At 46.0% G+C, this 71237-nt stretch overlaps 3 protein-coding genes across 4 annotated transcripts; 2 read left to right on the top strand and 1 right to left on the bottom strand.

The window, feature by feature from the left end:
• The first annotated feature begins 21473 nt into the window (after nt 1-21473).
• On the top strand, nt 21474-28877 carry LOC125539573 (maltose excess protein 1-like, chloroplastic). 2 transcript variants are annotated; one of them, XM_048703061.1, is made up of 9 exons: nt 21474-21957; nt 22056-22211; nt 22316-22606; nt 22721-22810; nt 23444-23545; nt 23645-23763; nt 24576-24638; nt 24731-24792; nt 24898-25469. In XM_048703061.1, exons 1-9 carry the CDS (start codon nt 21712-21714, stop codon nt 24978-24980), a joined length of 1212 nt encoding a protein of 403 aa, XP_048559018.1. In that variant the 5' UTR covers nt 21474-21711; the 3' UTR covers nt 24981-25469. The 2 variants fall into 2 exon arrangements, with proteins under 2 accessions (XP_048559018.1, XP_048559019.1); XM_048703062.1 differs by lacking the exons at nt 21474-21957; nt 22056-22211; nt 22316-22606; ... (1 more) ...; nt 23444-23545; nt 23645-23763 and adding an exon at nt 27983-28877 and having other exon boundaries at nt 23770-24638; nt 24898-26338.
• Nucleotides 28878-29821: 944 nt separating this feature from the next.
• LOC125539572 lies at nt 29822-32848 on the top strand. The gene is made up of 6 exons (XM_048703060.1): nt 29822-30381; nt 30525-30773; nt 31157-31291; nt 31555-31737; nt 31903-32064; nt 32200-32848. Exons 1-6 carry the CDS (start codon nt 29920-29922, stop codon nt 32602-32604), a joined length of 1596 nt encoding a protein of 531 aa, XP_048559017.1. The 5' UTR covers nt 29822-29919; the 3' UTR covers nt 32605-32848.
• LOC125537757 (putative FBD-associated F-box protein At5g50270) lies at nt 32742-35120 on the bottom strand. The gene is made up of 3 exons (XM_048701075.1): nt 33814-35120; nt 33515-33688; nt 32742-33017 (listed from the first exon to the last, which is right to left on the bottom strand). The coding sequence occupies exons 1-3, from the start codon at nt 34738-34740 to the stop codon at nt 32742-32744; spliced, it is 1377 nt and encodes a 458-aa protein (XP_048557032.1). The 5' UTR covers nt 34741-35120.
• Nucleotides 35121-71237: the final 36117 nt, after the last annotated feature.

The following is a 71237-nucleotide window of genomic DNA, read 5'->3' as shown; positions in this document are numbered from 1 at the left end:
GAGCCTACACATAAAACTGTGTGGGATGTACGTGATAAGTCTCCATCATATCTACTTTTCCAAACACTTTTGCCCTTGTTTTGGACTCTAACTTGCATGATTTGAATGGAACTAACCCGGACTAACGCTGTTTTCAACAGAATTGCCATGGTGTTATTTTTGTGCAGAAATAAAAGTTTTCGGAATGACCTGAAAATCAACGGAGATTATTTTTGGAATTAATAAAAAATATTGGCGAAAGAATCAAGGCCAGGGGGCCCACACCCTGTCCACAAGGGTGGGAGCACGCCCCCCTGCCTCATGGGCCCCCTAGTGCTCCACCGACCTCAACTCCAACTCTATGTATTCACATTTGGGGAGAAAAAAATCGGAGAGAAGGATTCATCGTGTTTTACGATACGGAGCCGCCGTCAAGCCCTAAACTCTCTCGGGAGGGCTGATCTAGAGTCCGTTCGAGGCTCCGGAGAGGGGAATCCATCGCCATCATCATCATCATCAACCTTCCTCCATCACCAATTCCATGATGCTCACCGCCGTGCATGAGTAATTCCATTGTAGGCTTGCTGGATGGTGATGGGTTGGATGAGATTTATCATGTAATCGAGTTAGTTTTGTTAGGGTTTGATCCCTAGTATCCACTATGTTCTGAGATTGATGTTGCTATGACTTTGCTATGCTTAATGCTTGTCACTAGGGCCCGAGTGCCATGATTTCAGTCTGGACCTATTATGTTTTCATGAATATATGTGAGTTCTTGATCCTATCTTGCAAGTCTATAGTCACCTACTATGTGTTATGATTCGGCAACCCCGAAGTGACAATAATCGGGATCACTCCCGGTGATGACCGTAGTTTGAGGAGTTCATGTATTCACTATGTGTTAATGCTTTGGTCCGGTACTCTATTAAAAGGAGGCCTTAATATCCCTTAGTTTCCAATAGGACCCCGCTGCCACGGGAGGGTAGGACAAAAGATGTCATGCAAGTTCTTTTCCATAAGCACGTATGACTATATTTGGAATACATGCCTACATTACATTGATGAACTGGAGCTAGTTCTGTGTCACCCTATGTTATAACTGTTGCATGATTGATCGCATCCGGCATAATTCTCCATCACCGATCCATTGCCTATGAGCTATTCATATATTGTTCTTTGCTTATTTACTTTTCCGCTGCTACTGTTACAATCACTATAAAACCAAAAATATTACTTTTGCTATCGTTACCACTACTATCATATTACTTTGCTACTAAATACTTTGCTATAGATATTAAGTTTCCAGGTGTGGTTGAATTGACAACTCAGCTGCTAATACTTGAGAATATTTTTGGCTCCCCTTGTGTCGAATCAATAAATTTGGGTTGAATACTCTACCCTCGAAAACTATTGCGATCCCCTATACTTGTGGGTTATTAGTACGTCTGAACGGAAACATGTTCCCTGGATTGACTATGTGGGATGTACATAAGAACAGAAACGTATTCCTTGGATTGACTGTGTGTGATATACATACGAACGGAAATGTTTTTCTGGGATTCACCGTGTGAGATGTACATACATACGGAAATGATTTTCTCGGATTACCATGTGGGATGTACATACCTACGGAAATGATTGGGTTTCGATGCCTCGCCCGGTCACACACGGCCCCAACCTGGGTCCCAATAGGGCCTATCCCCGACAATTTCTGGGTCGTGTGGGAAGTACACCCTATCACACACACTCACTTGGTGACGGTTCCAAATGCCATCGCGGAAAGGGGTTAAAACCATTTGTTTAGGACCAACGCGCACCAGTGTCACCATCACCGTCACCACACTATCTTGCTGACGGAACTCTCCCTCGACCCTCTGCTGGATCAAGAGTTCGAGGGACGTCATCGAGATGAATGTGTGCTAAACACGGAGGTGTCATACGTTCGGTACTTGGATTGTGAAGACGTTTGACTACATCAACCGCGCTAACCTAATGCTTCCGCTTCCGTTCTACGAGGGTATGTGGACACACTCTCCCCCTCTCGTCGCTATGCATCTCCTAGATAGATCTTGCCTGATCGTAGGAATTTTTTTGAAATTTCATACTACATTCCCCAACAGTTCTCTCCATTGGATTGCTTGGGGCAAACTTGCTACGCCAAAAATCAAAGGGGGGATGGGTTTCTGCGACCTCCAACAGTTCAACATTGCCCTTCTTGGGAAACATGGCTGGAGGTTCATGACGAAACCGGACTCACTTTGCACCAGAGTTATGAAGGGTAGATATTTCCCTGATTGTGATTTTTATGTAGGCCACAATACCAAAGTCGGCTTTGGCTATTCGGAGGGTGATCAACGCTGGTCTTCAAGCGCTTAATGAGGGCCTTGTAAAGAGGATTGGTGACAGCACTACCACCTCGGTGTGGGAGGAATGATGGCTGTCGTCGATTGTATCCATGAGACCACTATTCAGACCACCAAACACGTCAATCACCATGGTGAGTGACCTAATTGATATTGAGAACTGGTCTTGGAATCGGGACCTTGTCCGTGCAACGTTCATCACACCTGATGCGGATGCGATCCTGAATATTCCCCTACGCCGCGGTGGTGGGGAGGACTTCCACTGGTAGAAAAGGGGCCTATAGTCCCGGTTCGTAAGGGCCTTTAGTCCCGGTTCCGGAACCGGGACTAAAGTGTCGGTACTAATACCTCCCCCCTTTAGTCCCGGTTCAATCCAGAACCGGGACTAAAGGCCCTCCACGTGGGCAGTGCGCAGAGCCCAGTCAGGAGACCCTTTGGTCCCGGTTGGTGGCACCAACCAGGACCAATAGGCATCCACGCGTCAGCACTTCTGTGGCTGGGGTTTTTGTTTTTTTTTGAAAGGGGGGGTTGGGGGTTTTGCGGGGTTAATTTAGGTGTTTCATATATTGTGTTAGCTAGTTATAATTAATAGAGAGAAGTGTCCTCTCTTATGTCCGTGCTTGGTCGACGCTACGTACTATACATACGTATATAGAGAGGACTAGACAAACTAGCTAGCTAGTAAGCAAACGAAGGAAACAGAAGATCGTCATGAACATATATGCATATATACAGAGAGAAGTGATATCGACCACCTCTCCTTCTCCGAGAGATTGGTCGAACAACAAGTTCTCATATATCTATCTGACACTACCGGCTACATATATACAATAATTATCTCTTACAAATATAATCATACGGACTCAGGGTCCACATAGAATTCTCCGTCTTCAGGGATCACGTGGTCAAGAAAGAATGCCGCCAATTCGTCTTGAATTGCTCGCATGTGAGATGGTGCTAGGAGTTCATCCCGCTTCCGAAACATCTAATTTGAAGAAGGGGGTCAATACATATATATATATATAAATGAATGAAACTCAACACAAATGATGGTAATAAAATAAAATTGTGAATGTTGTTATTTACGTACTTCATATTGTTCGTTAGAGTACCCGCCCCGCTCACAGGTCGTGTGGCGGATGGACTCGCAGATGTAGTATCCACAGAAATCATTCCCTTGTTCCTGCCACAACCACTTTACAAGAAATAGAGGTCAATCAAACTGATAAGCAAGAATGCTAAATGGTATTGATGAAACTAGCGCTTGAATCACTAGGAGATGCGCAGAACATGCTACTATAGTACTTACTTTCGGGTGTCTAAATTCCAGCTCCTTCGGCAGTCCCGGAACTGTTTTGGTGAATTTTCTCCAAACCCTGCCGGACAAAGAAAACAATTACTTGATATCAGGAAATGAACAAAGTTGCTGATATGGTGGATAATGATCGATTTAACTTACTTCTTGAGGATTTCAGTCATGTCCGCATACTCCTTGGGATCTTTTCGTTTAGAGTCCAAGACGGTTACTACTCCCTGCTCAAGCTTAATCTCTAGGAGAATATAGTGGTAACTGCACACACATGCATAACTCATCAATTACATTACTATAACCTTGACTAATATATAAGGGAAACCGAATACGCACAAGACAGTAACACTCACCTGAAGTTGTAAGGAAAGAGTATTATATCTTTGTTTTGATTTATTACGAACGATCGTAGCAAGCTGGCCTCGGTAGCTGCGGCATGAAGTTTAACCTGAGTTGCATCTATGAGATATGTGTTAATGAACCCAATATCACCGACTTGTCTTTTCTTCAATTTGACGATCTTCAATCTGCATAATATAGTGAGGATGATTATAAATACATGCAATGAAAGAGCTAAGCTATATAGAGAAACTTAATGACAGAAGTAGTACTACTTACAGACAGTAGCAGGAGACCGTTGTTTTATCGAGGGCCAATTGATTGAAAAACTGATAGAACTCCTCAAATGGAACAGGCAACAGATCAATTCCAATGAGGTCATGCTCCGGTTTAACTCTCGCATACAAAGTACTCCTCCCCCCAGAGTCTCTGCAGATTTTCAAGTACCAATCATGCAATCTTCGCATCATCGTTGATAGAGATCTTTCATCTTTGACGAGAGGCTTCCCGTACTCGTATCTTTGTATCTGCACGTCCATGGGTTCATAATGTACTTCGTCGGGCAGGTAATCTGCAAGATTGCTATAACCGGGCACCATCCTCGGATCATTATCGACGTTGTGGCTAGGCACCTTGAGCGGGGGGCACGATTGCTTCGCTTGTTCGCCGAGCTGGGCAATTTGTTTCCTAGCTCATCGTTCTTTCAGCCTTTGATCACTGACAGTACTTCCCGACCGCTCCGCTTCGGCAAATTCCTTTCCAATAATGCGGTCATAGTTTCCTTTCGGCGGATCAGACTTCGGTGGTTTTGTCAAGGCAGCCAGAGTGCGCTTCACTTTCACCCGATCTACCTTCTCCTCCAGAGGTGGATGTTTCTTTTCTTTCACCCCTTCAAAGAATTTCTTCACTTCTTCTCGCGCGATCTCGGCATTCTCCTCCTGGGTCCTCTCGTATGGTAACTTCTCTGGAGTCTTCAGAGAAGGACCGAATCTGTATGTCCTCCCGCCTCTGGTTGTACTGCTAGACGCCGACCGAGCAGACATAGCGGTTGTCTTCTTTACTTGCTTAAGCGGCGGAGGAGAAGGACTACGACGCGCCGGAGCAGCTGGAGCGGCGGCAGGTCTCTTCCGCCCTTGCTGACGAGGCGGAGAAGGAGGAGGCTGGCTGCTCGGGCGCGTCGGCGCAGGCGGAGAAGGAGGCGGAGTGCCGCCACGCGCCGGAGAAGGAGCCTGCCGAGGGCCCTGATCGTCACTCCCCGGAGGAGGAGGCGGTGGAGGCGGAGTGCCCTGACTCGCCGGAGGAGGAGGAGGAGGCGGAGGCGTCCAGTTCGGAAGGTTGATGAGCTCCTTCCGCCATAGGCATGGAGTCTTCAAAGCAGACCCCAGCCGAGTCTCCCCTTCACCGGTAGGGTGGTCAAGCTGGAGGTCCTCAAATCCCTCCGTTATCTCATCCACCATCACCCTAGCATATCCTTCTGGAATCGGCCGGCAGTGAAAAGTTGCACCGGGTTCAGTAGGATAAACAGAGCCAACAGCCGCCTTGACCTTCAAATTCATCCATTGCGTCATAAGGTGGCAATTTTGAGACTCCGTGATAGCATCCACGGGATAGCTGGCAGGAGCCGTCAAGGCATGCTCTGGCTGAAGCAGCTCGGTGGAAGCCACGCTGCTTCTGCGCTGAGATGGCGGGGTAGCTTCGGGGGAGGCTTCGGTAGTACGTTTGCTGCGATTTGCTTCTCGTTCCTCTATCGCGTCTACCCTTGCTTGCAGCGCCTGCATTTGGGTCTGCTGCACTTTTTTCCTCCTCTCATGGGATTTGTAACCGCCTGCGTCCGGAAACCCAACCTTCCACGGAACGGAGCCTGGCGTGCCTCGTGTCCGTCCAGGGTGCTCAGGATTCCCGAGGGCCATTGTGAGCTCGTCGTTCTCTCTGTCTGGAAAGAACGTCCCTTCCTGCGCTGCTTCGATATACTGCTTAAGCTTACTGGCTGGTATGTCCATTTGATCGTTCGTCCAAATGCACTTCCCTGTTTCAGGGTCCAGGGTTCCGCCAGCCCCAAAGAACCAAGTCCGGCAACGGTCTGGCCAGTTATTTGTCTCTGGTTCGATCCCTTTATGAACCAGATCATTCTCACTCTTGGACCACTTAGGCCGGGCTACGAGGTAGCCACCTGACCCCGTGCGATGGTGAAGCTTCTTCTTCGCAGCATTTTGCTTGTTTGTCGCCGACATCTTCTGACTCTTTTCCGATGTCTTGTAGGCCACAAATGCGGGCCAGTGATCTCTGATCTTCTCATATCTGCCCTTGAATTCTGGTGTCTCATTATTTTCGACAAACTTATTCAGCTCTTTCTTCCACCTCCTGAATAGTTCTGCCATCCTCTTCAGAGCAAAAGACTTGATTAATTTCTCTTTAATTGGGTTCTCTGGATTATCCTCTGGCGGTAGGGTGAAATTTGACTTCAGCTCAGTCCAAAGATCATTTTTCTGCATATCATTGACATAAGACACCTCAGGGTCTTCTGTAGCCGGCTTAAACCATTGCTGGATGCTTATCGGGATCTTGTCCCTAACCAGAACCCCGCACTGAGCAACAAATGCGCTCTTTGTCCGGAGGGGTTCAATAGGTTGGCCGTCGGGCGCGATTGCTATGATCTCAAACTTTTCATCCGAGCTCAACTTTTTCTTCGGGCCTCGTCTCTTTACCGAAGTTGTGCTAGATCCGGAGGGCTAGAAAAAAGAACAAAGACTTAATTAATATGTGTACATACCAAAACAATGAATGCATCAATCAGCTAGTCAGCATAGGCTTAACTAATATATATACCTGGCCGGACTCGGTTCGGTCACCGGAGCCGTCATCACGGTCTCCTTCTTGCACCGGCATTGGGTCACCGGAGCCGTCCTCATGTTCTTCTTCTTGCACCGGCATTAGGTCACCGTAGCCAGCTTGTTCACCCTCTCCTTCCAGACCATCGGTTTCATTGAGAAACAGCGAGATGGCATCACTTCCTTCTGCGATTATGTCCCTCAACAACGCTTCTTTTGTTGCTTCGTCTAGGGCGGTGTCCATAGTTTCTACAAATATTTACAACATGGCAATTATTATTCAAACATGACAGATGGATATATTAGTGCCAAACGTAGAACTAGCTACCTAATCATAGTAAGCTATCGGGAGGGGGTATATATCGACAACGACGACACTACATCTATGTCCCTCGACGACCCTCGTTCCCGATAAAAAAAAGAGGAAGAAGAAGAAAAATAAGAGGAGAAGAAAGAATAGAGGAGAAGATCTCCTCTATTCTTTCTTATCCTCTTTTTTTTCTTCTTCCTCTTCTTTTTTTATCCTCTTCTTCCTCTCATGTTCGATAGGATCGCCGAGGGGTCGGGAGGTTGCCTAGTGTCAAGGGATTCAACAAAACCATGTCTTCATCATTAGGCGAAAGTAACATGTGCATGATGGTACGAAGCTCTTCAAAGTTGTTCTGGAACGGAGTCCCAGATAGGATAATTCGCTTTTTGGTACAAAGTTCAGCAAGAGCCTTCCGAATATCACTATTTGGAAGGCCTTTGCTGAATTGGTACCAAAAGGCGGATTATTCTATCCGGGACTCCATTCCAAAACAACTTTGCAGAACTTCGTACCAACATGCCCTGGTTACTTCCGGCTAATGATGAAGGCATGGATTTCTTCAATACTTTGACACTAGGAAACCTCTCTCGACCCCTCGGCGATCCTCGACCCCTCGACGACCCTGGAACCCTCGACCCCTCGACGATCCTCTTCTTCCTCTCATGTTCAAGAGGATCGCCGAGGGGTCGGGAGGTTGCGTAGTGTCAAAGGATTCAACAAAACCATGTCTTCATCATTAGGCGAAAGTAACATGTGCATGATGGTACGAAGCTCTTCAAAGTTGTTCTGGAACGGACTCCCAGATAGGATAATCCGCCTTTTGGTACAAAGTTCAGCAAGAGCCTTCCGAATATCGCTATTTGGAAGGCCTTTGCTGAATTGGTACCAAAAGGCGGATTATTCTATCCGGGACTCCATTCCAGAACAACTTTGCAGAACTTCGTACCAACATGCCCTGGTTACTTCCGGCTAATGATGAAGGCATGGATTTCTTCAATACTTTGACACTAGGAAACCTCTCTCTACTTTCTGCTAATAATAATAATAATAATAATAATAATAATAATAATAATAATAAGAAGAAGAAGAAGAAGAAGAAGAAGAAAAGAAGAAAAAAAGAGGAGAAGAAGAAAGGAATAGTGGAGAAGAAGAGAAAATAGAAAATATCTATTTTCTCTTCTTCTCCACTATTCCTTTCTTCTTCTCCTCTTCTTTTTCTTCTTTTTTCTTCTTCTTATTTATTTCTCCTCTTCTTTTCGGTAGAGGAAACCCTAAGTAGCTAGCAAGTATCGTGGGTGTGAGATACATGTGGCCTTCGGTGTCGGACACTACATCCACGTCCCACAAGTGACGTGGGCGTCGAAGCCCGCGCCACTTGTGGGATGTGGGTGTAGTGTCCGACACCGACGGTACATGTATCTCACACCGACGATACTTTCTATTTAGGGTTTCTCCTCTACCGCTCGGCGACCCTCTCGACGACCCTCGTTCCCAATAAAATAAAGAGGAAGAAGAAGAAGAAAAAAGAAGAGAAGAAAGAATAGAGGAGAAGACTTCCTCTTCTTCCTCTCCTCTTCTTCCCCTTCTTCCTCGCCTCTCTCATGAATGTCCGGCGTTCTCGACCCCCCCCCCCACGTGTCGAAGAAAAAAAAGAAGAAAAAAAAGAGGAGAAGAAGAAAGGAATAGAGGAGAAAAGAGAAAATAGAATATATATATTCTATTTTTCTCTTCTTCTCCTCTATTCCTTTCTTCTTCTCCTCTTCTTTTTCTTCTTTTTTCTTCTTCTTATTTATTTCTCCTCGTCTTCCTCTCCCCTCTCGGCGACCCTAGACCCCCTCTCGACCCTCGACCCCTAGGCGACCGTCGACCCCTCTCTTTTTTTTCTTCCTCTTCTATTTTATCCTCTTCTTCCTCTACCGCTCGGCGACCCTCGACGACCCTCGTTCCCGATAAAAAAGAGGAAGAAGAAGAAAAAAAGAGGAGAAGATCTCCTCTATTCTTTCTTCTCCTCTTTTTTCTTTTCTTATTCCTCTTTTTTTTTATCCTCTTCCTCCTCTCATGTTCGACGACCCTCGACCTCTCGGCGACCCTAGACCCCCTCTCGACCCCCTCTTCTTATCCCTCTTCTAATTCATTTGTTCATATGAATATACAAACATTTTCATATTTACAATAATTAATATCACCAAAAAAATCTATGAACAGAAAAAATCCTATTTTTTCTAAAAAACTATCTTTTGCATATATACATGAACATAGATATATACACAGAGAACATATATATACATATATATAAAAAACAAGCATATATATGAAAAAAGCATATATATGAAAAAATGCTAGCTAGGGCGCCGGCCGGACCAGAGGAGGACCGCGGAGTCGGCGGCGAGGATGGCGACGGGGCAGTGGGCGCGCGCTTGGGGTAGGAGACGCGGGCGACGGCGACGGCGGGCCGGGGCGGCGGGCGTCGGGCAAGGGGCCGGCGCGGGCGAGGGCGAGGGCGGGATGGGGCGGTGCGCGTTGGGGCAGGGACGAGGGCGACGGCGACGGGGGCGGGCCGGGGCGGCGCGCGTCGCGGGCGACGGCGACGATGGGCGCGGGCAACGGCGACAATGGGCGCGGGCGACGGCGACGATGGGGGCGGGCGGCGTCGGGGCAGCCTGGCGGCGTCAAGGGCGGCAACTGCAAGATGAGAATGAAAAATTCCAAAGTGTGGCCTTATATAGAAGAGGCTTTAGTCTCGGTTCATGGCAGCAACCGGGACTAAAGGTGGGCATTAGTCCCGGTTGGTGCCACGAACCGAGACCAATGGCCTCTTTTCGGTAGCCCAAAGGGCGGGAAGCGAAGCCCATTGGTCCCGGTTGGTGGCACCAACCGGGACTGAAGGGGCACAATGGTCACGGCTGGTGCCACCAACCGGGACCAATGCCACCTTTAGTCCCGGTTGGTGCCACCAACCGGGACCAATACCCTTGTGCTGCCCCGCGCCCAAAAGTTTAGTCCCACATCGCTAGTTGACAGCGCCCAACACCAGTTTATAAGCTCTGCTGCCTCCTCCCTCTCGAACTCCTCTGAACTGCAGGCCTATGGGCCTAATTTGACACTGCTTTGCCTGTGGGCCTATTGGGCCTTCTGCGGGCCTGAATCCTGGCCCATGTAGGGTTTCTAGTCGTATTCAGGCCGTGGAGGCCCAGTAGGTGGCATTTTTTTTGGTTTTTCTTTTTTATTTCTACATTTTTTTGGTTTTTTATTTTTTTATTTCTACTTAAAACTAAATACTTACAGTTTTTTAGTGATTTCTTTTTGCTTTTAGGTCACAAAAATTATAAACTTTCTATTAGTGCCATTAGTTTTAAATTTTAAATAGTTTAAATTTGAATTTTTAAAAATTTGTGTGAATCACTAGTTTATGAATAACTTTACTATAAAATTAGAATTTTTTTTCTTCTTTGCTATTTATTTTTTATTTATACTTACAATTAAATACTTATAGTTTGATTTTAGGTCACACAAATTATATTCTTTTTGCTATTGAAGAATATTATAGTTTTATTTTAGTTGATCATAACATAATATTTTAATTGATTGTTTTTATTTTCATAAAAGTTTTGTAGTTCATTCTGTTTGCTATTAATTCATTCTTTGAGCTAAATGACTCTGAAATTGGAAAGCATTTCAAAATGAACTCTGAAAAGGTTGAAAGTTGGCATGGTATCATCATTTCACCCACATAGCATGTTCCAAAAAGTAGAGAGGGTTACGACAAAAACTTGATGCACTTCGTGTACAAAATGGACAATCACTTTCGAAGTATCAAAGTTTCGAACCATAAGACATGAAAGCATTTCAAATGAACTCTGAAAAAGTTGAAAGTTGGGATGGTATCATAATTTCACCCACATAGCATTTGCTTATTGCGGGAGAAAGTCTTCACTTTTTCTTCGCTTGTGTCATTTGCTTATTGCGCCGTAACCATGGATAATCTTCATTGTTTATCAAGATGCTTGGGTCAGCCTTGACATTGAAGGGAGGAATTTCATGAAACTTTTCATAATCTTCAGACATGTCTGTCTTGCCGTCCACTCCCAGGATGTCCCTTTTTCCTGAAAGAACTATGTGGCGCTTTGGCTCATCGTATGATGTATTCGCTTCCTTATCTTTTCTTTTTCTCGGTTTGGTAGACATGTCCTTCACATAGATAACATGTGCCACATCATTGGCTAGGACGAACGGTTCGTCAGTGTACCCAAGATTTTTCAGATCCACTGTTGTCATTCCGTACTGTGGGTCTACCTGTACCCCGCCGCCTAACAGATTGATCCATTTGCACTTAAACAAAGGAACCTTAAAATCAGGTCCGTAGTCAAGTTCCCATATGTCCACTATGTAACCATAATATGTGTCCTTTCCGCTCTCGGTTGCTGCATCAAAGCGGACACCGCTGTTTTGGTTGGTGCTCTTTTGATCTTGGGCGATCGTGTAAAATGTATTCCCATTTATCTCGTATCCTTTGTAAGTCAATACAGTCAAAGATGGTCCCCTGGACAACAAATAAAACTCATCACAAACAGTGTTGTCACCTCTGAGACGTGTTTCCAACCAACTGATGAAAGTCCTGATGTGTTCACATGTAATCCAGTCGCCGCACTGCTCCGGGTGTTTGGAGCGCAGACTGTTCTTGTGTTCATCGACATACGGGGTCACCAAGGTAGAGTTCTGTAGAACTGTGTAGTGTGCTTGAGACCAAGAATATCCGTCCCTGCATATTATTGAGTCTCTTCCCAGAGTGCCTTTTCCAGTCAGTCTCCCCTCATACCGCGATTTAGGGAGACCTATCTTGTTAAGGCCAGGAATGAAGTCAACACAAAACCCGATAACATCCTCTGTTTGATGGCCCATGGAGATGCTTCCTTCTGGCCTAGCGCGGTTACGGACATATTTCTTTAGGACTCCCATGAACCTCTCAAAGGGGAACATATTGTGTAGAAATACGGGCCCCAGGATGACAATCTCGTCGACTAGATGAACTAGGACGTGCGTCATAATATTGAAGAAGGATGGTGGGAACACCAGCTCGAAACTGACAAGACATTGCGCCACATCACTCCTTAGCCTTGGTATGATTTCTGGATCGATCACCTTCTGAGAGATTGCATTGAGGAATGCACATAGCTTCACAATGGCTAATCGAACGTTTTCCGGTAGAAGCCCCCTCAATGCAACCGGAAGCAGTTGCGTCATAATCACGTGGTAGTCATGAGACTTTAGGTTCTGAAACTTTTTCTCTGCCATATTTATTATTCCCTTTATATTCGACGAGAAGCCAGTCGTGACCTTCATACTGAGCAGGCATTCAAGGAAGATTTCTTTCTCTTCTTTCGTAAGAGCGTAGCTGGCAGGACCTTTATACTGCTTCGGAGGCATGCCGTCTTTTTCATGCAAACGTTGCAGGTCCTCTCGTGCCTCAGGTGTATATTTTGTCTTCCCATACACGCCCAAGAAGCCTAGCAGGTTCACGCAAAGGTTCTTCGTCACGTGCATCACGTCAATTAAAGGATTAATGCCATCCGCGCTTAAAGCAAACCATACATTCCTTGGGTCCTTTGCAAACTCATCCCAGTACTTTCTCTCGATTTTTCTCCACTGCGACCCGTCAGCAGGTGCTCTCAACTTCCCATCTTTCTTTCGATTCTCACTGTGCCATCGCATCAACTTGGCATGCTCTTCGTTTCTGAACAGATGTTTCAACCGTGGTATTATAGGAGCATACCACATCACCTTCGCAGGAACCCTCTTCCTGAGGGGCTCGCCGTCAACATCACCAGGGTCATCTCGTCAGATCTTATACCGCAACGCACCGCATACCGGGCATGCGTTCAGATCCTTGTATGCACCGCGGTAGAGGATGCAGTCATTAGGGCATGCATGTATCTTCTCCACCTCCAATCCTAGAGGGCATACGACCTTCTTTGCTGCGTATGTACTGTCGGGCAATTCGTTATCGTTTGGAAGCTTCTTCTTCAATATTTTCAGTAGCTTCTCAAATCCTTTGTCAGCCACAGCATTCTCTGCCTTCCACTGCAGCAATTCCAGTACGGTACCGAGCTTTGTGTTGCCATCTTCGCAATTGGGGTATAACCCTTTTTTGTGATCCTCTAACATGCGATCGAACTTCAGCTTCTCCTTTTGACTAATGCATTGCGTCCTTGCATCGACAATGACCCGGCGGAGATCATCATCATCGAGCACATCGTCTGGTTCCTCTTGATCTTCAGCAGCTTCACCCGTGGCAGCATCATTGGGCACATCGTCTGGTTCCTCTTGATCTTCACCAGCTCCCCCCGTTGCAGCATCACCGTATTCAGGGGGCACATAGTTGTCATCGTACTCTTCTTCTTCGCCGTCTTCCATCATAACCCCTATTTCTCCGTGCCTCGTCCAAACATTGTAGTGTGGCATGAAACCCTTGTAAAGCAGGTGGGAGTGAAGGATTTTCCGGTTAGAGTAAGACCTCGTATTCCCACATTCAGTGCATGGACAATACATAAAACCATTCTGCTTGTTTGCCTCAGCCGCATCGAGAAACTCATGCACGCCCTTAATATACTCGCGGGTGTGTCTGTCACCGTACATCCATTGCCGGTTCATTGCGTGCATTATATACAATTAAGTGTCCAAATTAATAGAAGTTCATCATCACATTAAAACCAAAGTGCATACATAGTTCTCATCTAACAACATATAGCTCTCCAGAGCATCTAATTAATTAAACCATACATTGAAACTATGTAAAACATTTCAATGCGAAAACAAATGCGATCATAATCGCAACCAAGGTAACAATTGATCCAACGGCATAATGATACCAAGCCTCGGTATGAATGGCATATTTTCTAATCTTTCTAATCTTCAAGCGCATTGCATCCATCTTGATCTTGTGATCATCGACGACATCCGCAACATGCAACTCCAGTATCATCTTCTCCTCCTCAATTTTTTTTCCTTCAACAAATTGTTTTCTTCTTCAACTAAATTTAACCTCTTGACAATAGGGTCGGTTGGCATTTCCGATTCACATACATCCTAGATAAATAAAATCTATGTCACGTTGGTCGGCATAATTTTCATAAACAATAAATGAACCAATAGTTATAAAGATAATATACATACCACATCCGAATCATAGACAGGACGAGGGCCGACGGGGGCGGATACCAAAACCATCGCACTATATAAGATGCAATAATAAATGTAAGAAAATGATACAAGTATCTATCTAAACATACAAGTAAGAATATTTTTCCTTTCAGAAAGAAGATAAGAACAAGAGGCTCACCACGGTGGTGTCGGTGATGAGATCGGCGCGGGTGATCGACGGCGGTGAAGACGGGGACAGGGCGTGACGGACCGCTAAATCTAGACAAATCTCGAGGAAAATGGAGCTTGGAGGTCGAGTTTCGAGAGGAGAAATCTTAAGTAGTGTGGCTCGGGCATTCCATCGAACACCTCATGTGCATAGGAGGTGAGCTAGAGCACCACAAAGGCCTCTCCCCCTCGGCCAGAAAAAACAGAGCACTGTGCTCTGCTCTTGCGCGAGGGGGTATATATAGGTACCTCATTGGTCCCGGTTGATGACATGAACCGGGACTAAAGGGACGCCTTTGGTCCCGGTTCAAGCCACCAACCGGGACCAATGGTGGTGGGCCAGGAGCGAGGCCCATTGGTCCCGGTTCGTCCCACCAACCGGGACCAAAAGGTCCAGACGAACCGGGACCAATGGCCCACGTGGCCCGGCCGGCCCCCTGGGCTTACGAACCGGGACCAATGCCCACATTAGTCCCGGTTCTACACTGAACCGGGACTAATGGGCTGAGCCGGCCTGGACCATAGCCCTGTTTTCTACTAGTGTTCTATGCTTGGGCACACGAGAGATCCGGCATTTATTCTGTTAAAACAGCCTATCGAGCTCTAATGAATCAGAAAGAGTGTGCAGCTCTAGAAGAAGGGCAGATAGCGAGGCCATTAGCGAATGAACAACAGATGTGGAGTGCCATATGGAAGCTCAAAGTAGTTCCCAAGGTCAGGGTGTTCTAGTGGAGAGTTATTCGAGGAATCATTCCAGATGAGAAGACTCTACAACACAGACACATAAAGGAAACAAGCTTATGTAAGCATTGTCTCGCGATGGACGAGGACCTGATGCATGCATCAGTGCATTGTTCTCATGCAAGACGCTTTTGGGAGGAGGCCATGCTGCTCTTCAACATCTCCTTGCCGCGGCTCCACCCCAGCACCTGGACACGCGACATACTCTATGAACAATGCTTCACAAAGAAGGACCGTGCCACCATTATCATGGTCATGTGGGCTATCTGGATGTCCCAGAACAGGAGGACACATGATCAAGAGATCATCGACCCAGCTACTTCGGTTTGGCACATCCGGGAGGACCTGGCGCTGCTGGACATCTCCCGACAGAGTTTCATACCTCTGCCGGGCCACGGTTGGCGCCCCCCCCCCCTCGAGACTAACTACATCAAGATAAATACAAATGCTGCAATCCAGCTTGACGCAGTAATGCGGGTGCGAGAGGCGTCGCCCGCTCTTCATCGGCTTTCCTGGGTGCATGGTGCAAACCCCACTTGGAGGTCACAGATCCTTTCATCGCCGAAGTGCTCTCTCTTCGGGAGGGCGCCATTTTTGCCAAGCTACGAGGATACATGCACGTGCAACTGGAAACCGACTGTCTTGAGGCAGTAAACTTCTGGAACTCTAGCTACACCGTTTGGTAGTAGCACCGCTTCTTTATGAAATTAGAGAGCTCTCTGCTAGCTTTTTGTCTTTTGATATCTCTCATGTAATAAGAGCTGCTAACGGTCCTGCACATCTATGTGCTAAGCATGCTTGTACGCTTAATGTGACTGAGAGCTGGCTAGATTCCACTCCTAGCTTCCTGGTCAGCAGCCTCATGGCTGATTGTCCACCGAATGTCTTTATTCAATAAAGCTCTCTAAGTTCCCCGCAAAAAAAGTATTATTTCTATATTATGATGTGCTCCCTCCGTTCCTTGGGGTATAAGGTGTATTTGTTTTCTCATAAAATTTCACAATGTAAGATATATTTCTTATAATTCATAGTAATTTCTTTTTTAGCCCTATGAAGAAAAGTAAGATATCTCTCTGCTGATTGTGTGTACCTCTCCTTATAGAAAACAAAGGAAGATATCTCTCTTCCTTTTCTGGTCTAATTGATTAACCTATCGCTAACCAACAAATTAGCTAAGTGTAATTTCATCCTAAATTTTCTATAATTCCGTGCCTTGGTCACTGTGCTAGAAAAAAATACACGTTACATAAAGGAATGGGGGAGTACTATTTGTATCGGTTCCTCTTTTCCTTTTCTTACATAGTATGCCACACACGTGAATATGATGCACGTACAAATTCATGTTTATAGAAAAAATGCACATATAGTACCAAAGAAAAACTCAGTCCTAAAATAAGTGTTTAGTCACTTATTTGGGGATGGAGGGAGTAATATTTTCACTTCACTTCAAATATATCTCGGCAAAAGTGATAATTGGACACGATTCTCGTAGAAGGTGAAGACTCGATTAATTATCTCTTAGTATTAGCTAATATCTAGTACTTCCATAGCGCTTAAGACTTAAGATCACTCCCTCAGGCACGGTAAAACATGTATAGGGAAATTAAACTATGATCTATGTAATTGCAGTTTCACATGATACTTGCCAATTCATATTGATGTATTCAAAATTTTGAATCATAAATCACAAAATTCATGTTTTATAAATTATGCCTTCGCTCTCACTTACGATCTTACTATAGTTTGCGAAGTTTATCACATTATTTCAAGTTGGCGACGTTTAGGTATCCAACTTATTTCAAGTCACAAATTTCTTGTGTCACATTCATAAAACACAAATTTCATGTTTATCTCTATGATTTTACTATAGTTTATCATGATAGATGATTATGTGCATAACGTGACGAGACTTAGTGATTCATGTATTGTATGCTAAGTTAGCTAGGAGGGTATAATGTGTTATTCTATATGTCAATATGTATTATATTGTTCATAGAGTGATATGGTAATGTAGTATCCTCCTCTGAAGTAATTAAGTGGATTGACTTGTCACATGCTTACACATGTATATGATTGAAAAGTTCGATATAGCCTCAATGATGTTTAAATTCCGAATAGTAATTTCCTTTCCATGCTTTCACTTAATGTTGCTTATTTATAATGCATGCTTAGAGCATCTCTAGCAGGTCCCCTAAAATCCCGAAACCTTAAAATAACCGTCGGTTTACAATTTTCATGAAATTTTTCGTCAAGCGCAGATCCCTTGTATCTCACCAACCCTTGATTCTTTTAGACCCCGATAAGTGTCACACGTGTGGTGCTAAGAGCATGTCTAGTAGTACCCCTAAACCCTCAAACCCTCAAAAATAACCGCTTTTTTCCACGTTGCAACAAAAAAAAACGCAAAGACTAGAACCCCTAAACCCTCAAACCCTCAAAAAAAAGTAAGGGTCCAACCCTCAAACCCAATTCCAACCTGTAGAAGTGAGGGTTGGAGAGGGGCACACGACCCCAACCCGCACTCCCTTCCCCCGTCGCGCGGGAGGGAAATTTCCCGTCCCCAACCTCCCGCCTCCTCCCTCCGAAGCCGCCGGCCGTCGCCCGCCGCCAATCCAGCCGGCCCCCGCCTCCCCTTGACGCACGCCGCCCGTCGCCGGCTGTGCCACACTCCCCGCCGCCGGATCCGCCGTTCCCCGCCGCCTCCCGCCCCGCGCAGCACCCACCCGTGCCGCGCGACCGCCGTCGCCGCCCCGAGCTCCCCGCCCCCGGCCGCCCGCCTCCTCAACCTCTCTTCCACCTCCCCCAGCCGCCGCGCCCCGCCCCCTGGCCGCCCGCCTCCTCAACCTCTCTTCCACCTTCCGCCGACCTCCCGCCCCCTAGCAGCCTCCCGCCCCCCAGTCGCCTCCCGCAGCCAGAGGCAGGCCGGCCTCAGGCCTCCTCGAGCTCTCCTCGCCGCCGCGCCAGAGGCCAGGCGGGCCAGAGGCAGCCGCGCCACCCCGAGCTCCCCGCAGGTATGCCTCATTTTCTTTCTTTTTGTTTCATTTTTTCCTTTCTGATTCATTGTTGGCACTCACAATTTATTGTTTGTTGTATTGTGTAGATGGAGGTGAACAATGATGACATGGACTCGTTGTCCGATTCTCGGGTTGGTCGTCATCCGACGATTCGGACATCGACGAGTTGTTGCAAGACGACGACGTCGAGAAGATGAGCCTCCTCGTCGATGTGCAATCGTTTGAAGATCACATGAAGCTTATGGATCAGAGGAGATGGTCGACGATGGGGCGAGTCACCATCTACCGGAACCGCGCTCTCGGACACAAGCATTTGATGCAAGACTACTTCGTGGAGGTACCTACATACCCTCCTCGTCTCTTCCGTAGAAGGTACCGAATGCGTCGTAGTTTGTTTGTGAAGATTTTCACCGATTGTGAGGCCGCCTCCTATTACTTTAAACGTCATAGATCCGCCGCCGGTATCATGGGGTTTAGTGCATATCAAAAGATATCGGCGGCAATGTGGGTACTCGCTTATGGCATACCCGCGGATTATACCGACGAGTATCTTCGCATTGGGCAAGATACAACCACGGAGTCCGTCCGTAGGTTTGTCAAGGTGGTCATCTGGTTGTATGGTGAGCAGTATCTTCGGGCACCAAACGAGGAAGATACAAAGAGATTAATGGAAATGAATGAAAAAAGGGGATGGTCGGGGATGCTTGAATAGTCTTGATTGCATGCATTGGAGGTGAAAAAATTGCCCAAAGGCATGGCACGGAATGTATTGCGGTAAAAGCCGTGATGCTACCATTGTGCTTGAGGCCGTAGCATGGGAGGACGCATGGATTTGGCATGCATTCTTTAGGTTGCCGGGAACACTCAATGATATCAATGTCCTTAATAGATCTCCTTTGTTCAAAAGATTAATTTCTAGGGATGCTCCAGCTTGCAACTACAAAATCATGGACAATGAGTACTCAATGGGATACTATCTCATCGATGGCATCTATCCTGAATGGGCAACTCTTGTGAAGTCCATCAAGGAGAAAAATGGGGTGCCCTTAACAAGAAAAGAGGCTCATTTCACCAAGGCACAAGAGGCAGCCCGCAAGGATATTGAGAGAGCTTTCGGTGTTTTGCAAGCAAGGTTTGCCATAGTTCGGGGTCCAGCTCGGTTTTGGGACAAAAAAACCTTGGTGAACATCATGAAATGTTGTGTGATTCTACACAACATGATCCTAGAGGATGGGAGAGGGTTAAACCTCCCTTGTTTCTATGACAATGTTGGTACCCGTGTGCAACCGGAAAGAAACCCTTCTCGCATACACGCTTTTCTTCAAGCACATCGTGAGATTGAGGATGCAACCACTCATGGTCGGCTCCGGGATGATCTAGTAGAGCACCAGTGGCAGTTGGATGGGCGGCGCATTGGCCCATGATGTATCTTTGTTTTACTTTTCTATGTCCTATTTGATTCGAACAATTATTGTAATTTGCTCAAACATTGTTGTAATAATTTGAATGATTATTGTTTTATTCAGTGGTGTAATAATAGCTAGAATGATTATTGTTTTATGTCAAATGTGATGAAGTTTGTGATATGTCATATGATGAAATGTGTGATATATGAAATGACAGTTTAAAGGTTGGGGTTGAGGCAAAGACTAGAACCCTCAAATCCAACCCTTAAAGCAGTTTAAGGGTTGGGTTTAAGAGTTCTAGTCTTTGCCCCTGTTTTTCAACCCTTAAAAGTGTCAAAAACTGGCACTTCTCAACCCTTAAAACTGCTTTAAGGGTTTGAGGGTTCTACTAGACATGCTCTAAGGCCTTCCACTATGTGGGCCAAAAGCGGTGCCAAATTTGCTTTCTGAACATTTGGCATCGGTGCCCTACATTGCCCAGCAGGTGCCAAATAAAAAAATTATGGGCGCCGATGCTTCTTCGTGCTCCGATGCCAAATTCGTTGAGCGAATAAACTAAGCGCGCTGCCCGTCCTTTGTCATGTGAAGCAGCCACGAGCGCGCCGCCGTTCTTCCACTATATTACTAGTTTATGTGTACGTGGGGCCGAGCTGGAGTCGATGCCTAATCTTGCACGCTGTGTGGCCGGTGCTAAAACAGAGTCGATGCCAAATATCTGTGTACCTGGCTGCCTTTTTACTAATGTGGCACCAAGCACATAGTGGAAGGCCTAAGGGGTTTGGACCGAACGTCCCCATGACCACACATCATGCCACGTCGCCCATGCATGCACAAATGACGAAACTGATGATGTCAGCCAAAATCTTTTTGGGTTTTCAGTTTTAAAAATGTGTTATCTCTTAAACGAAAAAGGCAATTAAAAAGTGTTTTCACCATTAAATCCATCACGACGAGATCTTCAAAACTAGATTTCATATGATATGTTTTGATGACTTTTTTTCGGGTTAAAGGTTGTCATGTCTATTGCACATAAATTGCCATAGTGTTTACACTGAAGTTGACATGCTATGTTTCAACTACTTTTTTCTTCTACGTTTAAAATAAGTTTTGACATGTTATAAAGAAGGGAATTAAGAAACTAAAACTCTTGAGAGTGGTGTTTTGGCTCCTAGGTGTAGATACACCTATTATGAAATATGTATAAAAACACATTTCAAAATGTTAAAAAAATTGAGAAAAAATCCCGTGTGTACATCTGGACATCCTATGTTCGCACACAAAATTTCGGTGAAAAAAGACATTTCTGTGGCATATATAAAAAGGATAAAAAATGCCTCGTGAATAGCTGTAATCAAGCATCGAAAATTCTCCTTTTTACACAAGCCACAAAAAATGTCTTTTTTTATCGAAACTTGGTGCACGGACATATAATGTCCGGATTTACACGCGGGGTTTTTCTCGGTTTTTTTAATTTTTAAAATGTGTATTTAAAGACAATGAGTACATATACACCTATGAGACAAAGTGAATTTCTCTGAATGAATTTCTTTCTTTTCCTGAAATTACATTGCGGTTATGGCCCATCATCGGTATAAACTTGTCTAAACTGGGCTAATCGTATATCCCCGTTTGATCAGAGCTCACCCGAGCGCGAGACCTACGAGAGCAGTGAAGGCCCAAGTTTTTTCTTTTCTTTTACAAGGCTCGAAAAAACACGAAGATGGAGAGCAGCGAAGACCGAAGATTCTTTTCTTTATACAAGGCTCAAAAAAAGACGAAGACGGAGGGCAGTGAAGACCCAAGATTTCATTTTTTCGACGGACGGGGACAGGAGAGAGCGGACGGCGGCGCGGGGTCCCGGGTCCATCGGATCGCGCGCCCGCGCACGGTGGGCAGCCAAGGCACCCGGCGCGAGCACGGCGCGCGTCCCCCGCCCCCGCGGCCCGCCCCGTCCTCACGTTCCCTTTTACTAGTACTTCACTCCACCGTCACACGGCGCAGGTTCCTCCTGAAGCGCCCACCTCGCCCCGCCTGAATCCACCTCCGGTGCGCCCGCCATGTCGTCGCCGTCGCTGCCCACCGCGCGCCTCCCGCTGCGCCCGTCCCCTGCCGCGGCGACAGCGCCGCTCTCCCGCCGGGGCGCGCCCGCCCGCTCCCTCGCGGCATCCCCCGCCCCCGCCGTCGCCCTCAAGCCCCTCGTCTCCAAGGCGCCCGCGTCCGGCTCCTACCGCTCCGCGCTCCTCCTCCACCGCCGCCGCCGCTATGCTCTGCCCGAGACCGCCGTCCCCGAGGCGGCCCCCAAGGTCTGATTTCCTGCCCTCCACCTCCCGACACCGGCGGCGAATGTCGCGTCGCTCGCCTGATTAAGGCTGCCTGACGACGCTTGGGTTGGCGCGCGCAGGTCACCAAGGAGTACCAGGACTGGGACTCCCTGACGGGCAAGTTCGCCGGCAGCGCCAACGTGCCCTTCCTCCTCCTCCAGCTCCCGCAGATCATCCTCAACTACCGCAACCTCGCCGACGGCAACAAGACCGCCCTCTACGCCGTCCCATGGCTCGTACGCCCCCAATCGTCCCCGCGCATTTCGCTTTCTTAGTTTCTCATGCTCCGATTGGTCGATTGGTCGATTTACGGCGAGCATTGCCTGTCTGGCCGCTCCAGGGGATGCTCACCGGGCTGCTCGGCAACCTGGCGCTCGTGTCCTACTTCGCCAAGAAGAGGGAGACGGAGGCTGTCATCGTGCAGACGCTGGGCGTTATCTCCACCTACGTGGTCATCCTCCAGCTTGCCATGGCGGAGTCCATGCCCTTCCCGCAGTTCGTGGCCACTTCGGCTGTTGTCGGCGCCGGGCTTGTCCTCAACCTGCTCAATTACATTGGGTGGCTCCCAGAGACCCTCTGGCTGCTATGGGAGGATTTCACGACAGTCGGCGGCCTTACCGTGCTCCCTCAGGTGACACTTACTTTTCTTCTCTGTCATCGTGCAGATCCAGCTGATGCTCCTGCTAGCTATGTCATCCAGTGTCATGTTAAGCGTGATTATCTCAATGGTGAACTGAAAATGCAGGTCATGTGGTCAACGTTTGTTCCCGTCATCCCCAGTAGCATACTGCCTGGCATAATCTGTGGCTCTTTGGCTGTTGCTGCTGTTTCCATGGTATGATACATCCTCTTGCATAAAGCAGTTGTGCTCAAGTTGGATGTGCGTGTACTCTCGTACCATCTCAATGCCTTAACGGAAACTAGAAAATGTGTAAGATCTAAGTTATACTGTACGAAGAGGTAATTGTAGACAACCTTTTGTCACTTGCATGACTTTAGTTAGTACCCCATAATAAATTTGAGGTTGTAAAATAGCCTGTGGATTTAAGAAGCTTGAGTGCAGAATAATTAGCCCAGTTCCAAATTACGAATCACAATAAGAGTTCATATTACAGGTGTTTTAGATTCTTTAAGTGTGATAGGTTTGTTTCTCTTTTAGCACAGTACAAATCTGATCAATGATTCTTTTTATTTGGTAATAGTTTACTCAGATGTTTTGATCTGTACTTAGGCCCACTTGCTTCACAAGAAACATTTGTTCAATAAAATTTCTAGTGCTTCTTAACATTCTAGGTATAAGAATGTCCATTGTATTTACTCTACTCCATCCTTTCTATTTCTGTTTATATGCCTCTGTATTAGAGTGTTCGTGCTAACTAAGCAATTTAGGACTAATGACACAAATCCACTTCTACTATATTTGTCCTTTCTTGTGCTAGCCCTTGATTTTGTGTTACATTAAATTCAGGCAAGGATGGGCAAGCTTTCCGAAGGAGGAACGAAATTTGTGGGGTCGTTGTCTGGTTGGACTGCCACACTTTTGTTCATGTGGATGCCAGTTGCACAGATGGTACTCAAACTTTTACACTCGTAGCATTTGAATCTTAAGTATTTAGTATCCCTTAACAGGAAGACATTTGCTTACAATTTTATTTGGTGGGTTATGCAGTGGACAAACTATCTCAACCCGAGTAACATCGAAGGGCTGTCAGCGTTCTCAATGTTGCTTTCAATGATTGGAAATGCACTTATGATTCCTCGTTCTGTATTTATCAGAGATCTGATGTGGTATGTTCTATTTCAACCTATCCATTTTTCAAATCGGAGCACAACTGCATGAGAATATACAAAGGGGGAAGCATAAAAAAATATACAAAGGGGAATGATTCTCATCTGAAGAGTCAACTTCCACAACCTGCTTTTCTACTTCCCCAACAGAAACAGTCAATATCTTCCTAATCACCGTTTAAGAGTTTTGCATCCTTTGCACATCGAAGTTTATAGTTTAATCAGATGTGTTATGGTAAGCCTGATTAATGAGAAAAGTATCCGAAGCAGGAGCTCTCTTGGACCAATTACTAGTTGAGTTACATTCAATCTCCTAGAAACATCCACCGTAGACGAGATAAGTTAGACTTATTTATTATGGCAAACAGAGAAGATGAGGTTATGTTAAGGTTATTATTACTACTCGGAGAGGAAAGTGAGTCAGATTATGAAGTTTCCGAGCAGTAGGTGCTGTAGCGGAACTCACTGCAAAAGAGGGTAAATGACTAACCTAACCAGTTTCTGTGTATGGAACTCTACCAAAGCCCTCCAGTAAGATATTTTCATTTACATCCTCGTGTAATTCCATAGTAGGCCATAATTAAGTTGGTTGCTTGTTTTGTGAAATTGTGATTGAGAGACCTATTGACATGACATTGATAGAGGTCGAATGTAGTTCCATTATAAGATAAGAAGTCCATTTCTCTTTGATGTTTCCCAATACAGTCAATCAAATGCCATTTTCTATCTATCCGTAGTTTCTTATATGACCACTCACTCTTGATTCCCTCTTTTTTTGGCGGGGGCAATCTTGATTCTCTTGATCCATCTAGGTTCACCGGTTCTATTTGGGCATGTGCCCTACAAGGTTGGGGCAACCTGGCCTGCATGTACTGGTACGTTTTCGCAGCTATGACAGCCCTGATTTATAGTATATACAGCAAGTGTTTCTACAAGACTTAACACCCTGAGCTGTTGCCCATTCCAGCTGCAACAGCATCAGCAGAGAATTTTTCCTCGCGACGACATTTGGGTTGCTTCTGTGGCTAGGTTTCCTCCCCGCTCCATCTCTAATCAATTCCGTTACTTTTCTTTATGATGAACCGCAACTCCTTGGAATCGGTCTCCTAACCGCGGGTCGTGCCGTGTTTCCAGGTTTCACCTTCGGGAGAGACACCGAGGCCTTCGGCAACAGCTCCCCCATGGACACTCTGAAGGAGCTGATCTGCGGGAAGTGACGAGCATCATCAGCAAGCAGTTCAAAGCAGCCGACCGTCCCGGGGTGGGTAGTAGGAACCAGGGAAGCACTCCTGCAATAATTTTCTGGTGACCGGCGAGGAAGAACGAACCGGGCCGTGGTAAAAATCTTGGTAGGCATAGCATATTATAGAGGTTAAAATTAAGAAGCGCACGCCGTGGCCGACAGTCCTCCGGCCGTGGTGAACGCTGAGGCGAGAGTCCCACCGACCACCGCAGCTTGCAGAAAGCGCCGTGGGAGTTCACGTGGCAGCAGAAGCTACCGTGTGGCGTGACCACCACCGGCACTGGCCAGCTCGCTTGCGCATCCGGCAGAAAGGGTACATACAGTGGAGCAGTAGCAGCAGATCTGTTCTATTCGTTGTAAGAAAAATAAATAAAAGTTTGCATTTCTTCTCACCTTGAATAAAGCTTACCGGCTGCTCATGCAGGCATGCAAATATATAGTATACGGAACAATTACATCTTGACTTTGCATTCTTCAACTCTGTACTCGCAAGCATTGGGTCATTTATTTTTTCAAACTCCTGGTGGCGAGCAAGCGTCTTAGAATCAAATGTGAAAATATAACCATTCTTTTTTGTTCAGGCAGAGGAATGATTAATCTGTATAGTAAAAGGGTGGGAATATCTTTGGTTTGTTCTTGGGGATGGGAGGCCAGTGGGTCAGTGAGTGGGTGGGGCGGGCGGCGGCGGGCCCGGGCCAGGTCCAGTCCAGTCAAGGCCAGCCTAATAAAAAAGTTTACTCCAGTAAAACGATGATTAAAACCGCGGAGACGGGGCGCGGGTGGGCGGGCGACAGCTAGTGTGAACGGAAGGGGCCCCGCGCCCGTCGTCTCTGCGCAGAGAGCGGCGTGTGAATGGGCGGAAAAGTAAGAAACGTCAGGCAGCGGCTGCAACTGCAGCGGCATCCACCGGCGAGGGCGAGAAGAAAACGAAGCGAAAAGCGGGGCCAGGCCACGGGCCGGACGCCAGAGGAAGGTCGCGTGGCAGCGCACGCCACCCAAATCCAAGCCAGGCCAGAAAGCGAGCGCCGACCGCCGCGTCAGCCCGCGCGTGCCGTCGTCGTTGCTAGGCCGCGGCGGGAGAGGGCGGCGGGAGGGATGATGGAGGCGGGGGGAGGGGGAGGAGGGTTCAGGGACGAGCGGGTGCCGCAGTGGGGCGTGCAGGAGACGCGGGAGCTCATCGCGGCGCGCGGGGACCTGGAGCGGGAGGCCGCCGCGGGGCGCAGCGCCAAGACGCTCTGGGAGGCGGTGGCGGACGCGCTCCGGGCGCGCGGGTACCGCCGCACCGCCGACCAGTGCAAGTGCAAGTGGAAGAACCTCGTCAACAGATACAAGGTACGTATAGTGTACGCCCTTCCTGCCGCAGCTCCCTAGCACTCCTCCGCCTCTCTAATGGCGTAATGATATAGGAGTAATTGTCTGGTGTCTCCAATTCTTCATGCTGCTAGGCCAGCCTTTGTGTTCTCAATCCTCCGAGCAACGATTTCTCATGTAATGTTCTTACTTGGCAACCTGCGACACATTTTGTGGGTGCTTTGGGTCCCCAAATAGTCTCTTTCTATTTCAAGAGCTCCTTTTGGCTTTGGGATTGGTAGAAGAAGTTCCCTTTGCTGCTTATAAATGACTAACATCTCAATCAAAGGGAGGAATCTCTGCTCCTGTTGAATTAGTTGTTTATCCCTTCTAATTTTGGAATGGAAGTTGAATTCTTTTTTTCCCTTCTAATTATGGAATGGAAGCTGAATACTTTTTGGCCCTAGGCAACCTGAAATGACTAATGAATGTCTAGCATTGTTGGACAGGTGATGTGTTGAATTGCACACCTTTAATTTCCTGCCGGGGTAATCCCCTTTTCGAAAAGAAAAAAAAACACCTTCAATTTCCCAGATAGCTGATGGATACCCGGAGTTTAAAATCCATGTCGGCCTAATGCAGTTGGCTGTAATGCTAAATTACAAGGCATTTTGTTTTTCCGTCTTCTTCTTATATATATGCCCTAGGACTGGGAGTGAGGGCTTTTCTGAGTATAGTTGTGCCTAATTGGTATGCGAAAAAGTGTGGTATTCAGTTTTCCTTTTTAGCATTTCACTTTGTTCATTGTTGTATTTTGGGGTAAAGCTAATCCAATTCCGTATGGGGCTAGGGTAACCCAAGGAATCAGAAATAATAATGAATAATTGCTCCTGATAAAAAGGGGGTAACATGTCAGCTCAGGTGAATATTGTCAGATTGGTAAGTGTAAAGGAAAAGCCAGGGTGGAATCTTCTTTGCTTTAAGGGAAACTTCAGTGACAAACTATCCAGAATGGAGGTTGCAAGTTTTTTCAGAAAAAGATGGAGTACTATTTCTGTGTGTGGCATCTGTCTGTTAAACTAATTTTATTGCTTATTTTGAACAGCCCTAGTTTACTGCTATAAAGTTTTAAAGTGGAGCATAGAAATTTTGACATTTTGAGCCCCTTTAAAATGTGACAATTTCTATCCGCTTTAAAACTTTATAGCAGTAAACTAGTGCTGTTCAAAATAAGCAATAAAATTAGGATAACAAAAAGTAGGGGCATCTCAGGCAAAAGGAGTATGAAGTTGAACACTCCGGAGGAAAAATGGATGGCATTTCGGATGGTTTAATTAGGTTTATTGAGAAAGAACTAGGGAAAATGTTGAAATTTCAGGGGATAGACATGTACTACATTTTCTTCAGAGGAGGTTTGAAATTTGCATGTTTGATTTAGAATGACGCTGATTTGGGGTTTGTTGGGTGTTGGAACCAATTTCAAGCTTTTAGGTAAAAATGTTCCATTAGGATGTTCCTACAATGTGTCACCTAATTTCTTTCGGTATTATCTTGTCGTGACGACATTCCACTGCACCCCTCTTGTTTGGACACCTTTGCTATTATAAGTTTGCTGTGTGATTGCAACTAAGATTTATAGTACCTTCATTGTTTAGTTTATGGGGCGATAACTCTTTTTTTCATCAGGGGAAAGAAACATCTGATCCAGAAACCGGCAGACAATGTCCCTTCTTTGAAGAATTACATGCAGTCTTCACTGAACGTGCTAAAAATATGCAACGTCAACTCCTTCAGTCTGAATCAGGAACTTCAGTTAAAAAGAAATTAAAGCGACCTAGCGGTGACCAGTCATCTGGGGAGTCTGATGAGAACGAATATGGCGTTGAAGTCAGCGATGATGAGAAACCCGTGATAAGCAAAAAGCGGAAGGCTGGTGATAAGGGGCAACCATCGCAACGAATGGCGGAAAACTCAAGGGCCGGCAGTTCAAGCATCCATGATCTGTTGCAGGAATTCCTAGTGCAGCAACAGCATGTCGATATGCTGTGGCATGAGACGATGGAGCGGCGCGCCCAGGAGCGGCTCATTTTCGAACAAGAATGGAGGCAGTCGATGCAGAAGCTTGAGCAGGAGAGGCTGATGCTGGAGCAGTCATGGATAGAGCGAGAGGAACAGCGAAGGATGAGGGAAGAAGCAAGGGCTCAGAAGAGGGATTCGCTCATGACCACCCTGCTGAACAAACTCTTACAAGAAGATCTATAGAAGACGAAGCTTCTTTGTCAATGGGTAGATAATGTACTAGACCTCATTTTTCTTACCATGTTTCATCGATTCTTTTTAGCTATTGCAACATGCTGTTGTCCAGAAGAAGATGTTTGATGTAGCTTATTAACTTTATAGGGCTCATTTCCAATTCTTTACCGGGGTTATATTTATATACTAATTTATTAGAGATGTAAGTATCAGATGCCAGATAGGTGATCTACTGATCTATGTGATTTCCGGAGACATTAGGCTTTCAGGCATCAGTCGTCTTGCGCGAATATCATGTGCTCTAGCATTTTCACGGCACTGTTCCTTATGTTGTGAACTTGTAATGTAGACTGGATTTATGTTCTGCTACAATGGTGAATTTGTGATGCATGTGCCATGTAAACCGATTGGAATTTGTTTGCTTTGAGCCCACAAGAGACCTTGCCTGATAGAACTAATGCCCAAAACCAGGGCACTGTCAAGATTGTGGCGAAAAAAGTGGCATTTAAAAAGTTAAATTCATTGGTCTGGGCACTCCCTTTCAGCAGACTTATCCCACCTTTTTTGTGAGCTAGATGTGACTGTTGAAACACATTACTTTCTTTTCATTCTTTTCTTCAGATTTAAACATGAATTTCAAATGAAGGATGGTTCAGTTAGGGCCTCCTCTTGATGTAGAATTTTGTAGGAATGTAATCTTTTAAGAAACTTTCCAATGAGAGCCGTTCAATCGCATCGTGGTTGTCAAATTCCCATATAAATATGTTCCTTTGATTTCGATTTCCGTATTTACCTAGATCCTCTTTGACTTAAAGATCATCACAATGTTCTGAAAGAAAGCAAATGAATCAAGTGGCACGTCCGTTCGAATCCATTACGATTAGAAAACCTAATACATTCGAAAACAAATGAATTGTAGCAAGAAAATCGAGTGCGAAGGAGTTTCTTTCTTAGAGAAAATTCTTGAGGATTCAAATCCTGTCAATCAGACGGCCTATGTTCATTTTTTTTCTATCTAAGGTTCAAAATCCCCAAAGAATCTGATAAAATTCCTTGGAAGCAAAGGAGCCATTATTTCCTTCCTTTTTGAGAAGTGTAATACTCCTACTCTCTTTCTCTCTCTTCCCCCTAATTTCTCCAAATTTTTTTGCTCATTTTCTGTTAAAAATATTCAAAAGCATTCGTGCACAAAATCGTGTGTGCTGACCCAGAAGTTTGGCTGGGTTCCAAACGGGTTGTGGACACAAGTTTGGTTCATGTCAGGGTTGCAGTGCTGGTCTTTTCCCTTGACACGTTCCAGTAGGGCACTGGATAAGCCGCGGAGGTCGGAGGTCGGAGGCGGAGGCCAATAGGCGGCAGCCTGACCGGCGATGGAGGGGAAGCCGCTGCATCTCCTCCTCCCCCACCCTCGCCTCCCACCCCCAGCCCCCCTCCCTACCCACCGCTTCCCGGAGCCCCGCCTCCGCCTCTCCCTCCACCACCGCAACCCGAAGGCGAGGCAGCTCGCCTTCTCCTCCCGGCCGCCCAACGGCCAATCGGCCACGCCCGCCCGCGGAGGATGGGAGTGGGCGCGGGGCGCCTCCGCGACGGCGGCGCTTGCGCTGGCGCTCCACCTGGCCGCCTGCTCCCTCCTCATCCTCTTCCCCGCCCCGGCGGCACGCGCGTGCGCCCAGCCGCCCCCTCCACCCGCCGCCGTGGAGGCGAACGAGCAGGAGCAGGGCGACGAGGAGTGGGAGGCCGCGCTGCAGCAGTGGAAGTCCAAGACCTACGCGCTCTCCGTGCCCCTGCGCGTCGTCGCGCTCCGCGGCTCCTTCCCTCCCGCGTGGATCAAGGTCCGCTCCTTCTCCCTCCCCTGCACTTTACACCATTTGCTTTGATTACTGGGCGATTATAAGTTGGACCACGAGATATGAAAGATAGGATGGAACGATGAGTTTTTTCAGATTGTAAGATAATTTTGGTTTGTTGTTTGTAGGATTTCGTCGAAGCACAGGGGAAGAGACTCAAATTCAGCCCTGAGTTCCGCCCTAGTATTGACGCGCTTTTCTCTGAGTTGTCAAAATGTGTGGACAAAGGTCAGGTTCAGCCCAAATCCGCGATGGCGGCTGATGTCGTTTCTATAGGGGACTCTTGGCTCGGCTACACCATTCGTAAGGGACTGGTAGAACCTATCAGCAATGCTGAAGAGCAGGACTGGTATCGGAGCCTGAGTGACAGATGGAAGGTGAGAATTGACAGTTGAAGCATTCTTCCTCTCTTACCAATTCTGATAGTTGCACTGGTCCCTGCTGTTAATGTTGTGTTGCCTTGTATCCTTTGATAACGAATGCGGATGGCTGAAGATGTGTTGTTTAATTTGTGTAGATGCAAAAACTTATAAGAAAGATATTCTATCATGTGAATCGCAATGACATCTAGGTTTCTAGCACAATCTCCATAACTAGAATAACATCTCCCATGCTCATTATTTGCTTCAGTCAAACTCATTTTCTTTCAGAAAATATCATATTTGTGAAGCATAACTTAAATGTACTCCCGGAAATGAATTAGTTAATTCTAGTGAAGATGTCCCGAGGTGTAGTTTCCATTTTCATTATAGTCTATCAGGTTCATTTGTGCAGGAACCAGAATGGAGAGGCAGATTCTAATGGCTCAGTATGGGGTGTTCCATATAGATGGGGCACTGTGGTCATTGCGTACAAGAAAAGCAAGTTTAAGCAGCATAACTTGAAGCCAATACAGGTAAGCAGAATCTTCAGAGAACATGCAGCATTGGGTTTAAGATACAATGCCAACTATACAGTGATTAACTTATCCTTAAAAGCTTACCTTGGAGTTAAATAAAAGATGTAGCATAGTACTGAAACAAACATTTTGCTAGTACTGGTCGAGGTTGACTATTTTGCTATTTATAACATCTTTGTGAGTAAAGACATATATAGATGATGACATTGTGCACACAGACATCAACGTTGCAACTACTCATATAGATGTATTATCTGTAGGATTGGGAGGATTTGTGGAGGCCTGAACTAGCCGGGAAGATTTCAATGATTGATTCTCCTAGAGAAGTAATTGGTGCAGTCCTTAAGCAGTTGGGATCATCATATAACACGATTGACATGGAAACAGAAGTTGATGGTGGTAGGGAAGCAGTCCTAAGCAGCTTTACACAGCTACAAAAACAGGTTTGTACCAACTAACACATCTTCTCTGTATGTTTCTTACTTTCCATCTACTTTGTTCGATCTGGCAAGAGAAGTGAGGACCCAAAATAATTTTGTGGAAAAGACAAAATAAGCCTTTAATATAACGAATAGCAATTAGTGTTTAATTTTGGTATCCTTCTGTAGGTCCAGCTATTTGACAGCATGAACTATCTGAAATCGTTTGGAGTTGGGGATGTTTGGGTCACAGTGGGTTGGAGCAGCGATGTCATCCCTGCTGCAAAGCGAATGTCCAATGTTGCTGTTGTTGTTCCCAAGTCAGGCAGTAGCCTCTGGGCTGATTTATGGGTATGTTTGATTTGCCCACGCTTAATTTCATTACATTGTGACTGTCAATCGGATGAGTTATGTCGCTGTTGTTGTTTCTTCATTCCAACAGCGAGCCTACTGTCTTATTGGTTGCATTGGTTTTATGCACTACAGGCGATACCTTGTGCTACAAGGTTTCAGACTGATAAAATCGGGGGCAGAACTAGAGGCCCATCTCCACTCATCCACCAGTGGTTCGACTTCTGTCTGCAGAGTGCCAGAAGCTTGCCCTTTCGCCAGGAAATCACCGCAGGAGCATCGCCGCTGTTCCTCGAAAACCCAGCTCCAGAGGTTCTGCAAGATCAAAACAAGAAGAAGCCAAAGCTGGAGAGTAACCTTGTCAGGGAAGTACCTCCCCCTGAAATCCTGGAAAAATGTGAGTTCTTAGAACCTCTATCAGACAAAGCGGTGGGTGACTACCAGTGGTTGATGTCGAGAGTGCAGAGACCACGCGGCGGTCTGCTTGGAAACGTGCTGCAAAGGATATCAACCGTGCTAGACTTGAAATCGAGATTTTAGAGCACACACCTATCGCCACGAAGTTCATCAGTCATAAGTATTTTTGCGAGACGACCACTAACAAACCAATAGTTCAGACCATGCATAGGATCCACTTCTTACAGCAGTACCACTTCTAAAAACCTCCCGTTGGAGATTTAATGTAATCCGACTCTGAGATTTGGACGAGAAATGCTGCGGATCATCTCGGAAACTTTCTCGGTTGGTAAAGGAACAAGGTACGACTTGTTGAGCACCACATTTATAGGTCTTGTTGCACTGCATCTGGATACTAGCATCTCTAAGAATTCCACCTGGTCATCTTCTCCCATGAACGTATTGATCTCTATCTCTTCAAGTGAATCGAGGGTCATATTGTTGGCCCTGTAACTCTCCGGCAAGCGACATGGACAAGCCGTCGAGCATGGGTCTTTCTGAAAAAATCATGTAGATGCAATATTATTCTAGAGTAGCAATTTTTAAACAAAATACAGTGACTACATTAGGCAAAGAGCTAGAGTGCATAGTGCATTAATTATGCTACTATATGATTTTGGACCCCCTTTTGATGGCATTTTTAGATATGCCAGTTTCTTCAGAGCGGCATTACATTTTCTGGGAGGACGACATGTGTGGGATGACAGTTTCTTCAAAGCGATATGGCACGACGTGTGTGAGGTGGCAGTTTCTTTAGAGCGACATATGGCATTTTCTTGAAGGACTGACACAACTAAGATGTCAGCAAAAACTTCGAAATGCCACCCTCCCCGCGGCGGACTTCAGCAGCCAGATAACATTTCCGATGATTTTTCAATGGGCTTCCAAATCATAAAGTACTACTCCTAAACATGTTTCCTTCATTTCAAAATCGTGAATATTTGAGCTACAGTCTCTGAATGAACTGATAAAATGAACCCTAGAAATTACGTACCGTCTGAGCGTATGTCTCCAGCACAAGCTTCTTTATAGCGTTGCTTCTCCTGAGGAGATGCAGCATGGTTGGAACAAAGCCGTGGTGATCCCCTGTTAGCGATACCGATAATACGGTCTGACACACGGGAAGGTTGTTTACATCATCCAAGAAGCTGGTGTATCCCTCCATTCCCTGAAAAACAATAATCGGAAGCACAAAAACGAATCATCAAAATCAAAGGACCAATTAGTAACACGGATCGCTCGAGCAAACAATCCATGGATTCACACGGAGAGAAGCCAGTTAATTGGACGTACAATGAGGGCAGACAGTCTCAGCTCGTCGACCGCATCGAACCGCCGGGCCCTCGGGGGCGCCGCCGCGTTTAGGTACAGCTGCGTGATGTCCAGCCGCCGGAGACGACGAGGCACGTCGTCGGCGAAGTGGTGCCGGTGCAGGCGCTGGACCTTGGCCTCGGCGAGCCTCGGGGCCGAGATGTGGGCGTGGTGGAGGAACGACGCGACCAGCACTTCGAGCATGGGGGCGGCGACCCCGAGCCGCTGGGCGCACCCGGCCCCGAACTCTAGGCGCCTGAGAGAGGCGGAGCGGATGGAGACGTCGGAGCAGTCCACGAGGCTGACGCGCAGGGTGAGGTCCGTCAGGCGCGGGCACATGGACGACACGAACGCCCCGAGCTCCCGGCCGTCCATGGCGGCCGACTGTATCGTCAGCACGGTGAGCGCCGCGAACGAGGCCGCCGGCCGGAGCCGGAGCACGAACGCCCCCGCGAGGGAGAGCGTGATCTCCGTCGCCCTCCTGCACGGGGGCAGCTCGACCTCCTGTCCGTGGCCGTGGACGATGGGCTCGGAGCGGGGCAGGGCGAGGGACAGCGTGCCGGCGACGCGCTCCGAGGCGACGCGCAGCCACGAGGAGACGCGGCGGGCTTCGATTCGGCAGAGCCTGACGTCGGGCACGGCGATGGTGAGGGCGGCGACGTCGACGTTGGAGGCGGAGTAGGCGGCGAGGGCGCCTTCCACGGCGCGCAGGAAGGAGCTCGGCGGCCGGCCCGGCACGTGGAGCTCGTCGATGACGAGCTCGGGGATGCTGGTCCAGACGTGGCGCCAGCGGCGGGAGAGGATGGTGGTCCGCGCGGCGGCGGGGAGCGAGTGGAGGCGGAGGAGGATGTCGCGCAGGAGGTCGTCGGAGAGGCCGCTGATGCGATCGTCGCTCCCAGCCTCCTCCATGCTCGCACCCCGGAGTATGTTTTTAGATGGATGTGCGCAGAGGTTGATTAGGGATAATAATAGATTATGTGATTAAGTCATGTAAATCACATGATGTAATCCTTTTTAGTCATGGTCTTTTTCTTTCTGTAGTATATAGACTTTGTTGGCCGTCGCTGAAGGTTGTTGGAAATATTAGTCATGGTCTTTTTTTGGGGCCACACTATGCGTGGGCCCACCGATCTTTTAAAAATATTCGCTGCCTCGGCAACTGTCATTTGTACAGCTCTCCAGCATCCAACACTATTTTCGTTATTGCAACAAGGACAACATTGTAGAAATACTTTGCAACAAAGGTTATGTTGCAGAAATCTTTTCCGACATAGTAGATGTTGCAGATTTTTGTCATCACTATTTTTGCAATATGGGTGTTGTTGCGGAAACCAAATTGCAACAAAGACAATGTTGCAAAAATATTTTTACTTTTGTTGTCCTCATTTCTTCGCTTTTTCGTCTTCATTTTTTTGCAACATAGGTGCTGTTGCGGAAAAGAGTTTTGCAACACACATGACGTTGTAGAAAGAGAGACGCAAAGGATACGTGCATACGTGTCACGTGGAGGCGGCGGCAGATGGCTCGCGTGCGATCCGTCGAGTGAAGGAAAGAGTTTCCTTTTTTTTTCTTCTGTAGTAGAATTTTTTGACATCTTCTGTAGTAGACATTGTTGGCCACCGGTGAAGGTGGCAGCAAGGTTCTCGGCCACTCCGTTGTTCAGGGCAAGGGGTATGGACTCCGAGGCAGCGCCTCAGGCAGACATGACGATGTCCACCAAACGGCGGGTGGTGTGCGCTGGTGCTGGGGGGTGAAGCGCTGGTGCCAGAGTCACCCCGGGCTATCACCCTCCCCCCCGGCTATGCGAGCGGCGATGAGTGTAGGTTGTGGTGCATAGGGTACCCCGCGTTCCTCCAGTGCTAGATCTGAAGATGACATCTTCGATGCGTGCTGCTCTCTCCACCCATCGGGCTTGGCCGGATCCAGCGGATAGCTAGGGGAATAGGGAGGTATGGATAAGGGAAATACCTGGGCCGGCGGTGGCGGCCACGACGCCGACAATGGTTTGGGCACATTTCCTACCTTGAAGGCGATGTCAAGGTAGTATCCCCCTTCTCCCTCCCGTGCACCCAGGTGCAACCCTCAATCTAGAACTAGGCGGGGAGGACGCTCAACGTCATCACCTCCTTGGAGGTATCGTTCTGGGTATGTGTGGGCGTGTGGCGGTGTGTGGGCAGTTGCTTGTTCGGTGTGCTCTTGGTGGATGTGTTTTTCATTTCCAGTGGTGACACACCTCTGTGGAGGTTTGGTTTCCTCCTCGACCCGTCGTGTTTCTTCGTGTGGTCCAGTTGTTCGACAGGTCAACGCTCTTCATACTGACCTAGAGGGGAATAGGGAACACTCTACAGTGACAACGATGCAATGGTGGTGATGAGCGATCGTGGTCTTGGCGGCTCTGACCCATCCTGATGGCTTTGTTGCTCAATTCTTCGGTCATGCCTTCTTTGGGTGATCATTCCTAAAGCTAGCATCTTCGACGTGATCCGTGATATGGATGGTGGCATTCGTCCGTGGGTAGTTTTTTTGGTGAGGTGGTTATGTGCAGCATTTTGTTTATTTGTCAGCTAGTCCATTTGTTCGTGGGTGAGCCGCTCTACCTTACCAATGGTGCGGCGCCCTTTGATCGAGGGTGAAAGGGCATGTGTGCCTTCTTTCAGAGGTAGATGCGAATGGCAATGTGATGTTGCATCGTAGCGTTTTGCTTCTTTGTTTGTGGTCCGTTATCTTTTCTTCAGCTATCTATACTGGCTGTTGGGGTTGCATCCTCATTTTCCTTTTCTTTTTCTTCACGGTAACCTAGTTGATTGACGACTTCGTTGATTCAAAGCCGGACTCATCTTAAGCCTTTGTTCTAAAAAGCACTTTGATATGAAGCCGTCGCAATGTTTGTGAAGTATCCGATGAAGGGGGGAAATATGAATTAATAGAAAAATTGAAGCAATTGAAATGGGAACGAACAAAGCAGGTCGCCCACACACTGCGACAAGTGGCTATTCTGTTCATTCGAGGCATGACACCAGAAGCAAAGACATGAAGCAGTTCCAACATTAGTTCATAGATGGAACAATATAGTAAACTAGACTGGTACTAATATCTTCATCGATCGCATGTTTTGGCTTCAGATCAGGAGACCCCATTGTGCAGGCGATGCCGCTACTTCTTGGGAGGCAGGAGCAAGCTGGTGAGGGCGTCGCGAGTCATCATCGCAGCCCTTAGGAGCTTCAGAACCTGTCGACAAGGAGGCCAACACTCAGTCATTGTTAAAACGGTACAGAAACTGAAACAGTGAAGATGAAATGGCTAGTTTTCATGAGTGATGGTCAACTACATTTCAGGCATGGCATGTTTAACATCTGTGGGGTTAATTACCTGGGTTTTGTCTAGGGTGAGCTCTTTCTCCACAAGCTTCTCCTTGGGAATCTTAGCTGCGCGCATGACTTGCAGAGTGTTGGTCATGGTGAAATCGAGGACACGTAGGTCGCTCGTCACCAGGAACTTTCCGAGCCCTCCATGGACATATGCCTTAGTTGTGCTGTCACTTCCTATGCCTCTGAACTTCGGGTTCGATTCCACAAAAGTAATCTTATCAGGGTAAGAGCAACTGCAACCGCCTGTGTATGCAGCTTCAACTACACGACACTTGAAGCATCTGAAGGTCAGACTTCTTGGACTCATCTCTTCTATTTGTAGTACATTGCTGCTGCACCCAAAGAAGGGTGCCAACTTGGGAGATAGAAGTACCGTTTGGCATTCTTGTTTCATCCATGTTCTTGCGCTCTCGTCAATATTTCTGTAAAGACCATCGATGGACCCGTTTTGTGACCATTGACCGTATGTCTTGATTATGGATCCAAGTGGAACGCAAAGCAACCCGAAGAGAAGATCAAGAAAATCCCCTCCGACTTCGGCATACAACACCGATGCCTTGTCCTTCGTATGGACGAGCGTTATTTCGACTGCGCTGAGCACGGGCTTAGTATCATCACTGGCTTCTTTGGGAAACATATTTCCAGGTAACTGATCCAAATATTTTTTCAGTGGGACTGAGAGGCAGACGTCAAAACATAGTGCAGTCAAGGGTTGCTTGGAGATCAGTACGTTCTTAAGCAAACGAATTATCTGCAAGAAAAATGACGGTATACCAATGAATTCTTGCATTTCGTAGAAACATAAAATGAGGAGTTTTTTTTTCTTTCGTGGGGGATAAAAATGAGAAGGAGTTAAAGAGAGAGACTAACTTTATTAGCATTCAGTTCAAGAATTTTCTCCTCAAGCTTGGCTTGATCTTGTAGCCCAAACCTGTCGAGCAGGGAAAAGACAAGTCTTGTAGAAGCAGGAGCCACTTGGAGATCATCAGTGACGATGTACTTCGGACCATGTTTGACAGACACCCCATCCCCATAGTCTCGAACAGCAGCAAGAAGATGCGGTGGACATTTCCAGAAGCTTGACGACGAGCAGCGATGTTTGCAACCAGGTAGTACAGAGCTAAACTGCCTGTGTGTTGCGCAAGTGTAAAATCCACTTTGATTGGTATCGTCAAATTTTACCTTAAGCCGGTCCAAGTGGAATGCCGCAGCATTGACAGGACTAAGAGCATCTCCAACAGCCGCGCTAAACTAGTGCCACGCCGCAAATTAGGCCGTTTTAGCGCGCGCGCAACGCGGCGGGTCGCTCCAGCGGGCGCGCAAAAACAGCGCGCGCGCTATAACGGGTTGGGCGCGCGGTTGAAAACACTTATCCGCGCGGCGTATTTCGGGCACCAGCTACAGCGCGCGGCACACTCGAGTACCCGCGCCGCACTCTCTCCTCTCCTTGTTCTACGCCCCGCGCGCGCCGGCGCCCTGCCACCCACCCATGGACGCGCACACCGGCGCCCCGCTCACCCTGCTGTACAGCCGCGCCCCCCCCCCCCCCCGCCGCCGCCGGAAACCCTAGCGCGGGAAGCGCTGGCGTCGCCACCGCCGGAGCTCCGCCGAGCGTCGGCCTCGCGCGCAGCCTCTTCTTGCCGCCGCGGATGACCACGGCGCCGGGTGGCGTCGCGCTGGCGCCGTCCCGTGCCGCCGCCGCACCGTCGAAGAAGGTCCCCAATGCGGCGCGGACGAAGAAGGGCAAAACATCCGCGAAGAAAAACAAGGCGGAGGACGGCTCCGGCACCACGAAGGCGAGGGGAAAGAAGCTTGCAGGGCGTTCGACGGCCGCGGCGGCTACCGAAGCGCCGGCGAGCTCACTCGTTGAGCCGGCCGCCGACGCGCACCACGTGTTTGACGAAATGCCCCCAAGGTGAAATTTTTTTCCATACGGGGTCAGACATGTCTGTCTTGCCGTCCACTCCCAGGATGTCCCTTTTTCCTGAAAGAATTATGTGGCGCTTTGGCTCATCATATGATGTATTCGCTTCCTTATCTTTTCTTTTTCTCGGTTTGGTAGACATGTCCTTCACATAGATAACCTGTGCCACATCATTGGTTAGGACGAACGGTTCGTCAGTGTACCCAAGATTCTTCAGATCCACTGTTGTCATTCCGTACTGTGGGTCTACCTGTACCCCCCCGCCTAACAGATTGACCCATTTGCACTTAAACAAAGGGACCTTAAAATCAGGTCCGTAGTCAAGTTCCCATATGTCCACTATGTAACCATAATATGTATCCTTTCTGCTCTCGGTTGCTGCATCAAAGCGGACACCGCTGTTTTGGTTGGTGCTCTTTTGATCTTGGGCGATCGTGTAAAATGTATTCCCATTTATCTCGTATCCTTTGTAAGTCAATACAGTCAAAGATGGTCCCCTGGACAACAAGTACAACTCATCACAAACAGTGTTGTCACCTCTGAGATGTGTTTCCAACCAACTGCTGAAAGTCCTGATGTGTTCACATGTAATCCAGTCGTCGCACTGCTCCGGGTGTTTGGAGCGCAGACTATTCTTGTGTTCATCGACATACGGGGTCACCAAGGTAGAGTTCTGTAGAACTGTGTAGTGTGCTTGAGACCAAGAATATCCGTCCCTGCATATTATTGAGTCTCTTCCAAGAGTGCCTTTTCCAGCCAGTCTTCCCTCATACTGCGATTTAGGGAGACCTATCTTGTTAAGGCCAGGAATGAAGTCAACACAAAACCCAATAACATCCTCTGTTTGATGGCCCATGGAGATGCTTCCTTCTGGCCTAGCGCGGTTATGGACATATTTCTTTAGGACTCCCATGAACCTCTCAAAGGGGAACGTATTGTGTAGAAATACGGGCCCCAGGATGACAATCTCGTCGACTAGATGAACTAGGACATGCGTCATGATATTGAAGAAGGATGGTGGAAACACCAGCTCGAAACTGACAAGACATTGCGCCACATCACTCCTTAGCCTTGGTACGATTTCTGGATCGATCACCTTCTGAGAGATTGCATTGAGGAATGCACATAGCTTCACAATGGCTAATCGAACGTTTTCCGGTAGAAGCCCCCTCAATGCAACCGGAAGCAGTTGCGTCATAATCACGTGGCAGTCATGAGACTTTAGGTTCTGAAACTTTTTCTTTGGCATATTTATTATTCCCTTTATATTCGACGAGAAGCCAGTCGTGACCTTCATACTGAGCAGGCATTCAAAGAAGATTTCTTTCTCTTCTTTCGTAAGAGCGTAGCTGGCAGGACCTTTATACTGCTTCGGAGGTATGCCGTCTTTTTCGTGCAAACGTTGCAGGTCCTCTCGTGCCTCAGGTGTATCTTTTGTCTTCCCATACACGCCCAAGAAGCCTAGCAGGTTCACGCAAAGGTTCTTCGTCACGTGCATCACGTCGATTGAGGAGCGGACCTCTAGGTCTTTCCAGTAGGGTAGGTCCCAAAATATAGATTTCTTCTTCCACATGGGTGCGTGTCCCTCAACGTCATTCGGAACAGCTAGTCCACCGGGACCCTTTACAAAGATTACGTAGTGTAAATCATTGACCATAGCAAGCACGTGATCACCGGTGCGCATGGCGGGCTTCTTCCGGTGATCTGCCTCGCCTTTGAAATGCTTGCCTTTCTTTCGACATTGATGGTTGGTCGGAAGAAATCGACGATGGCTCAGGTACACATTCTTCCTGCATTTGTCCAGGTATATACTTTCAGTGTCATCTAAACAGTGCATGCATGCGTGGTATCCTTTGTTTGTCTGTCCTGAAAGGTTACTGAGAGCGGGCCAATCGTTGATGGTCACGAACAGCAACGCCTTAAGGTTAAATTCCTCCTGTCTGTGCTCATCCCACGTACGTACACCGTTTCCATTCCACAGCTGTAAAAGTTTCTTCAACTAATGGCCTTAGGTACACATCAATTTCGTTGCCGGGTTGCTTAGGGCCTTGGATGAGAACTGGCATTCATAATGAACTTCCGCTTCATGCACATCCAAGGAGGAAGGTTATACATACATAGAGTCACGGGCCAGGTGCTGTGATTGCTGCTCTGCTCCCCGAAAGGATTTTATGCCATCCGCGCTTAAAGCAAACCATACATTCCTGGGTCCTTTGCAAACTCATCCCAATACTTTCTCTCGATTTTTCTCCACTGCGACCCGTCAGCGGGTGTGCTCTCCAACTTCCATCTTCTTTCGGTTCTCACTGTGCCATCGCATCAACTTGGCATTGCTCTTCGTTTCTGACAGACGTTTCAACTGTGGTATTATAGGAGCATACCACATCACCTTCGCAGGAACCCTCTCCTGAGGGGGCTCGCCGTCAACATCACCAGGTCATCTCGTCTGATCTTATACCGCAATGCACCGCATACCGGGCATGCATTTAGATCCTTGTATGCACCGCGGGTTAGAGGATGCAGTCATTAGGGCATGCATGTATCTTCTCCACCTCCAATCCTAGAGGGCATACGACTTCTTTGTTGCGTATGTACTGTCGGGCAATTCGTTATCCTTTGGAAGCTTCTTCTTCAATATTTTCAGTAGCTTCTCAAATCCTTTGTAGCCACAGCATTCTCTGCCTTCCAGCAGCCAATTTCCAGGTACGGTACCGAGCTTTGTGTTGCCATCTTCGCAATTGGGGTATAACCCTTTTTTTGTGATCCTCTAACATGCGATCGAACTTCAGCTTCTCCTTTTGACTAATGCATTGCGTCCTTGCATCGACAATGACCCGCGGAGATCATCATCATCGCACATTGTCTGGTTCCTCTTGATCTTCAGCAGCTTCACCCGTGGCAGCATCATTGGGCACATCGTCTGGTCCTCTTGATCTCACCAAGCTCCCCCCGTTGCAGCATCACCGTATTCAGGGGGCACATAGTTGTCATCGTACTCTTCTTCTTCGCCGTCTCCATCATAACCCCTATTTCTCCCTGCCTCGTCCAAACATTATAGTGTGGCCATGAAACCCTTAGTAAAGCAGGTGGGAGTGAAGGATTTTTCGGTTAGAGTAGACCTCGTATTCCCACATTCAGTGCATGGACAACACATAAAACCATCTGCTTGTTTGCCAGCCGCATCGAGAAACTCATGCACGCCCTTAATGTACTTCGGTGTGTCTGTCACCGTACATCCATTGCCTGTCATCTTGCGTGCATTATATACAATTAAGTGTCCAAATTAATAGAAGTTTCATCATCACATTAAACCAAAGTGCATACATAGTTCTCATCTAACAACATTATAGCTCTCCAGAGCATCTAATTAATTAAACCATACATTGAAACTATTGTAAAAACATTTCAATGCGAAAACAATGCCGATCATAATCGCAAACCAAGGTAACAATTGATCCAACGGGCATAATGATACCAAGCCTCGGTATGAATGGCATGTTTTCTAATCTTTCTAATCTTCAAGCGCATTGCATCCATCTTGATCTTGTGATCATCGACGACATCCGCAAACATGCAACTCCAGTATCATCTTCTCCTCCTCAATTTTTTTTCCTTCAACAAATTGTTTTCTTCTTCAACTAAAATTTAACCCTCTTGACAATAGGGTCGGTTGGCATTTCCGATTCACATACCATCCTAGATAAATAAAATCTATGTCACGTTGGTCGCATAATTTTCATAAACAATAAAATGAACCAAGTTTATAAAGATAATATACATACCACATCGAATCATAGACAGGACGAGGGCCGACGGGGCGGATACCAAACCATCGCACTATATAGATGCAATAATAAAGTAAGGAAAAATGATACAAGTATCTATCTAAACATACAAGTAAGAATATTTTTCCTTTCAGAAAGAAGATAAGAACAAAGAGGCTCACCACGGTGGTGTCGGTGATGAGATCGGCGCGGGTGATCGACGGCGGTGAAGACAGGGACGGGGCGTGACGGATCGCTAAATCTAGACAAATCTCGAGGAAAATGGAGTTTGGAGGTCGAGCTTCGAGAGGAGAAAGCTTAAGTAGTGTGGCTCGGGCATTCCATCGAACACCTGTGTGCATAGGAGGTGAGCTAGAGCACCACAAAGCCCTCTCCCCCTCGGCCAGAAAAAACAGAGCACTGTGCTCTGCTCTTGCGCGAGGGGGTATATATAGGCACCTCATTGGTCCCGGTTGGTGGCATGAACCGGGACTAAAGGGGAGCCTTTGGTCCCGGTTCAAGCCACCAACCGGGACCAATGGTGGTGGGCCAGGAGCGAGGCCCATTGGTCCCGGTTCGTCCCACCAACCGGGACCAAAAGGTCCAGATGAACCGGGACCAATGGCCCACGTGGCCCGGCCGGCCCCCTGGGCTCACGAACCGGGACCAATGCCCACATTGGTCCCGGTTCTAGACTGAACCGGGACTAATGGGCTGACCCGGCCTGGACCAAAGCCCTGTTTTCTACTAGTGGATATGAAGCCGTCGCAATGTTTGTGAAGTATCCGATGAAGGGGGAAAATATGAATTAATAGAAAAATTGAAGCAATTGAAACGGGAACGAACAAAGGAGGTCGCCCACACACTGCGACAAGTGGCTATTTTGTTCATTCGAGGCATGACACCAGAAGCAAAGACATGAGGCAGTTCCAACATTAGTTCATAGACGGAACAATATAGTAAACTAGACTGGTACTAATATCTTCATCGATCGCATGTTTTGGCTTCAGATCAGGAGACCCCATTGTGCAGGCGATGCCGCTACTTCTTGGGAGGCAGGAGCAAGCTGGTGAGGGCGTCGCGAGTCATCATCGCAGCCCTTAGGAGCTTCAGAACCTGTCGACAAGGAGGCCAACACTCAGTCATTGTTAAAACGGTACAGAAACTGAAACAGTGAAGTTGAAATGGCTAGTTTTCATGAGTGATGGTCAACTACATTTCAGGCATGGCATGTTTAACATTTGTGGGGTTAATTACCTGGGTTTTGTCCAGGGTGAGCTCTTTCTCCACAAGCTTCTCCTTGGGAATCTTAGCTACGCGCATGACTTGCAGAGTGTTGGTCATGGTGAAATCAAGGACACGTAGGTCGCTCGTCACCAGGAACTTTCCGAGCCCTCCATGGACATATGCCTTAGCTGTGCTGTCACTTCCTATGCCTCTGAACTTCGGGTTCGATTCCACAAAAGTAATCTTATCAGGGTAAGAGCAACTGCAACCGCCTGTGTATGCAGCTTCAACTACACGACACTTGAAGCATCTGAAGGTCAGACTTCTTGGACTCATCTCTTCTATTTGTAGTACATTGCTGCTGCACCCAAAGAAGGGTGCCAACTTGGGAGATAGAAGTACCGTTTGGCATTCTTGTTTCATCCATGTTCTTGCGCTCTCGTCAATATTTCTGTAACGACCATCGATGGACCCGTTTTGTGACCATTGACCGTATGTCTTGATTATGGATCCAAGTGGAACGCAAAGCAACCTGAAGAGAAGATCAAGAAAATCCCCTCCGACTTTGGCATACAACACCGATGCCTTGTCCTTCGTATGGACGAGCGTTATTTCGACTGCGCTGAGCACGGGCTTAGTATCATCACTGGCTTCTTTGGGAAATAGATTTTCAGGTAACTGATCCAAATATTTTGTCAGTGGGACTGAGAGGCAGACGTCAAAACATAGTGCAGTCAAGGGTTGCTTGGAGATCAGTACGTTCTTAAGAAAACGAATTATCTGCAAGAAAAATGATGGTATACCAATGAATTCTTGCATTTCATAGAAACATAAAATGAGGAGTTTTTTTCTTTCGTGGGGGATAAAAATGAGAAGGAGTTATAGAGAGAGACTAACTTTATTGGCATTCAGTTCAAGAATTTTCTCCTCAAGCTTGGCTTGATCTTGTAGCCCAAACCTGTCGAGCAGGGAAAAGACAAGTCTTGTAGAAGCAGGAGCCACTTGGAGATCATCAGTGACGATGTACTTCAGACCATGTTTGACAAACACCCCATCCCCATAGTCTCGAACAACAGCAAGAAGATGCGGTGGACATTTCCAGAAGCTTGACGACGAGCAGCCATGTTTGCAACCAGGTAGTACAGAGCTAAACTGTCTGTGTGTTGCGCAAGTGTAAAATCCACTTTGATTGGTATCGTCAAATTTTACCTTAAGCCGGCCCAAGTGGAATGCTACAGCATTGACAGGACTAAGAGCATCTCCAACAGCTGCGCTAAACTAGCGCCGCGCCGCAAATTAGGCCGTTTTAGCGCGCGCGCAACGCGGCGGGTCACTCCAGCCGGCGCGCAAAAACGCTGCGCGCGCTATAACGGGTTGGGCGCGCGGTTGAAAACACTTATCCGCGCGGCGTATTTCGGGCGCCAGCTACAGCGCGCGACACACTCGAGCGCTCGCGCCGCACTCTCTCCTCTCCTTGTCCTATGCCCCGCGCGCGCCGGCGCCGGCGCCCTGCCACCCACCCATGGACGCGCACACCGGCGCCCCGCTCACCCCGCTGTACAGCCGCGACCCCCCCGCCGCCGCTGCCGCAGCCGCCGCGCCGCCGCCGCCGCCGCTGGAAACCCTAGCGCGGGAAGCGCTGGCGTCGCCACCGCCGGAGCACCGCCGAGCGTCGGCCTCGCGCGCAGCCTCTTCTTGCCGCCACGGATGACCACGGCGCCGGGTGGCGTCAAGCCGGCGACGTCCCGTGCCGCCGCCGCACCGTCGAAGAAGGTCCCCAATGCGGCGCGGACGAAGTAGGGCAAAACATCCGCGAAGAAAAACAAGGCGGCGGACGGCTCCGGCACCATGAAGGCGAGGGGAAAGAATCTTGCAGGGCGTTCGACGGCCGCGGCGGCTACCGAAGCGCCGGCGAGCTCACTCGTTGAGCCGGCCGCCGACGGGCACCACGTGTTTGACGAAATGCCCCCAAGGTGAAATTTTTTCCAACTTTTCTTTTCTTCTTATTTTTTCAATACATCATCATCACATATAGATAGCTTATTTGCATTGTTCAAAAAACTTTGTAGTCTCAACGATGATGCATACATGTCCACTATGGGTGTTGGGTCCAACAATTCGCATTGGTCTCAAACCAATGACATCCATTTCGAAGACCATGAGTTTGAGGTGGACGAGGAGGGTGAGGGAATTGTCGAGGCGCTGAAAGGAAGAGCAGGCAATTACTCAACCAACGATGACAAGTTACTAACCTCAATGCGGCGCAAAAAGAGTATGTCAATCTTGCCCAACAAGAAGTCTTGATCCAAAAAAAAGTCTTGTTTCGTGCAATGGGTGGCGGTGGCCTCGGCGCCATGGGTGGCGGTGGCCTCGGCGCCATGGGAGGCATGGGTGGCTTCGGAGCCATGGGAGGCATGGGTGCACATCCGGCCGCCATGGGAGGCATGGGTGCACCTCCGACCGCCACGGGAGGCATGGGTGCACCTCCGGCCGCCATGGGTGGCTTTGGAGCACCCTCCGACGATATGGCCGCCATGGGAGGCATGAGTTTTGCTTCTCTCATGGGAGGCATGGGTGCACCTCCGGCCGCCATGGGTGCAATGTCTTTCGATGTGCCTTCTCACACACATTCCCATGAAGATGCCGTTGAAGATCTTGCCAACACCGTCGGAGCTTCACATGATGCGGTGCGTGATGAGGAGAGGGAGGAAGATTCATCTTCGGAGGCGGAAGAGTCGTCTTCGGAAGATGAGGACGAAGACGAAGACGAGGAAGATGAAGATTGATGTGTCTTTCATGTCTTGAACTTTAGTTTGCATTTGAACTTGGTTGGATGAACTTGTGGGCATGATTTTGAACATGTGGGCATGAACTTTTATTCATCAACTTGTTTGTGTCAAATTTCACATGTTCATTTTTGTCCAAAATATCATATATGCAAAATGCCCGGCGAGTCGCGCGTGCTGTATTTTTGCGCTCTCCTGGAGCGGCGCGCGCGCTGCATTATAGCGCGGCTGCTGGAGCCAGCGCAGGCGGGCGCGCAAAACCAGCCGCAGCGCGCGTGGTAAACAGGTTTTTTGCGCGCGGCGCTTAGCGCGGCTGTTGGAGATGCTCTAAGAAGCATGGCCTTGCACTCCTTAGTTTGGAAATGATCTATGTTGAGACTCTCCATGCTCTTGTACAGCTCATCAAGGCACCCTAATTGAGACTGCTTGCCAAGAAGACGAACGATGGTGCCGAGAGGCAGCGTGAGGAAGCTGAAGAGGACATCGACGAACTCCTTGTCAGATTCCGCGAACAGCACCCGTTTCTTCCCCTTGTCGACGAACATCTTCACAGCTACTGTTGGTCCACCATCGCTCGACATGGTCGATCAAAAGTATGTTTTGTGGATGTTCTAGGTTCTATCTCCTGAGCGAGATGGATCTTTAAGTATCCTCCACAGCCTCAAGGCTTGGCTGCAATAGGTGGCATTGGTAACAGCACAATTAAATGGTTGAGGGTATTTGAAGGGGCTAAATTGAAGGCTTCATGCGAAGAGTCTCTATAGTTGAGAAAGGATGATCTATCTTTGCACTTCCCAAGAGGACGATTATTTCTCATCTGAAGTTGCATGGCCTTCCCATGGATGGAAGGCGTATAGGCGGTGTGGACATGTACCTAGCTCTGATCTCTGATTTAATTTAAGTGTGTGGCTAGGTCTTAGTCGATTGAGACTTAACCAAGTCTCAGTCAAGTGATATACTATATAAGAAGAAGAAAAGAAAAATTAAAAAGAAATTTTGCATGAATCTTCATGCAAAATCGAAAGAAGATAATATCGACTGAGTCATAACGAAGTCTTAGTCGACCGAGACTTAGCAAAACTATTAATTTAAAGTGATGGGAGAATTTGAAGTGATCTGTTCTGCAAATCCGAGGTGTGTCACTTTGTTTTTTGTAGAAAGAATTCCGTGCTTTTCATTCCCACTAGATAGTTGATGTCGCGCCTTACTACTCTCATCTATTTTTGAGATAAAACAAAAAGATTTGGACGCTGATAACCCTCGCACGTGTGGTGTGTGGTGGGAGCGACACCCGTCCACACGCCCTATAACACACAGACTACGCCACGTCACCGCATGCATGCATGTGAGAATCTTTTAGACTTTCAATTTTTAAAATGTTTTATCTCTTTAATGAAAAATCCGATTGAAGATCCTTTTTCACCATTAAATCCATCGCGACGAGATCTTCGAAACTAGATCTCATATCAATATGTTTCGACGACTTTCAAAAGTTGCCATGTCTATTGCACATGAATTGCCATGGTGTTTACACTGAAGTTGTTATGATATGTTTTAACTATTTTCTTCTACATTTAAAAGTAATTTTGACATATTATAATACAGGGAATTAAGAAACTAGACTTGTCATGAACCATAAACCAAAATCTCCATGATACATGCACTTAAAATTGTCATGGTTCATAAAAAAATAATTTTTATGGTCGAAGTAGTGGAATTGCCATGGTCAAAATACTAAAATTGCCATGCTCTATAAACTAAAATTGCCACATGGCAACTTTAGTGTAACACTATGGCAACTATAGTGTAAACATCATGTCTACTTTTGGCAAAAAAAAATTCGTCAAAACATATCAACATGGGATCTAGTTTTGAAGATCTCGTCGAGACGGATTTAATAGTGAAAACGGATTTTTAACTGGATTTTTTAATTAGGAGATAAAATTTTTTAAGCGAAAATAAAAAAGATTCCTGCTGATGTCATCTGTTTTGATGTGGCAAAATGAATGATGCTGATGTCGGGAATGTTGCTTCGTGCCACACGTGTGTGCGTTAACATTTACGAAAGATTTTCTTAAATAAAGTGTGAAAAGATGGATATATTTATTTTGTTAAAGTTTAGACACTAAGTAGCCCACGAAGGAGAACCAACCTATGATTAGATGGTTAGAGGGACAGTGCTATCTCTAGCTCATCAGGATTCAACTCCTGGTGCTCGCATTATTCCTGGATTTATTCCTGAATTTCCGGCGACACGCTTTCTGTGGGAGGAGACATTCCCGACGACGACGAGGCGTCTACGATGACTTTGTAAATCTCAAGATGATATGCCGGCTCAATCTCTCGAATATGCTCATAGGGGTAGGATGTGCGTGTGTGCGTTCATAAGGGTGACTGTATGCGCATATGTATGAGCGCTTGTGTATGTACTGTGTTAATAAAAAGTAGTCCATGGAAAATTGTTTAACGAACAAAGATGTATGGAGCAATGGCAAGAAGCTTATATGACCTATTGTATTACACAGTATCCGAGCATGATTAGCTTATCGAGACATAAAACACTGATTTAGAAACTTGTAAGCAACTTTTGGAGATCAACCTCATTGCTCTTTATCTCTATCACAAGAGCGCAAAATTTGGTTAGGTACCAATCATGCTCGTCCTCTCTCTCCCATGGACCAACCTCTCCTGTGGAACTCCTCCCTTCCCATGATTTATCTTCCCATTTTAATTTTAGTATGATTGAACAAAAGGATAGGGCAGATGATCTTATCGATCTGCATTCACAAAGCAAGACCAACCTCCCTAATGGAACTCCTATCTTCCCATGATCCCCCCTCTTCAATTTTAGTATAACTGAACAAAGGGATAGGGTGGATGATCATACTTTTTAGGAAAAAGGGCACTTAGATCTGTATTCATAAAGCAAATTTTGGCGGAGAATCATATGCCAGTGAAAACGGCTTCAGGACAAACAAATCTTGTGTTTGCATGATAGCAAGTTCTAAGTACTGAGTAGATTCAATGGCGACGACTGCGGCTATGGGGCGCTGGTCCTTATGGGCACGTGCACGAAGATTTTCTGACTGTTATCAACAAGGTCAGGTCGGCTTCGGCATGAAAGCGGCGACGGCGGCGTGTCGGTGGCTCGTTCTGGCGGCAATAATGATCGTTCGGTTGTCTATGGACCTCGATGTAATTTTTATTATGTTTGAGGTGTTTGTACATCTGGTGAATCTTTATAATAGATCTAATTTTTAAAGTAGTGAGTAGATTCAATAGGATTTTCATGTAAGTAGTCACATAATCATTGTCATTACTTCAGCTTACTTAAAACAAGTGTTTTGTTTTTATGCCTTTCAGAAAGAATATGGAATTCAACTGTTGAAAACATTGGCTATTTCAAATCTGGACAGTGAAGAAAATATGATAGCAAGGTAAAGGAATGATGAAACCCTTTCCAACACATAAATGATATACTTGATTATCTTCAACTCAAACATCACATTATGGAGCAATGTTATCATCTAAAGTTATCTCTAACTCGAGAGTGCCCCGCAGCAACGAGAAATTAGAAACAACAAATAATCTTCATAACTCCCAACTAGAGATTGTTTCAAATCTTCAAATTTTCAACTGCCTTATTGCAAGTGAAATAAGCTCTGCACGAACTTGTTATGGTAAAAAGAAAATAAAATAAAATAAAAAATATAACATGAATACCATCACAAGGGGAAATGTTAAATCCATGTTCCCTCCGCGAAGGGTCTATCTTTTTTACTTTTATGACACTTTTCTTTTTATTTTGAGTCAACTCATTATTCCAATCTCAATATTCTCCATTTGGCAAAAATTATATGTTGGGAAAAAAAATCTAGGCACATATATTCAATTGAATATATATAATCATGACTCATTGTTGTTGACAATTATCGCTGAGATAATTAAGTTAGGTGGAAGCATTAAACCCCTATCTTCCTTTGTGTCCAGTGAAAAAAATTTGTTCTAAAAATATGCTTCTGAGTGCCAGCAATCATTAGAAGACCAAATGATAGTTGAGTATGTGAAGTTTGCCAAACCAAAACTCTTACATAGACTCTTCTGCCAAAATAAGAATGCATTGTGATTGTTTGATGACTGAAAACATAGTTTGTCAGGTTTCAAGAGAGTTTGTTGTTTAAACCTTAACATGTGAATGGATTGCTACTTGATCATGAGAAGTTTCATGAGAGAGTTGTTGTTTATGATATATAATGGTGTTAGTAAATTGATGTTGTTATGTATGTATTCTTTGTTATCAATACTTCTCTCCATAAACTTGTGGTCATGTTTACTGAGCTCGGTATTCGCTTGGGATAAATGGAGTCTAAGCTTGGGGTGCTGATACGTCCATTTTGCATCAATATTTCCTACTATAATGTATCCTATTTCAATGACATATTTCATATTATGAAGCTATTCTAATGTCTTTTCTCTCTTAAAATGCAAAGAATGCAAAGAGAGAGAAATTACCGGATGGCTGGAAATTTGAACCAATAATACAATATAAGTAAAAAAACGGAGCTCCAAATGCAGCGGGGATTTTGAGGAATAATATCGGAATGTGAGACGAATATTGTAATGAAGATGGGCCAGAGGGGACCCACCCAGCCTCCATGTGGCCTGGTGGCACACCCTACCCCCTAGCCGCATTGCTGATGAGTCCAAATTATGTGATGATTTTGATAGTTATTTTGTGCCTACACGGTAGGCTTTGTGGATTTTACCCCGTTTGCGCACTACCTTTTGTCAATATTCCTCAGGTAGCATATTTTGGAACAAATAAATGTTTTATGGAAGAAATCCCAGGAAATGATGTTGAAATCTTGTTATTTAATATGATAATCAACTATCATAAAAATAATGAAGCAAAGGGATCAAGGAGGAACTAGTGCAATGCTTCCAGAGCCAAACAAGGCCTAGCATACGAGCGTGCCCGCTCGTATGCGTGGTCATATTAGGTGTCAGCGTTGCTGCCTCATCCACTACTTGCACCCCATGAAGTCGGATCGGGGATCAGACGAACATATATACGCACCAAAAACACATTCAGAAGGCAGAACCCTAGTCTCCGGAGTGATCCGGAGGAGGGATTGGCAAAGAGGAGATCGCCATCTTCACCACCACGCACAAGGGGACATCAACATTATCGCCACTGTCATCATCATCCACATCCATCTCATATCATTGTAACATCAGGAACCCTAGTGAATCGTCTTGTGTGTTACTTATGTGATTCATCACGTTCACCATTACCACCCTCATGATGCTTGATGTCTCCATGTGTGAGTAGACCCCCTAGCACTCGGGGATATGGATGTGAAGGAAATATGCCCTAGAGGCAATAATAAAGTTGTTATTTATATTTCCTTATATCATGATAAATGTTTATTATTCATGCTAGAATTGTATTAACAGGAAACTTAGTACATGTGTGAATACATAGACCAAACAGAGTGTCCCTAGTATATATGCCTCTACTTGACTAGCTCGTTAATCAAAGATGGTTAAGTTTCCTAACCATAGACATGTGTCATCATTTGATGAATGGGATCACATCATTAGGAGAATGATGTGATGGACAAGACCCATCCGTTAGCTTAGCATAATGATCGTTAAGTTTTATTGCTATTGCTTTCTTCATGACTTATACATATTCCTCTGACTATGAGATTCTGCAACTCCCGAATACCGAGGGAACACCTTGTGTGCTATCAAACGTCAGAACGTAACTGGGTGATTATAAAGATGCTCTACAGGTGTCTCCGAAGGTGTTTGTTGGGTTGCCACAGATCAAGATTAGGATTTGTCACTCCGAGTATCGAAGAGGTATCTCTGGGCCCTCTCGGTAATGCACATCACTATAAGCCTTGCAAGCAATGTGACCAATGAGTTAGTTACGGCATGATGCATTACAGAACGAGTAAAGAGACTTGCCGGTAAGGAGATTGAACTAGGTATGATGATACCGACGATCGAATCTCGGGCAAGTAACATACCGATGACAAAGGGAATAACATATGTTGTTATGCGGTTTGACCGATAAAGATCTTCGTCGAATATGTAGGAGCCAATATGAGCATCCAGGTTCCGCTATTGGTTATTGACCAGAGATGTGTCTCGGTCATGACTACATAGTTCTCGAACCCATAGGGTCCGCACGCTTAACGTTCGATGACGATTTGTATTATGAGTTATGTGATTTGACGACCGAAGTTTGTTCAGAGTCCTGGATGAGATCACGAACATGATGAGGAGTCTCGAAATGGTCAAGAGGTAAAGATTCATATATTGGAAGGTTGCATTCGGACATCAGAATGGTTCTGAGTGATTCGGGCATTTTTTCGGAGTACCGAGAGGTTACCGGAACCCCCCGGGAAAAGATATGGGCCTTATGGGCCATAGGAGGGAGGCTAACCAGCCCACAAGGGGCTGGTGCGCCCCCCACAAGGGAGGAGGCCGAATTGGACTTGGGAAGGGGGCGCCACCCCCTTTCCTTCTCCTACTCCCTCTCCTTCCCCTTTTCCTCCTCCGGTAGAAGGAAAAAAGAGTGGGGCCGAATCCTACTAGGACTGGAGTCCTAGTAGGACTCCCCTCTCCCTGGCGCGCCCCTTGTTGGCCGACCTCCTCCTCCCCTCCTTTATATACGGGGGCAGGGGGCACCCCAAAGGCATAACAGACAATCTATTAGCCTTGTGCGGTGCCCCCCTCCATAGTTCAACACCTCGGTCAATATCGTCGTAGTGCTTAGGCGAAGCCCTGCGCCGGTAACTTCATCATCACCGTCGCCACGCCATTCGTGCTGACGAAACTCTCCCTCATCCTCAACTAGATCAAGAGCTCGAGGGACGTCATTGAGCTGAACGTGTGCTGAACACGGAGGTGCCGTACGTTCGGTAGTTGGATCGGTTGGATCGTGAAGACGTTCAAGTTCAACTACATCAACCGCGTTACTAAGCGCTTCCGCTTTCGGTCTACGAGGGTACGTGGACACACTCTCTTGTCTTGTTTCTATGCATCTCCTATATAGATCTTGCGTGATCGTAGGATTTTTTTTGAAATACTACGTTCCCTAACAGTGGTATTAGAGCCAGGTTTATGCGTAGATGTTATATGCATGAGTAGAACACAAAGAGTTGTGGGCGATGTCGGTGTCAAAACCGGCGGATCTCGGGTAGGGGGTCCCAAGCTGTGTGTCATGGATCGATGGGTAACAGGAGACAGGGGACACGATGTTTACCTAGGTTCGGGCCCTCTTAATGGAGGTAATACCCTACTTCTTGCTTGATTGATCTTGATGAATATAGAGATTACAAGAGTTGATCTACCCTGAGATCATATGTTGTGGTCTAAACCTGAGGGTATGATGAATAATGTCATAGTGATCTATCGACTAGCCTGGCCTTGGCTTATATAATGCACCGGAGGCCTAGGACAACAAGAGTTCTAGCCGAATACGTTGGTGGAGAGGAGTCTGATACGTCTCCAACGTATCTATAATTTTTGATTGCTCCATGCTATATTATCTACTATTTTGGACATTATTGGGCTTTATTTTCCACTTTTATATTATTTTTGGGACTAACCTATTAACCGGAGGCCCAGCCCAGAATTGCTGTTTTTTGCCTATTTCAGAGTTTCGAAGAAACGTAATTTCAAAGGGAGTCCAAACGGAATGAAACCTTCGGGAACGTGATTTTCTCACCGAATATGATCCAGGAGACTTGGACCCTACGTCAAGAAAGAAAGGAGGTGGGCACGAGGTAGGGGGGCGCACCCACCCCCCAAGGCGCGCCCACCACCCTCGTGGGCCCCACCTTGCTCCACCGACATACTTCCTCCTCCTATATATACCTACGTACCCCCAAACGATCAGATACGGAGCGAAAAACCTAATTCCACCGCCGCAACCTTCTGTACCCACGAGATCCCATCTTGGGGCCTGTTCTGGAGCTTCGCCGGAGGGGGCATCCATCACGGAGGGCTTCTACATCATCACGATAGCCTCTCCGATGAAGTGTGAGTAGTGCACCTCAGTCCTTCGGGTCCATAGTTAGTAGCTAGATGGCTTCTTCTCTCTTTTTGGATCTCAATACAATGTTCTCCCCTCTCTCGTGGAGATCTATTCGATGTAATCTTCTTTTTGCGGTGTGTTTGTTGAGACCGATGAATTGTGGGTTTATGATCAAGATTATCTATGAACAATATTTGAATCTTCTCTGAATTCTTTTATGTATGATTATTTATCTTTGCAAGTCTCTTCGAATTATCAGTTTGGTTTGGCCTACTAGATTGGTTTTTCTTACAATGGGAGAAGTGCTTAGCTTTGGGTTCAATCTTGCGGTGTCCTTTCCCAGTGACAGTAGGGGCAGCAAGGCACGTATTGTATTGTTGCCATCTAGGATAACAAGATGGTTTTTTTTATCATATTGCATGAATTTATCCCTGTACATCATGTCATTTGGCTTAAGGCGTTACTCTATTTTCTTAACTTAATACTCTAGATGCATGCTGGATAGTGGTCGATGAGTGGAGTAATAGTAGTAGATGCAGGCAGGAGTCGGTCTACTTGTCTCGGATGTGATGCCTATATACATGATCATACCTAGATATTCTCATAACTATGCTCAATTCTGTCAATTGCTCAACAGTAATTTGTTCACCCATCGTAAAATACTTATGCTCTTGAGAGAAGCCACTAGTAAAATCTATGGCCCCCGGGTCTATCTTCATCATATTAATCTCCCATCACTTTATTATTGCCTTTGCTTTTTTACTTTGCTTTTTATTTTACCTTGCATCTTTATCACAAAAATACCAAAAATATAATCTATCATCTCTATCAGATCTCACTCTCGTAAGTGACCGTGAAGGGATTGACAACCCCTTATCGCGTTGGTTGCGAGGACTTATTTGTTTTGTGTAGGTACGAGGGACTCGCGCGTAGCCTCCTACTGGATTGATACCTTGGTTCTCAAAAACTGAGGGAAATACTTAAGCAACTTTGCTGCATCATCCTTTCTTCTTCAAGGAAATCCAACGCAGTGCTCAAGAGGTAGCAAGAAGAATTTCTGGCGCCGTTGCCGGGGAGTCTACGCAGAAGTCAACATACCAAGTACCCATCACAATCCCTTATCTCTCGCATTACATTATTTGCCATTTGCCTCTCGTTTTCCTCTCCCCCACTTCACCCTTGCCGTCTTATTCGCCCTCTCTTTCCCGTTTGCCTTTTTCTCGCTTGCCTTTTGTTTGCTCGTGTGTTGGATTGCTTGTTTGTCTCAATGGCTCTACCTAGATTTGGTGATCTTCACCTTAAAAGGTTAGAAGAGATCGAAAGCAACGTCAGTAGTTTTATGGTTTTGCAATTTGAGCATAATAATTTCTTCAGAAAGGAGCTTAAGGAACAAAAAAGTTTTATGCGTTATATGAATAAAGAGCTCGATGATATGTCTAAAGAATTTGATGGTATAAGATCCCAAATTGCTCGTCTTGAAAAGTTGACTGCCGAAATTTCGAATAAGCGGCTTACCTTAGTCAATAAGATGGCCTCTAAACCGGATTTCTATGAAAATAAAGATGAAGATCTAAAACTTATTGATGTGTCCCCTATTAAATCTTTGTTTTGCAATATGAATCTTGATAATGATGTGACTGAATATGATCCACCTTTACCTAGAAGGCGTTCCAAAAATTTGGAATTTTTAGATCTTGATAATGAAATTGATAAAAGTAGGATTGAAGAGATTAAAACCCTAGATGTTGCTAAACCCACTATTTTGGATTTCAAGGAAATTTAATTATGAAAGTTGCTCTTTAATTGATTGTATTTCCTTGACAACCCCTTATCATGTTGGTTGCGAGGAGTTATTTGTTTTGTGTAGGTATGAGGGACTCGCGCGTAGCCTCCTACTGGATTGATACCTTGGTTCTCAAAAACTGAGGGAAATACTTATGCTACTTTGCTGCATCATCCTTTCCTCTTCAAGGAAATCCAACGCAGTGCTCAAGAGGTAGCAGAGTCCTTGTCTTGATCACCAAGTCTTGTGGAATACTCCTTGTATGCGGCATGGGCTGCCCGAAGTGGCCCATGAGTGAACCGCCATGGGGGTCCTCGGCCCGATCCACCTGGTCGGGAGACGATGTGGTGAGTACCCCCCAGTCCAGGACACCGTCAGTAGCCCGCTGAACTGGTCTTCAAGTTGGGGACACTCCTCGATCCTTCCGAACTGTTCTTCATCTTCGGTCGTCGGTCTTGAAAACTGGTTCAACAAATCTTCTTATCTTCGATCTTGAGGATCACCGAAGTAAATCCGAAGAGTTTACACGTTGGGTATCCGAGGAGCCCCTTTAAGTTATCGGCCTTTATCAATGCCTCGTTGTTTTTTACGCCACACTTCGGGTTTGAAGTGTTTCCATGCGGCGGCATCCTCTTGCATCCGAGCTCCAACGCCGAACTGCATTCGAGATATCTTTTGCAGCCGAGCACCAACGCCAGACTATATCCGAGCTCCAGCGCCGGACTATATCCGAGCTCCAACGCCGGAATATATCCGAGGTGTCATAGATCACCTTGGCTTGAAAAAGTTTGAAGGAGGTTATCCGAGTTTAACGCTGAAAAGTTCTCTATGGAACGAGTCATTCGAATCCGGGCTTTATGCCGGACCACTTCCGAACTCCAACGATGGTCAGCATCCGAGGTGTCGTAAACTACCTCGGTCTTTTAAAAGATTGAACGAATTCGGCCGAGCTTAATGTTGGAAATGCCCTCTATGGAGCTAGCCACTGGCGCCCGAGCTTTATGCCGGACTGCTTCCGAGGTGGTGCACCTCCCCGACCGTGGGATGATTTTTGTGAATATTTTTGATTGGTGCAATTTACTCTCTGCCGAGACATATAGCCAGTATATGTATATCCAGTAGCCCTCAAGGTGTGTGTCGGTCTAAACCCGAGATGCACCTGAAGGAAAACATAAAATTGCTGATCCTGGTAGCCCCTGAGACTCAGGTCGATTTGCAAAACTGGCCTGAGGATCAACTCCTAGCTCGGCAGCATACGTAGGAATAGAAACACAGTGTAATATATTAGAGATAATAGTGATCGGCGAACGGGCCCTTGAGAGAGGGTCTTGAGAAGTTGCCGCAATATATTAGCTTGACGTCAGATAGGTCCAGATGGTACCTATTGTTGTTCGAAGACGCATTTACCCATAGTTCGGTCAAGCCAAACACTAAGCACTTTGAATTTTCTGCATTGAACAGGCAACGCAGTAGCGCCCGAGACACTGGTCAGGTGGCAACACCTAATCAGCGGATCGATGTGCCCCTTTAATAAAATAATAAGCCCGAAGCCCAGTAGCCCCGGAGCCTTAATGCGGGCACGGGTGGCCGAATTAAGGATCGACATCCGTAGTAAAATCACAAATTATGTGTAATGATTCTATGTATCCAAGTACTCTACGTCATTAATGCTCGAATCCGTATTGTACAAAACTTTGTTGACCGACCATCGGCTTCAACCTCTTCGGCTAGTAGCCGAGGAGTGTTTTCCTACTTTATAAAGCTGTTAAAAGAGCAAAGATTTATGGAAAACAAGGCAATCCGGCCATACGGTTTTATAAACAAAGGTACACGGAGAGATATGTTATATTACGTTTTAACGTAAGAAACATCTTCCAAAGAAAATAGTCCCGCTATCGGTTCCTTTCTTTGGGTCGTCATGCTTATCATGATCATGAAACCTCACCTTCGATCCGATCAATGTGGGAGGAAAATATTGAGGATTTAGTTTGGGGAAAGTTCCCGAACTCTATGGTATTAATGAACCAAAATTTTCACTTCCGTCATTGCCGACCAATGTGATCCTTTAAGATTGCTAGATTTCGGCTTCACCCAGTTTGAGGTACTAACTTGGATGACCCGGTAGTAACAATCACAGAGGTGCTCCCTTTACTACCTAGCCGAACAATCGGGAACGTAGGGGTAAGCACAGGAGCCAGGAAACCCAGCTTGGCCAAAATCTTAAGTCAAATTGATGCATATTTATGGCTTTATAATGATGATTGTGGAAGGCGGCTCTCATATATTAAATACAAACGCCGATGGTATGTGAGGGAGTCTTGGATTAGGGGGTATCCGGACAGCCGGACTATATCCTTTGGCCGGGCTGTTGGACTATGAAGATACAAGCTTGAAGACTTCGTCCCGTGTCCGGATGTGACTCTCCTTGGCGTGGAAGGCAAGCTTGGCAATACGGATATGTAGATCTCCTCCCTTGTAACCGACTCTGTGTAACCTTAGCCCCCTCCGGTGTCTATATAAACCGGAGGGTTTAGTTCGTAGGACAACAACAATCATACCATAGGCTAGCTTCTAGGGTTTAGCCTCTACGATCTCGTGGTAGATCAACTCTTGTAATACTCATATCATCAAGATCAATCAAGCAGGAAGTAGGGTATTACCTCCATCGAGAGGGCCCGAACCTGGGTAAACATCGTGTTCCCTGCCTCCTGTTACCATCCGGCTTAGACGCACAGTTTGGGACCCCCTACCCGAGATCCGTCGGTTTTGACACCGACATTGGTGCTTTCATTGAGAGTTTCACTGTGCCGTCACCGCAAGGAAGGATGCCTCGTCTCGTTTTCAAGGACAACGTCACCTCTGGGGGAGCCCTGGCTGTCGGCCAAACTCTCCGGCTAGGCAGCTTCGTCATGACCGCCCGTTCGGCTGCTGCACCGACAATGAGTTGTCGGGTCATCGAAAACAGCCTCCACGTCGGCTCGGAACTTGCCGAGCAGATGGATCCAATAGAGCTCTCTTCGCTAAACGAGCTCTTGGATCGCATTGCCGCTTTGGGAGTCGCTACGGACTATGATAGGATTGGGCTTAAACCCAACCAAAGGGAGATTAACTCTCCGCTGGTCACCCATCAGATAGCGGTGGTGGAGGAATAATGCGGCGATTCTTCCTCTATCTTGAGGACAAACTATGTCCGGATTCCCGAGCACTCCGAGCCAGATACCCGTTTACGGAAGGACATCACCCAAGCCCTGAACCTAGAATCAGGCAGTGGGCCATACTTATTGGGCAACATCCCGGAGCCCGAACTTCCTAGATCAGAAACTCCTCTGCCCCCGGGTCTCAGATCGGGTCAGGGTTCGGACTCAAATCCACCCACCCACCCAGATACAAACGATCTTTCCCACATCAGGCAAGAGCCCCAGGAAACAATACATAATTATTGGGCCAGATTCCTCCTTGTAATGAACAAGGTCAAGTACTGTCACGAGGAAGACACAATCTCATTTTTCTGCAATAATTGCACGGACAAGGGAATCCTTAATGCCATAATTCGCCGTGACATAGCACGCTTCGCTGACTTGGCGGCCATAGTACGGAAGTACTGTGCGATGGAAAGTGCCTGGAAAACCGAAACAAAATTCTGGGATAATCCGGCTCTGACTAAACACCCAGTCCGAATTAAAAGGGTGCACTCTTATAAGACGCCCGACTCAATTACAAAGAAGCAAAAGCCCACTACAGGGCGTGGAACCGTATTGGAGGGATGGCTTAACGGGCCCTGCAAAATTCATAGTACAGCGGATACCATACCAACACACAGCCTTAGAGCATGTTGGGTACTCCGGCAGGTGGCCAAGAGCGATGAGGACCTCCTCATTCCAAACACCGCAGAGCACCATCTCGGGGATAACAATACGGTATTGACAGTCTTCGATACCTTCGCCTCAAATAATAGGCGCAAGCGAGCACTCCGTAGCCTTGCCAAAGTCTGCCACGTGGCAGCAATAAATCCATGGAGCGACACGGCTATCACCTTCAATGCCAGTGATGAACCTAAATTCCGAACAGCCCGAGCACCAGCCGCATTGGTCCTTAGTCCAATTGTGGACGGCTTTCAGCATGGACGGCGGCAGCGGATTAAACCTCATTTATGAGGAAGCTCTTCAAAAAATGGAAATAGACAGGAACCACATTGAGCAAAGCAGCACGACCTTCAGAGGAATCATCCCTAGTCGGGAGGCACGCTGCGCTGGGAAAATCACACTAGATGTGGTATTCGACACTCTGGAGAATTATAGGTCCGAAGAAATTACATTCCAAGTGGCCCCGTTCAGTAGCAGATACCACGCCCTTTTAGGGCGGGAGGCATTTATGATCTTCCAAGTCATACCCCATTACGGGTACATGAAGCTCAAAATGCCCAGGCCCAATGGAATCATCACTCTAGCTAGTGATCCGGACATAGCGCTCTGCGCCGAAAACAAAACAACTGCACTGGCCCTCGAGGCATTATCGGAAGCCCTTGCGGCCGAGGAATTAACTGCGCTACGCTCCATAGTGGACAGGGATGACATGATACTCGACAAAAGACCCAAATCCACTTCTTTTAAACCTGTGGATGAAATAGTCAAATTCCAAGTCCACCCAACGGACCCTACAAAAACAGCCGCCATCGGGGCACAGTTAAACCCCGCTGTAGATGCCGCACTACAGGAGTTCCTGCATGAGAATTGGGACATATTTGCCAGGAATCCCATGCAGGCTGGCCGAGCATAGTGATACGTCTCCAATGTATCTATAATTTTTGATTGCTCGATGCTATATTATCTACTGTTTTGGACTATATTGGGCTTTATTTTACACTTTTATATTATTTTTGGGACTAACCTATTAACCGGAGGCCCAGCCCAGAATTGCTGTTTTTTTGCCTATTTCAGTGTTTCGAAGAAACAGAATATCAAATGGAGTCCAAACGGAATAAACCGTTCTGGAACGTGATTTTCTTCCCGAATATGACCCAAGAGACTTGGACCCTACGCCAAGGAAGCTTCGAGGTGGGCACGAGGTAGGGGGGCGCACCCTACACCCCCAGGTGCACCCTCACCCTTGTGGGCCCACCGAAGCTCCACTGACATACTTCTTCCTCCTATATATACCTACGTACCCCCGAACGATTAGATACGGAGCCAAAAACCTAATTACACCGCCACAACTTTCTGTATCCATGAGATCCCATCTTGGGGCCTGTTTCGGAGCTCCGCCGGAGAGGGCCGTCATCACGGAGGGCTTCTACATCATCATAGCCTCTCCGATGAAGTGTGAGTAGTTTACCTCAGACCTTTGGGTCCATAGTTAGTAGCTAGATGGCTTCTTCTCTCTTTTTGGATCTCAATACAAAGTTCTCCCCCTCTCTCGTGGAGATCTATTCGATGTAATCTTCTTTTTGCAGTGTGTTTGTTGAGACTGATGAATTCTGGGTTTATGATCAAGTCTATCTATGAATAATATTTGAATCTTCTCTGAATTCTTTTATGTATGATTGGTTATCTTTGCAAGTCTCTTCGAATTATCCGTTTGGTTTGGCCAACTAGATTGGTTGTTCTTGCCATGGGAGAAGTGCTTAGCTTCGGGTTCGATCTTGCGGTGTCCTTTCCCAGTGACAGAAGGGGCAGCAAGGCACATATTGTATCGTTGCCATCGAGTATAACAAGATGGGGTTTATTTCATATCGCATGAATTTATCTCTCTACATCATGTCATCTTGCTTAAAGCGTTACTCTATTCTTAACTTAATACTCTAGATGCATGCTGGATAGCGGTCGATGAGTGGAGTAATAGTAGTAGATGCAGAATCATTTCGGTCTACTTGTCCACGGACGTGATGCCTATATACATGATCATGCCTAGATATTCTCATAACTATGCTCAATTCTGTCAATTGCTAACAGTAATTTGTTCACCCACCGTAGAATACTTATGATCTTGAGAGAAGCCACTAGTGAAAGCTATGGCCCCCGGGTCTATTCTCATCATATCAATCTCCGTCACTTTAATCTTGCTTTGATTTTTTACTTTGCTTTTACTTTTTACTTTGCATCTTTATACCAAAAATACCAAAAATATTATATCTATCAGATCTCACTCTCGTAAGTGACCGTGAAGGGATTGACAACCCCTAATCGCGTTGGTTGCGAGTAGCTATCGTTTTGTGCAGGTACGAGGGACTTGAGCGTGGCCTCCTACTGGATTGATACCTTGGTTCTCAAAAACTGAGGGAAATACTTACGCTACTCTGCTGCATCATCCCTTCCTCTTCGGGGAAAACCAACGCAAGCTCAAGACGTAGCAAGAAGGATTTCTGGCGCCGTTGCCGGGGAGTCTACGCAAAAGTCAACATACCAAGTACCCATCACAATCCTATCTCTCGCATTACATTAGTTGCCATTTGCCTCTCGTTTTCCTCTCCCCACTTCACCCTTGCCGTTTCATTCGCCCTCTCTTTCTCAATCTCCTTCTCCTTCTCTTTCTCCGTTTTCCTTTTTCTCGCTTGCCCTTTTGTTTGGCTCGTGTGTTGGATTGCTTGTTTGTCGCGATGGCTCAAGATACTACCAAATTGTGTGACTTCACCAATACCAATAATAATGATTTCCTTAGCACTGATTGCTCCTCTTGCCAATACTGAATCTTGTGAAATCAATACTGCTTTGTTGAATCTTGTTATGAAAGATCAATTCGCCGGCCTTCCTAGTGAAGATGCCGCTACTCATCTGAATAGCTTCGTTGATTTATGTGATATGCAAAAGAAAAAAGATGTCGAATAATGATGTCGTTAAATTGAAGCTATTTCCTTTTTCGCTTAGAGATCGTGCTAAAGCTTGGTTTTCGTCTTTGCCTAAAAATAGTATTGATTCTGTGGAACAAGTGCAAAGATGCTTTTATCTCTAAGTATTTTCCTCCCGCTAAGATCATCTCTCTTAGAAACGATATTATGAATTTTAAGCAACTTGATCATGAACATGTTGCACAAGCTTGGGAGAGAATGAAATTAATGATACGTAATTGCCCTACTCATGGTTTAAATTTGTGGATGATTATACAAATTTTTTATGCCGGATTGAATTTTGCTTCTAGAAATCTTTTAGATTCGGCGCGGGAGGCACTTTTATGGAAATCACTTTAGGAGATGCTACTAAACTCCTAGATAATATTATGGTTAATTATTCTCAATGGCATACTGAAAGATCTTCTAATAAAAAAGTGCATGCGATAGAAGAAATCAATGTTTTGAGTGGAAAGATGGATGAACTTATGAAATTATTTGCTACTAAGAGTGTTTCTTCTGATCCTAATGATATGCCTTTGTCTACTTTGATTGAGAATAACAATGAATCTATGGATGTGAATTTTGTTGGTAGGAATAATTTTGGTAACAACGCTTATAGAGGGAATTTTAATCCTAGGCCATATCCTAGTAATCCTTCTAATAATTATGGAAATTCCTACAACAACTCTTATGGAAATTATAATAAGATGCCCCTCTGAATTTGAGAATAGTGTTAAAGAGTTTATGAATTCACAAAAGAATTTTAATGCTTTGCTTGAAGAGAAATTGCTTAAAGTTGATGATTTGGCTAGGAACGTTGATAGAATTTCTCTTGAGGTTGATTCTTTAAAGCTTAGATCTATTCCTCCTAAGCATGATATCAATGAGTCTCTCAAAGCCATGAGAATTTCTATTGATGAGTGCAAGGAAAGAACCGCTAGGATGCGTGCTACCAAAGATGCCTTTATTATAGCGTGTTCTTCCAACTCCTATGAAAATCAAGATGAAGATCTAAAAGTTATTGATGTGTCTCCTATTAAATCTTTGTTTTGCAATATGAATCTTGATGAAACTGAATATGATCTTCCTTTACCTAGAAGGCGTTCTAAAAATTCGGAGTATTTAGATCTTTATGATGAAATTGATGAAAGTGGGATTGAAAGAAATAAAAATCTAGATGTTGCTAAACCCACTATATTGGATTTCAAGGAATTTAATTATGAAAGTTGCTCTTTAATTGATTGTATTTCCTTGTTGCAATCCGTGCTAAATTCTCCACATGCTTATAGTCAAAAGAAAGCCTTCACCGAACATATTGTTGATGCCTTGATGCAATCTTATGAAGAAAAACTTGAGTTGAAAGTTTCTATCCCTAGAAAACTCTATGATGAGTGGGAACCAACTATTAAAATTAAAATTAAAGATCATGAGTTTTATGCCTTGTGTGATTTGGGTGCTAGTGTCTCCACTATCCCCAAAACTTTGTGTGATTTGCTAGATTTCCGCGATTTTGATGATTGCTCTCTAAACTTGCATCTTGCGGATTCCACTATTAAGAAACATATGGGAAGGATTAATGATGTTCTTATTTTTGCAAATAGGAATTATGTGCCCGTAGATTTCATTGTTCTTGATATAGATTGCAATCCTTCTTGCCCTATTATTCTTGGTAGACCTTTCCTTAGAACGGTTGGTGCGATTATTGATATGAAGGAAGGGAATATTAGATTCCAATTTCCATTAAAAAAGGGCATGGAACATTTTCCTAGAAATAAAATAAAATTTCCATATGAAACTATCATGAGAGCCACTTATGGATTGCCTACCAAAGATGGCAATACCTAGATCTATCCTCGCTTTTATGCCTAGCTAAGGGCGTTAAACGATAGCGCTTGTTGGGTGGCAACCCAATTTTATTTTTTATTTTTTTGTGTTTTTCTTCTGTTAGGGAATAAATAACCCATCTACCTTCTGTTTGGATGTGGTTTTGTGTTTTAATTAGTGTTTGTGCCAAGTTAGACCTATTGGATCTTCTTGGATGATAGTTATTTGATCTTGCTGTAATTTCCAGAAACTTTGCATTCAGTGCCCGAATTATTAAAAATCTCCAGAACGTGATAAAATACTTATTCCAATTGCTTCTGATCAATAAACAAATTGTCTAGGTCTTCTAATTTTGGTAGAATTGTTTGGGTTCCATAAGTTTGCGTTAGTTACAGATTACTACAGACTGTTCTGTTTTTGACAGATTCTGTTTTTCATGTGTTGTTTGCTTATTTTGACGAATCTATGGTTAGTAAAATAGTTTATAATCCATAGAGAAGTTGGAATACAGTAGTTTTGACACCAATATAAATAAAGAATGAGTTCATTACAGTACCTTGAAGTGGTCTTTTGTTTTCTTTCTCTAACGGAGCTCACGAGATTTCTATTGAGTTTTGTGTTGTGAAGTTTTCAAGTTTTGGGTGAATTCTTTTGATGGATTATGGAACAAGGAGTGGCAAGAGCCTAAGCTTGGGGATGCCCATGGCACCCCCAAGATAATCCAAGGACACCAAAAATTCAAAGCTTGGGGATGCCCCGGAAGGCATCCCCTCTTTCGTCCACTTCTATCGGTAATTTACTTGGAGCTATATTTTTATTCACCAACATGATATGTGTTTTGCTTGGAGCTTCTTGTATTATTTGTGTCTTTTTTTGTTAGTGTGCCACAATCATCCTTTCTATACACACCTTTTGAGAGAGCCATACATGAATTGGAATTTGATAGAATACTCTATGTGCTTCACTTATATCTTTTGAGCGTTATACTTTTGCTCTATGTGCTTCACTTATATCTTTTGAGCGTTATAATTTTTCTCTTTGTGATTCACTTAGATCTTTTTAGAGCACGGTGGTGGATTTGTTTTAAAGAAACTATTGATCTATCATGCTTCACTTAGATTATTTTGAGAGTCTTAATAGCATGGTAATTTGCTTAATGTTAATATGCTTTGTATTCAAGATTTGTGAAACTTTCTTTTGAGTGCGATGAATACTAAGAAAAGATTGATACTTGATAATTGTTTTGAGATATGGAGGTGATAATATTAGAATCATGCTAGTTGAGTAGTTGTGAATTTAAAGAATACTTGTGTTAAAAGTTTGTGATTCCCGTAGCATGCACGTATGGTGAACCGTTATGTGATGAAGTCGGAGCATGATTTATTTATTGATTGTCTTCCTTATGAGTGGCGGTCGGGGACGAGCGATGGTATTTTCCTACCAATCTATCCCCCTAGGAGCATGCGCGTAATACTTTGCTTAGATAACTTCTAGATTTTTGCAATAAGTATATGAGTCCTTTATGACTAATGTTGAGTCCATGGATTATATGCACCTTTTCCCATCCTTCCACCATTGCTAGCCTCTCTAATACCGCGCACCTTTCGCCCGTATCATACACCCACCATATACCTTCCTCAAAACAGCCACCATACCTACCTATCATGGCATTTCCATAGCCATTCCGAGATATATTGCCATGCAACTTTCCACCGTTCCGTTTATTATGACACGCTCCATCATTGTCATATTGCTAGCATGATCATGTAGTTGACATCGTATTTGTGGCAAAGCCACCATTCATAATTATTTCATACATGTCACTCTTGATTCATTGCATATCATGGTACACCGCCGGAGGCATTCATATAGAGTCATATTTGTTCTAAGTATCGAGTTGTAATTGTTGAGTTGTAAGAAAAATAAAAGTGTGATGATCACCATTTTTAGAGCATTGTCCCAAGTGAGGAAAGAATGATTGAGACTATGATTCCCCCATAAGTCGGGATGAGACTCCAGACGAAAAAAAGAGGCCATAAAAAAGGCCCAAAAAACTGAGAGAAAAAGAGAGAAGGGACAATGTTACTATCCTTTTACCACACTTGTGCTTCAAAGTAGCACCATGATCTTCATGATAGAGAGTCTCTCGTTATGTCACTTTCATATACTAGTGGGAATTTTTCATTATAGAACTTGGCTTGTATATTCCAATGATGGGCTTCCTCAAAATTGCCCTAGGTCTTCGTGAGCAAGCGAGTTGGATGTACACCCACTTAGTTTCTTTTGATGAGCTTTCATATACTTATAGCTCTAAGTTCATCCGTTGCATGGCAATCCCTACTCACTCACATTGATATCTATCGATGGGCATCTCCATAGCCCGTTGATACGCCTAGTTGATGTGAGACTATCTTCCCCTCCTTTTGTCTTCTCCACAACCACCATTCTATTCCACATATAGTGCTATATCCATGGCTCACACTCATGTATTGCGTGAAGATTGAAAAAGTTTTGAAAAAGTTAGAGTATGAAACAATTGCTTGGCTTGTCATCGGGGTTGTGCATGATTTAAATACTTTGTGTGGTGAAGATAGAGCATAGCCAGACTATATGATTTTGTAGGGATAACTTTCTTTGGCCATGTTATTTTGAGAAGACATAATTGCTTTATTAGTATGCTTGAAGTATTATTATTTTTATGTCAATATGAACTTTTGTCTTGAATCTTTCGAATCTGAATATTCATACCACAATTAAGAAGATTTGCATTGAAGTTATGCCAAGTAGCACTCCGCATCAAAAATTCTCTTTTTATCATTTACCTACTCGAGGACGAGCAGGAATTAAGCTTGGGGATGCCTGATACGTCTTCAACGTATCTATAATTTTTGATTGCTCCATGCTATATTATCTACTATTTTGGACTATATTGGGCTTTATTTTCCACTTTATATTAGTTTTGGGACTAACCTATTAACCGGAGGCCCAGCCTGTGACACCCCCAAATTTTAAACTTGTTTTATAATTAAAATTTTGCCAGGAAATTTAAACTTTTAATTTTCTGGCTTTTCTTTTGGTTTCAGGGCTTTTCTTTACCTTATTATTTTGGAGTTTTTACCTCAAGTGAAAAAACTTTCCAAACATATTATTGGACTTGTTGGCCCTTTCAAGAAAAACATTTCTATTATCAGTGGATTCATTTACACAATTGTTTCTCTCTGAGCTTTATTTCTTTAAATGTTTTTTCCTTAAGTTTGGAGCGCTTTTTGTACTACAACCACCTAACAAATTTATTTAAAATTTTCACCAAAAATTGGAGATGTCACGTGATGATTTTAAATCACTTCTATGCAAAAATATATTTCATTCATTTAATATTTTGAGCTCTACACCAAGATTTCAAATCTGGTCCAGTGGGCAATTTTGCACTACAACCTAATTAAATATTTCTTTTAAACTTCCACAAAAATTTTGGGATGTTCATAGGAGTATATTATGCAACTTTATGCAAAAACCCTTTTATGTTCTTTGAAAAATTTGAGTGAATCAACCTCTTTTACTTTCTGGTCCAGTTTGACTTTTTCTACTGCATCCCTATTAAATTTTGCTCTAGTGACCATGAGCTTTCTCCTGCTCTTAGTACACCATACCAAACCCTTAAGTCCAGGAGAGTGGACTCATTGGAGGATTTTAAATGCATGCAAACATGCCTTTTTCCTTCTGCCCAGAACTGTAGTTTTGCAAAACTTGCACTAACAAGTTTCTGCTTTTGGCAAACTAACCCCACCACCCTCTGTATCAACTAAAGAGACCCCAATCTAGAAATTTGGGCCACCCCAAGATTTGCCTAGATGCCATTGGCATTCTGTCAAACACCTGGTGTGCATGTCCAGTTTTGGCATGATTTTTGTTTTGCACTGTGATCTTGCCTCCCTGTACATACTGGCATGTCTACTAAGTTCCTAGCTAACCCTAACCCAGGCCTGCTAACCCCCAGCCTCCCCTATGCCCTCTAGCACACGCTGGCATTTCAGCAAACACATTGTGTGCGTGCACTGGGCGCGCCCAGAGCGCGCGTTTTGCACGTGCGTGCACACGAGTCGCCGCGTCCCACTGCCGACGCCCCGCGCTCGCCCTGGCCCTTTCCCTCCCCCAGTCGACGCCCCGACCCCTCCCCTCGCCGCAGAGCCACCCCTGGCACTCCATAGGGCCGCCGTCAGGTCGGCCGTGGCCGCAAGCGGCCGGCTACAGCAGCCCTGCCGTGGGCGGTGCCGCCCGAGCCACCCACGCGCGCCAGATCGCCCCCTTGAGCAGTAGGGAACTCGTTGGAATGCGCCGGCCAGCTCAAACCACCGCCACGTCGCCCTGCAGCACAGTATGGCGGTTTGCCGGCGAGCTTATCTCCGGCAGCCGCGAAACCGACCTTCCCCGGCTATATATAGCCCCAGGCCTCGCTCGAGCCCCCTCAGGCAGCCTCGTACCAACCCTCTAGCGCGCCCCACGACCAGCAAGCAACGGCGGGAGACCTTCTCCCTCGCCTCCAACCGATTCGGCCGCCGTCGCCCTCTGGTCCCCACCGTCGCGAACAGGGCCTCCCCCACCCTTCCAGCACCACCACCCGACTCCTCTTCGTCTTGCGGAGCCGCCCAGACACCCAGCTACGACGGAGCACCACCCTGGCCAGGACCCCCAAATCGGCCCTAAGCTATCTCCGTCGCGAAGCTCACCGCCGGCGATTCCCTTCGCCCCCACCTACCTAACGACCACCGGAAGGACCGCCCTAGGCCCGCGGATCCATCCCCACCCTCAGCTCCCCGCGAGGAACCGCCGTTCGCTGGCGGCGATGGCCGGAGCCCCGCCTCCGCTCGGGCAGAGGAAGAGGAGGGAGTGGAGACCAGTCAAACCTGACCAGTGGGCCCGCTGGACCCACTGTCAGTGACCCATGCACAGTCCATGCCTACCAGGAAGGATCTGGGAAAGTCGCTATCTTGGGTAGACACGAGCTTGTCCCTCATCGAGACGGTTATGACCGGTGGGGCAGGGGAGGTATGATGAGTGGTGGTTGTGTCTGATGGATATGAAATATTACTCTTGAGCTGACCATGCAGGAAAATACTCAAACCTCCTAAGTCGACCATAGATCGAGTCTTGTTCCGGTAACCCCCATACTTGTTTGGTACTACCACTTGTCCCTGCCACAGGTAGGGTACAGTTCAGTAAGTTCTCAACCCCTATCCTAGCACACACCATACAGAGAGGCCATGGTGGAAGATACCGGAGGCCTCCGGTAGGCATGCCACCTGGTCCGGGGGCATGGGTGTTTTCGGTTGTAGCCGAAGGGTGTAGCTCCCCCAGTTTGCACGCGGTATAAATTTTGTGATCCCATGCTACGTCGAGGTTGTAGCCTCCCCACTTAGAGTTTTGCTTAACAGGTGTCAAGGGTGATTCCAGACACCGGTGAGTTTGGCTGGTGTGTGCGGTTAGGTGTGTTTTCAATTAAAAGACCGTAGACGGAATTAGTCCCGATGGACTAAAGGAATCTGTTACTCATGGGTAAAGAGTACACCCTCTGCAGAGATATTAAACCTATTCGAATAGCCGTGTCCATGCTTAAGGACTACAGTCTGGGATGGGTCAAGTGTCGGTCTTAGTGTCGGTCTTCGGAGGAAAACTACTAAACCAGAACATGGATCATGACTTGTGACGTATGATGATTGTGATTATTATTATTATGGACTAACCATTTATGTATTTAAATTATTGAGTATCCCTGGGACGGTTCTACCTCCCGGATATTCACTGCGATTATTTATATATATAAGCCCTTTATGTGGTGTCGCACAGACGCCCGACT

The sequence above is a fragment of the Triticum urartu genome, chromosome 2 (assembly GCF_003073215.2).
Source record: "Triticum urartu cultivar G1812 chromosome 2, Tu2.1, whole genome shotgun sequence".
Taxonomy (NCBI): domain Eukaryota; kingdom Viridiplantae; phylum Streptophyta; class Magnoliopsida; order Poales; family Poaceae; genus Triticum; species Triticum urartu.
The sequence above is the reverse complement of the archived record's forward strand: the minus strand, read 5'-3'. Positions and strand labels throughout refer to the sequence as shown.

What these genes read in the sequence shown, in the direction of transcription:
- LOC125537757 (XM_048701075.1), bottom strand. Translation starts at nt 34,740, where the DNA reads ATGGAGGAGGCTGGGAGCGACGATCGCATCAGCGGCCTCTCCGACGAC. An exon ending in TGAGACTGTCTGCCCTCATT is followed by an intron (nt 33,689 to 33,813) that starts GTACGTCCAATT and finishes ATTGTTTTTCAG; the next exon opens with GGAATGGAGGGATACACCAG. An exon ending in TGGAGACATACGCTCAGACG is followed by an intron (nt 33,018 to 33,514) that starts GTACGTAATTTC and finishes TGATTTTTTCAG; the next exon opens with AAAGACCCATGCTCGACGGC.
- LOC125539572 (XM_048703060.1), top strand. Translation starts at nt 29,920, where the DNA reads ATGGAGGGGAAGCCGCTGCATCTCCTCCTCCCCCACCCTCGCCTCCCA. An exon ending in GCCTGAGTGACAGATGGAAG is followed by an intron (nt 30,774 to 31,156) that starts GTGAGAATTGAC and finishes ATAGTCTATCAG; the next exon opens with GTTCATTTGTGCAGGAACCA. An exon ending in ATAACTTGAAGCCAATACAG is followed by an intron (nt 31,292 to 31,554) that starts GTAAGCAGAATC and finishes TATTATCTGTAG; the next exon opens with GATTGGGAGGATTTGTGGAG.
- LOC125539573 (XM_048703061.1), top strand. Translation starts at nt 21,712, where the DNA reads ATGTCGTCGCCGTCGCTGCCCACCGCGCGCCTCCCGCTGCGCCCGTCC. An exon ending in TCTACGCCGTCCCATGGCTC is followed by an intron (nt 22,212 to 22,315) that starts GTACGCCCCCAA and finishes TGGCCGCTCCAG; the next exon opens with GGGATGCTCACCGGGCTGCT. An exon ending in TGGGTTGCTTCTGTGGCTAG is followed by an intron (nt 24,793 to 24,897) that starts GTTTCCTCCCCG and finishes CCGTGTTTCCAG; the next exon opens with GTTTCACCTTCGGGAGAGAC.